At 49.0% G+C, this 69,980-nt stretch overlaps 2 protein-coding genes across 3 annotated transcripts; both read right to left on the bottom strand.

Moving 5' to 3' along the window:
* Positions 1-4,515: 4,515 nt before the first annotated feature.
* On the bottom strand, positions 4,516-24,222 carry TNFAIP2 (TNF alpha induced protein 2). The gene is made up of 12 exons (XM_076345504.1): positions 24,171-24,222; positions 17,382-17,733; positions 14,784-15,411; positions 13,023-13,137; positions 11,632-11,757; positions 10,703-10,803; positions 10,515-10,613; positions 10,196-10,319; positions 9,116-9,238; positions 8,061-8,216; positions 6,812-6,933; positions 4,516-6,434 (listed from the first exon to the last, which is right to left on the bottom strand). Exons 2-12 carry the CDS (start codon positions 17,719-17,721, stop codon positions 6,293-6,295), a joined length of 2,076 nt encoding a protein of 691 aa, XP_076201619.1. The 5' UTR covers positions 17,722-17,733; positions 24,171-24,222; the 3' UTR covers positions 4,516-6,292.
* Positions 24,223-37,047: 12,825 nt separating this feature from the next.
* EXOC3L4 (exocyst complex component 3 like 4) lies at positions 37,048-62,636 on the bottom strand. 2 transcript variants are annotated; one of them, XM_076345499.1, is made up of 12 exons: positions 62,318-62,636; positions 60,344-60,746; positions 56,293-56,944; positions 53,186-53,303; positions 52,000-52,125; positions 50,657-50,757; positions 48,591-48,686; positions 46,305-46,419; positions 44,198-44,320; positions 43,342-43,494; positions 42,225-42,346; positions 37,048-40,096 (listed from the first exon to the last, which is right to left on the bottom strand). In XM_076345499.1, exons 2-12 carry the CDS (start codon positions 60,696-60,698, stop codon positions 39,934-39,936), a joined length of 2,124 nt encoding a protein of 707 aa, XP_076201614.1. In that variant the 5' UTR covers positions 60,699-60,746; positions 62,318-62,636; the 3' UTR covers positions 37,048-39,933. The 2 variants fall into 2 exon arrangements, with proteins under 2 accessions (XP_076201614.1, XP_076201615.1); XM_076345500.1 differs by having other exon boundaries at positions 62,330-62,636.
* Between the last annotated feature and the right edge of the window lie 7,344 nt (positions 62,637-69,980).

The following is a 69,980-nucleotide window of genomic DNA, read 5'->3' as shown; positions in this document are numbered from 1 at the left end:
TTGGCTTAAGAGGTTGTTCTGGACGATGGATGAATCTGGTCTTTCTTCAAACGCTGCTATTGATTTCATGCTGTACGTGCTGATCTGACAAAATGTTCCCCAAGTAAATGCAATCTGAGCTCCCTGAGAGAGGCTTCATAGAGAAATCAAATCAAACAAAAATGGGAGCTTGGGCAGTTCATGCATTCCACAGTAATACTTTCGTCTTTGTGATATTTTAATGGATCAGAAGGAGATGCTGAGCTGGACAGTTAAACAAAGACCAACAAAAGACTTTTGAGCACAGCCAGAGGCATGGCAGGTACTCGAAGGCTGCTCTCCCACCTTCTCAGTCTCTATTTCCGCAGCCTTATTTCTCTAGGGCACCTCCTATGTTTCTTTTACTGATATACAGCAAAGGTTATCTGGATTACTGCTCGCGCTGTGTTTTGCCAGCTCCAGGATTAACAGTGTTACCTGTGAGATCTTCGCAAGCTGCCAAGGTTCCTCCAGGAGCAGGTCTAGCCCACCCAACGTGTGCAAGAGTTACCCTGGTTTGGTTTGGCCCCCTTTTTCAGTAACTCTTATGGGTCTCTCTGCCCCGTGAGATCACAGGGCCAGTCTGTGGGTCCTACTTGCCTCTCTTGAGTTACCCCAAGCCCTGTGATCCCTCGGAGGTGGAATGGGATGCCCCATCCCGAGCACCCTGGGGAAGGGACACAAGGCTGTTCAGAGCTGCTTTCTGCAAACCACCTGTGCCCAGGCAGGACAGCAACGACACCTCTGAATGAAGTGTGGCCTCTGCAGATGACATTCCTTTCACATCTGCTTGCTGACCAAAGGACCTCAAGGCCGGTGTGGTCCAGGAGTGTCTGCACAAGCTTGTCACAAGCGGGTGGCTGCCAGGATCCTGCTGGGTCGAATGCCTTTCTTGGGCATTGGAAATACCTCTATCACTCCCCACATGTTAAACAGAGGGAGTGGGTAGCTTCAACCAACCTTTTTGGGTCTGCATAGGCCCATGTAGATTGCGAAGGGGCTGTGTCACCACGTGTGAAGTTGAGGTTGGGACCTTGCCAAAGACAAGGGGTCTGCTGTGCAGGAGCATGAAGATGACAGTCCCTGCCCCACAGCTCAGATGGCTGTCACCACTTCTTGTAGCGTTGCTGTAGGGTAGAGGGGACTGCAACGAAACCAAAGAGCAGAAACAACCCTCCATTAACTAGGACATAGCACTGTTAACTTTATCCTGATATTTTATCTAATCTGTACACTTGGTTTAGCTCTCAGGCTGCACTGCTCTTGCCAATGGGACTTGGGGGTTGGCCTCCAGCCTTTGGGATAGGGCTCCAGCCTTTGGGATAGGGCTCAAAAGCTCTTGAAGACTCCAGGACCAATATTGTTCTACCCGAGAGTTTGTTATAATCTCCACCCTTTTAGAGCTAATCTCTCCCCATCACAGCCATTCCAACATTAATGAGTACTTTTGAGAACTCAGCTTTTCCGCTAAATGATAAGTTTTCCTCTTTTATTAGTCCATTAGGAGAGTTATTACAGCTCAAGTGCTCTGTCCTATTTGGATGAAAACTACTTAGATAAATAGCAATGAATTCCTTGTCCTCAAATGATGGTCTTTCTGGGTGCTGGTACATGACGTGCCTTGGTGTGTCCCATCTGCTGAGTGAAGGGTGGGAGGATTAGGAGAACAAGGTCCAAGGGCACTACTGGGTAGTGTTGGGAGGGGAGATAGGGTGAACATCTAAGACTTGTGGAGAGGTGAAAGAAGCAACCAAAAACCTCTGAGGGGACAAAACCCAGAGAAAAGATGAAAAATGGGTTTGTAGGGAAGCCTCCAATTTGGTCAGTTCAAAAGGATTTTTTTTTAACCTGATTTCTGGAGGAGAAAGCCCTACGTAGCAAGAAGAAATGGTGTCAGCATGTGCGAACATTCACTTCACAGTAGCCTTAAAAACTTCATATTGCTTTAAAAAACGCAATTAACCTTCCCAGTAACATGCACCTGAACAGCCTGATGTGTGCATCTGCTCCATCACATTTCCTCTGGTTTCCCCCCAGGAGGTGAGATTTGCCTCTCTCCCAGCAGTGTGGACTTGCACCTTTGCTAAGGGGGAAATCTGTGGTTGCTGCACTGATAAGCGATGAAATCCCCCGACATTAGCTGCCATCTCTATTACTGTGGCTACAGAAGAGCTATTTTGTATTTCAAGGATATCAGTGTGGGTGGTGTGGCCACATCCTCTTTTAAGTCATGCAGGAAGGCAGCAATTACTCTCATGGGTTTCAATCTACAGTGTGGCAAAGCACGGTTTTGTTAGTGTCACACCAAAGCTTACTGGCCTCTAGACCATTTCCAAAATATCCTTCCTCCCCAACGCTCAGTGATGCTGACTCCTCCCCATTTGGTCCCCAGCACCAGCTTTTGACCCAGGCTGTGCAAAGCGGAGGCAGGTGATGGGGCAGCCCGTGAAGCTGTGCTGGGAGATGCGGGACCTGCAGCCCGTGAGCCCTAATTCCTCCAGGGAAGGAGGCTCTGCCTCCCCACTCGCTGCAGATGTACCCTTCCTTCGGGATGCTCCACACATTGCCAGGCTTCATGGTCTCTTCACGTTGGATTGGGGTTTCTAGGTTTTCTCCTATTAAAGTTCATACCAGCTAAACTAAACACAAGATTTGCAAATGGAGGTCAGCCGAATGCTGCCACACCCTTTGTGAATATGTAATTGCACGTACTCTTTGTGCTTTACATAGATTAGTAGGTGAGGAACTGAGTCACCTGTGCATGTCACTGTGCATATCAATGAAGCCAGGACTGTCCACCTGGAGATGCGGGCCGAATTCGGAAAGGCCCAGTTACCAAAGCACTTTGGTCTAGTGTGTCTCTCTTAAAATCTGCACGTCAATAAATCCTATGGGTTTTAGTCCAGTGCTGTCATCTCTCAGGGGATCCTGCTGAAAAGATCCAGCCTCAAAGGGGAGGCACTGGAGGCATTCTGGTTTCTCAACTCTTCGTTTCCAGGTCTGGAGACCCCAAAGTTTTTCAGCAGGCTCTAGCAGAAGGTTTCTGCTTTTTTTCATCATGCCCAGCCTTGGGAGGAGCACAGGAACTCTGGCTGTTTTTGGCTTCCGCTGCAGCAAGGGCAGAGGTTTCCCAGGTGTCATCGGGGACTTGGCGTGCAGCAGATGGCTCCTGCGGGAGCAGAGGAGGCAAGTAATGCCTCGGTCCACCCTCTGGTATGCTGTGCTTTGTGTCCCTGTGTCTTTTGCACTGCCAATTGCCAGTCTAATGCCAAATGGTGGAAGTGCCTGGTGGGATGGATGGGTAGGGAGCAAGGAGTGTGCATGCGTGCATGTGTGAGGTCAGTCCGTGTCCAATGTGGTGGCTGTTGCAGGCTCATGTCCTGGTGGCACTGATGACAACCGACTTGGTGAGCTGGCAATGCCACAGCAACTGTGCCCAGGAAGCAGCTTTCTTAACTGTTTTATAAAGCTGATTTTATTTTTTTCATCTTGGCTATCTGCTCTGTCTCCAAGGAGGGGCAGACAGCAACAGCAGAGCTTGCATGATAAAGAAAATCCAGCCACACTGACCTCAGAAAATTTTATTTAGTTAGTTTATAGGAGTGCTATTTATCAGTATTAATCTAACACTGTTATCAGAAGACATTCGTGCAACCTCCTGAAAGTACCTGGCTATGTGTAATATGTCACATATAAATAAATGCCATTGTAAATGTCTAGTCATACAGGAATATAAATAAATTAGTTTCCTGGGCTCATTAGAGCTGAAAGCTGGGCTTTTACAGCAGGATGAAGAGAATTGCACAACGCAGTTCCATATGGCTTATGAAATGTGTATGAAAACCGTTTTCTCCTACCCATCCTAATTATGATATATAAATAGATTCACTATTTTCCTTCAAGCACTTACTTAGCTGGAATCTTCTTTTTTAAAAGACCAGTGCAATCACTTGTATGATGCATTTCTATAGGCCCTTAACAGATCTCTAAATAAAAATGCAATGATTTATAGCAATGACATGACCTTTCACTAATTGGGAAAGGAAATGTTGCACAATAGGTGACAGCTGTCATGAGTGCTCAGCACTGTCAGAAGTCATTTTGGCATTTAGCTTTAAATTGTAGCTAGGATAAGTGTTTAAATGATGTGTAATAGGTTTTTAAATTATGTGTATATATGAGGTTTTGTGGGAGCGTGAGTGTGCTTATGGAAGGAGAGGGAGGTTTGCACTACCCGTGGCCAGACAGCAGGCTGAAACCAAAGCGCTGTTTTTCACCCAGTGTACAATTTTGTCACATAACCTGTTGGCAGAGGACTCCTGCATCCGTCTCACTGCGGACAGCAGCAAAGCCATAGGTTTAATAGCAGCTGCTAGGAGGGTAAATGGGGGCCGGCAGGGGCCAAACTCTGGTGGGCTGTATCTGCTAAAGACTCACATGAACAGGAGGAGACAACAGAGAGGGAGGAAGGGGGATGCCAGAGCAGTAAGGATGAGATGTATGTCAAATATATATCTTTTTATTATTCAACATTGAGACTGTGGTAATGCTTAGAGGCTGACATTTTGGACCTTGCTATACCAGATACCATAAACACAGTGCACATGACAGTCTTTGCTCCAGAGAGCAAGGAAAGCCAGGCTATGGGACCCATACACAGCACAAACAGAGAGTGCCTCTGCTTTTCCAGCTTGTCTGTAGTCCAGCAAGACCCTCCCTGCCTGGAACCGGTGGGTGACGTTCACTGGAGCAGGCTGGGAGTAGTGGAAGAATTGGCCCTTCGAAGGAGTACATAGGACTACATGTGGCAATGCAGTAAACAACAGCCAGAGACAGAATAAATGAGTCACTTTTCTAGCATATTGGAATACTGTTTAAATATAAACATTGCAAATGAATATCTCTAACTGAGAAAAAATAAAATTGGATGCAAAAATACACCAATGGTATACTGCCTATGCATATAAATACATTACATGGTTTGCACAGTCATTATGCGTCTTTCTTCCAGACCGACTTTCTACAGACTGATACAAAAGTTGAAATAGAGAAAAACAGAAGGGAAAGGTCTTCAACTAAACACATTGTTTTTTTGGCAAGTGATTCGCTTCCCAAAAAACTGGGCTGTAAAAACAAAACATAGTTTCACAACAGACCCATTTGTGTTTTCACATCTATCTACCTCACAGCAAGAAGGGAAAGAGTGAGCAAGGAAATGGTGATGCATACAGCATGCTTGATATATTATAATGGCATTTGAGACCAGTTCCACCACCCATTCAAAGCCTATGATGTTAATGGGGTCTGGAAAAGTCCTCTCCTCGAAAAGGAGGGCTTAAGTAATATCCAAAGTGCTTTAGATGCTGGTGCTTAGCCCACATGATCCACTGCAATAGGCGGTTTGCTCCTAACCCTCTGTTAGCAGGGTGCCACTCCAGCGGAGATGCACTGGATGGGGTCACTGCAGAGGGGCTAGTGGCTGCCGGGGGTGTCGGGCACTCCCACCTCACGGAGGTGAAGGAAGTACACACTGCCCTGGCCGGACTGCTGCTGTGGCGCCAGCCGGTACTCTCCAGGGCCGGTTTGGAAATCCCGATGCCCCTGGGCAACGCTGCTGCATGGGGCAGAGCGTGCAGCCAGGGCCACTGCAGGCTCCAGATCTTGGGGTGCTGCAGCGCAGCAGGACAGCAGGAGTCCTGGCATGGCTGAGCGACAGCTCCTCCTGACCCAAAACTTGGTGCCTCTCCCATCAGCCTAACACAGCCGCCCCTGCCCGGCTCAGAGGAAGGCAGATGGGGTGCAAGCACGCTCGCATGGGACTTTTCCAACATCTCTAAATTTTGGCTTCAGTTTTTGTTTCTTTCCGTTTCCTTAGAAGACAAAAAGCTATAGGAGCTGCCTGCTCGGTCTGGGCTAGCTGAGGAGTCAGTGACGTGGCCTTCACAGCACCCTGTGAGGTAGACAGAGGTCAGAGCACCAGGGCAGTGTCCAGGCAGAGAACATGGTGGCACCAAGGAGACCTTGGAGGGAGTCTGTGACTGCTGCGAGGAGCAGCCCCCGTGCTTGCAAGCACTGCTCCTCCCACGGATGCCCCATTTTCCCGACTGCACGCAGAGGACAGTGATTCCTACAGAGATGCTGAGCACTGGGTTAGGACAAAGTACTTTCCGTAGGAAAAGGCAGCAGTGTATGCTGTGCATCACTCCAGGGGACGGTCTCCATCCCTGGCTTAGCCCATAGTCCGGCACAAGGGGGTGCCAAGGGGTGCCTTGGCCTAGGACACGTTTATGTTGGAGAAGAGCGGGGCCCCGGGCAGTGTGGATGCTGTGCTGTCTGCCAAGTAGCCCAGGATGCTTTTGAGTTCGCCGCGTGACAAATTGGCTTTGATGTACAGCAATGCTTCCAGGTGCCTTTTGCTGTGGAAGAGAAATGGGCAGGTGTTATCTCCTCCTGCAGATCTCCGCGTGCTGGGTCCCTTGTGCCAGGATGCGGCCCCCACTCTGCAGTGGGCACTGAGGGGACGCAGCACTGCCCCAGGAAGTTTGGGGTAGAGTAGGGAATCTCCAAGGCAAAGGAGAAAATCAGACCAGAATTTGGAATATATAAATAGGCCTTTTTTAATAGTTTATTTTGTTGTCTGATGGCACTGGGATTGCCACAGCCTGGCAGGCAGCCCCCACCTGTTTTTATAGACTCAGGCTATGTGAACCTCACCTATACTCATATTTGACTGTTTTCTGGCTCAATTAAAATTCCATATGAGTATTTGCAAATCTGCTTCAGCATCTCTTACCGGATATCTGGGTATGTTGTGGCAAGTGTTGCAACTTCAATTTTAATAGCACCCAAATCCTGAAGTCGGATTATTTCAGCCAGTTTGGGGAGCGCCGAATTCAGCCACATGGCTTGAGACCCCTGCCAGAAGAGAAAGCAGTCAGCAGGGCATCGTGGAGGTGCAAACCTCCGCCCAGCCCAGGAGCTGTGTTTCACCAGGGGTGCCACCGAGCTGGCTCCTGAGGCTGTTTCCCGGTGAGGGGGAAGGACACAGCAGCAATTTTAGGCGCCTCATTGTTTTCAGTGATGTTTCTAGCCCAGACTTTGCCTGGACCATCCTTGGAGAAATTGGGTTAGTTCTGTGGTTGTTTTTAATCCTCTTACACAAGTGGTGTGGGGTTTGCCATAAGACTGAGGTTTCCGCATCTACCTTGACAGACTCTCTCTGCTCTTCCCTCCCATCACGTTTTCCTTTCCTTGGGTTTCTACGCTGCCTGGTGTGTGTATGAGGTCTGATGGGCAAGGTAACACACTTCCACGTGCTGCTCTCTCCCAGCTCTGCACACAACCCTGCCTTTAGCATCTCCAGGCATTGCCAAAATCCTCTTTCTGCCCACTCAGGTAAAAGCCTGAGTTTTCTGGGCTGTTTTCTGGCCATTGGATATCCCAAGGTGCCAGCTACCTGACCTCCCACCCACACCGAGTGATGCTCAGGCTTGTTCCTCCTCCAGTCAAACATGTATGGGGTGGCAGAGGACAGGGTTTGGCTTAGCTTTTAGCTTTTTTGCAGGCAAATTTAGAGGCATGGAAGGGGGGAGGTGATCTCAGAGGAGAGGAGTGTTTCAGCTGTGCCGCTCATGGAGGAAACACTTGCGTATCACAGACCCCGTGCTGCCCATTCCAGCCCCTGCCTTACCTAAAAGCAGCAGTGAGAGAAATCAAACCCAGACTCCATGCAAGTTGTACTGAAACTGGAGATCATTAGCTAAATCTTCTGACCCTATCAATATAAACCCTCAAAAGGAAACCACTGCCTACGGGACAAAGGAGGATGAAATCATCGCTCTCTATCTGGGGGAGAGCAGGCTGGTGGCAGGGGAGCCTTCCTGCCTGCAGGCACTTGGAGACCTCTTTCTGCCTGCGGTCCTGCCTTCCAGGAAATTAAGCTGAGTTGGAAAGGTTAATGAGAGGCCCCAGAGAATTTATTTTCCTGTTTTTCAGTGTGTCCATGCCCTGTGCTGTTGTGGACATGGCAAGCACTCACGTACATTGCTGGTGCAGAAGGCTTCCAGGTCAGCAGCATTCTTGGAGATGTTTTGAGACAGGTTTTGCTGTTGTGTTGGAGTTTTCAGGCTGACTTTCCTCTTCAGCAGCCTCATGATGTACTCTTTAACCAAACGGGCATGGATCTTCTCGATGATAGCCTGTTGGGAAGGAGAGGGGGGATCATTCATCTACCTTTTGCTTGGGGACAAAACAAACCATGTGTGTGGATGGAGGACAAAAACATCTTGGGCGCTGTAAGGCATGCCCCACCAAATGCCTGCTGCTGATCACACGTGACGAATGGTGCTGGTTGCCAACCTCCCCACGACTGGTTACGCCACATCCTAGATGCCGAGAATTTCTTTGTACTCAAACTAATGAAGTGTGGGAATTTCCAAATGTTGTTTCCTTCTGGGAAGAGTTGAAGGCATAGAAAAGTTCTAACGTGTTAGAGAAGAAGCAGCAGTATTCCAGAGAAACAGGAATTCATGCTGCTCCTCCTGTTCCTCTCTCTAATACACAAAACATCATAATTTTGTTTCAGCTACTAAAAAGACAAAGGCAGGAAATCAAAGATTTTTTTATATGGTGATGTTTCATATATACTCCAGCATCACCGAAAATGTGGTTGTGGCTCAGTTATCTGGGATTTGTCTCAGTTGCATCCATCTCCTCTGGTCCTTAGGGCAATCAAAGGAGCCATGAGGTACAACTGTGCAATTTCGCCCGTGTTTCAAGGTTGCTAAACCAAACCCATACATAAATAAAGCCATATTTTGAGTGATCCCTAGAGCACTTTCTCTACAGCAGGGGTGTTTTTCTCTGCAAACACTGCAGCAGACCTACATGAGTCTGCTTCTGCTGGAGAAGAGTAAGATTTACATGGCTAATCTAGGTACACTGCATGCTGATGGAAATTCCTGCCTGAGAGGGCTCTCCGATGCCATGCCAGCTCACCAGCTTAACGCGGGCCAAGGCAACTCGAGTCACAGAATATCAGAGCTGAAAACACAGCCTCAGCATCCCAGAATCCCTCCGACATTTCTCTTGGACTTACATGGTAGAAAGGGTCCTTTAGGGTCCGGAAGTCTGAAATATGTTTGCTGGTGGTTTTAATGATCTCGTTCATAATTTCATTGCTGGAGTCCCACTTATTTTCTGTAAACTTCTTATAAATTGGCTGAAAAAGGAAAATCTGCTTAGTTCCCTCAAAAAATTCTATGCATGCGTATATTTAGCATTTCTGTATGTACAGTATCCTACATAGCGACAGCGCAGCGTGCAGTCCTGTGCAGGGACATGTGGCAATGAGTTACAGGGGCAGGGGAAGAGGGGGCTGTATTGAGTTTGTGCCCCCTTCTTGGTTCCTCATGATGAAGAAGACTGAGGGCTTGAAAGCCACATATTGGAGACGCTTCTTTTATTTCCACATTTTTAATGTTTTGTCCACACCATCTTGTCTGATTAGAGAATTATGGAACCATCAGGGGAAAAAAATGAATCATTATGAGACGTTTTCAATCACGATTTTTCTTGGCCACAACAAATAAATATGAAAATAAAAAAAGCACCCCTGCTCTGCCAGGTGCCTTCCAAAAGGCCCTACAGAGAAAGCAGAAGAGATTGTGGCTGAACATTCCTGACTCCTACGCCTTCCCCTCCACCACACTTGCTTAACTTAAAAAGCTTGTGTTATATATAAAAAAAAGTGAAAAAAAAAAAGAAAGAAACCAAAAGTGCCTTTCAGACCACCTCTATGAAGAAGCCAAAAGCTGCGTGATTGCAGTTCATGTCATTTGTGATTACTTCCTACAGTTTGGAGTGTAAACACTTGCAGGTTGAGACTCCCCCTCCTGCGGCAGTTATCTTAGATGTGATCAGCACATTTTATGCTCGACTGCACAGTCATGCCTATGTAGCTGCGCCCATTTTGCCTGCAGGCTTGAGGACCAGCTCAAGGAGAGGTGATTCAGAGTTTTCTGACTGATGCTGAGAGGCGACCTGCCCCACAGCCCTTCTGAACTTTGCTGCATTTGAATCAGAGATTTGGGCAACCGACAGCACGGCAGGGGAACATGCCTGGCGCCGGCACAGGCTGAGCCATGGGGTAGAAGGGTGTGGGGCGCAGATCTGGTACCTTCAGCTGGGCAAACAGCTGTTGAAGCAGCACGTCAAAGCCGCTGTTTTCAATGTCGCCGAGAGTGCTGAGAATACTGGCTTTATTGTCGTCCTTTTCCGCCATGTTTTTCTCTGCGTAGTCTCTGCAAGGAAATATCAGCAAGGTCAGAATAAACTGTCCTCAAAAGAGATATATAGAGAGAAATTCAGAGGTCTCCAAACCTTCCTCTGCAGGCAGATGGACCTTCCTCTGCCCACTCTGGAGTACCTCCCCTCTATCACACTATTATCCGTTGCCTGCAGAGGAAGGAGCAAAGCCTTTTCTTTTGGACCCTTACCTAAAATTCCAGCAGTTGTTAATATTTGCAATCAGTATAGGTTTGTAGTATCTGTGCTTCTTGCTTTTCTCCTTAAAGTCTTCAAAGGCATCCTTGTAGCTGGAGGGGAGATATGAAGAGGAGAAGAGGATGAGTGCCTGTCCCGGGCGGCTCTGGCAGCCCTGCTGCCCGACGCTGCCTTACCGCACCTTTTCAGGAAGGCAGGCAGCTCCCTCGACAGGCGAAGCGACAGCTCCTCACCCACTGCTGTGCTGATGTCCTTGGCTCGCTTCTGGCCGCTGTAGATACTCTAACAAACAAGATCAATTTTAAATGCCGTCTGCTCCAAAAAGGCCAGCTTCACTGGTTAAAATCGCTACAGATCCTTAACTGCGGTAACTGCGCCCAGTTCTCCTGCACCCATCCCTGCGACTGAGCCAGGGACCATGCAGAGCAGCTATACTTATTTGGTGAGTTCAAGCAAATTTTGAACTCCATTTTCAAATGGGGAGAGAGGTGAAGAAGAAAGAAGCATTAAAGAAAGTCTGTAAAATAGCTGAGAAAGCGGGGAAAGCAACACTTGGGTTTTTTGCTTTTTTTGCTGAACATCATATGATTGCATTAAAAAAACCAAGCACAACAACCTCAATATATGAAAGGTTTATTTTTAAAAAATAAACTCTACTAATCCTCTGCAGCCAGAGGAGGGAAAGCGTTGAGCATGGGGAAAGGGCGTGAGCACTCGGAGCAGCTCTGCCCATGACAGTCTCCCCAGGAGCCAGCGGGGCAACAGCACCGTGCTGCTTCCTCGCTCGGCTAAACCTGTGTCTTGTCTCTCTGCTGCTACATTATCCAGCGCCTAATGGCTTGGCTTCGGCTGGGCGTGCAGAAGAGACCACACAGGGAGAAACGAAGGCAGCTTTCCTGCTTGTTTTGCTTATAGAGGAGTTTGCCTCCATCACGTGCTATACCAGGACCATGCCAGACCATCGGTTAGGGCTCCCCTGTACCACCCGCCTCTACCACCACCCTACACAAGCAACTTGGCCTTTCCCTTTCCTGAATTGACTATAGTTAGTGTCATACCCTAAATACAGGCAGGATGAAATTGTTTATTTTTAATATATATCTGTATTACCTGGATAACAAATATTGCTAGTAGTTCACTCTGAAAATGTCCACTTAGTTTCTCTGGTTCTTTGTCTTCTTTCCATCTTTGGATTTCTTTATCTAAACATTTGCTCAGTGAATTTTTGATAGTAGCCTTTAGGGAAGGAAAAACAACAGCATTTACCACAAAGTGGATGTAGCAGTTCCTGCCTTACGCAGGTTTTACTCACCCACCCACCATTTGTCTGGCTGAGCAGAATTTTTTCCTTGGCCCTGGCTGAGAAATAAAGGCTCTTTGTTAGGAGACGCCTTATCCACAGCTTCATGGCAGCAAGGACAACCCCCTCACAATATCCACCTATACAATAACGAGTTGAGTATTTCAGGCTAGGAATGAAGATCTATGTTCCTGCCCGCCACCATGCCACGTCAGTGGTGATCTTGAGGGCAGGGGAGGGGAGCGGTGAGTAGGAAGGTCGCAGGCAACTACGCGTGCCAGAGCCCAAATTCCCCCAGCCACGCACTGCCTGTGTGTAACTCTCAGTGCTACCCTCTGTGCCTGGTTTTGCAATCCTTTTTCATGAGCACTTCTGACGTCTTATGAGCGCTGGAGAGTGAAACAAAGTGTTCTCAGGTTTTCTCTGCTCTGACCCCTCTTGCGTGCACACTGCAGCAAGGCTTTGGAAACGGTCTGTACGGTGGCTGGCATATATCTCTGATCACCAAGTGCCTTGTTCGTGCGCTTTGCAGCCCTCACACCCACCTCTGCCATCTGCAAACCATCACGGGCTACAGCTAAACCTGGAACTTGTCTTCTCATTTTCCAGGAATTCCAGCCCAAAATGCCAGAAGCACTAAGCTATGGGAGTACTGTAAAAGTTGCTTCTTGTTTCCATTAAGGCAAGAGTGATCCAAAAACCAGAGCAACTGTTATTTTCTGCGGACCAGGCAATTATCCATCAAAGAGACAGATTTTTCAAGACCAGATGTGCATGCTTTGTGCTCACCCATGGTCTGGCACCGCTGCAGAGACCAGAAGTAATTCTGAATCCAACATCTGCGAAAGGGAGCGTAAATCCCTCTGGGGATTTAGCAGAAAACTGGAAAGTTACCCATAAAGATTTGTTGTTGGATTTTTTTCCACCTTCCTACCACAAGGTCTGCAGGAACAGAGCAGTTCTTTTCTGATGGCTCCCCAGGGCAGAAGGCTGAGCTAAGCAGAAGTTTGCTCTACAAGTCCCATCTAGCAGAAAGCCGATCTGACCCCCCAAAAGAAACAAAAGCATTCTTGCTTTTGCTTCTCTCTGGAAGGGTGTGTGACTCACAGCTGAGAAATGTGCATGCAGGACAAATCAGAGCTCTTCTGAGGCATCATATGGGAGCAGTAAAGGGAAGAGGAGGGACTGAACAGATTCTCACCTCTTCACTGTCAAGGTATTTCTTTTCAAGCTCTTTGCTCAGACTTGATGGCAAAAGGCTTCCAAGCTTAACTTTTTCCAACTCCTCTGCTAAAACATGATCTTTTCTCATATCTCTGGAATGAAAAAGCCAAACAATCACATTTACCAAGGGCAGTGTAATTCAAGACAACTGTTGATGCAAATCACTAACACTTTTTGAGGATATCACTGAAAAAACAGATGAAAATGTACATTATCCTTAGTCCAGGCAGGACTTGGAGGAGCTGAATCTGTGCCAGGGGTGGGACCCTGAGCAACCCCAGGGAATGGCGTCATGTTCTGCCGAGCTCCTGAGCACCGGCCACTGTGCTGGGTATGGGGGACCCAGAGCAGCAGCAGGGACTAGTCCCAGGACACAGCCTCTCTCCGTCAATATAGAGAGGTGATCAGATGAAAAGCTGGCATTTTGTGGCTAGTCGGGAACGGAGCGGGCAGTTTCATACCCCGCTGTCACGTCCCCACCACATGCCGGCTGAGCCGGGTGCTCCTGAGCAGCTTCAAGGGAAGGGACCTTCCAGCCGTGGGGGGCTCAGGCCAGCGCTCATGGAAGGGCTGATTTGGAAGCAGCCTCTCCCTCTGGAGCTGCAGAGAACAACCCTGAGCATCACCTGATTCCCATGTTTGCACATGACCCAGCTCCACGGGGGTACACTGCCGTGCTTCCCACACATGGGCTGTTTCTGATACAATGCTGGAAGCCGGGGCCAGGCTGTTGTGCAACCCTCCTCCTCCTCGCTGCTCCCTTCACTGCTGGCTGTGTAGAGAGGTGGTCCCTGAGCAGACACCTGGACCTGGCCTCTGGGAACACCCCGCAAAGCAGCCGCTGCCCTGACCAACACTGTCCCCAGCACTGGGCTGTGCTGCTCTGGCTGAGCCCTGCTCCTCACAGCTACTGATTTCCAGGTCAGGATACACACGCTGGTTCAGGCCTGAATATCCTGACCTAGAGCACAGCACTGGCTCTGGAAAACTTCCAGGATCAACACTGACTCATTAGACTTCGTCAGTGAAACACGAGAAGGAAAAAGTGGAGGTGAAGGTTGAATGGCTTTAGAACAGCGGAAGAAAGACTGCTAGTGTATTTACTGGTTTTCACCTAAGAAATGAGAGCCCTTGATTCTCCATCCAGTACTATAAGCCACAACAAGTAATATTTTCAGTTCTATAACATATAGGGCTTGCGAGGATGAAGGGCGACCCTTGACTCATGATGTCCATTCACAGGGGTGCACCCTTTCGTCTCCTAACCCAGAGGAGTTAGGGTTAGGACTGTGGGTGATGCCTAAGCAACATCCTCCATGCCCAGGATAATTGCATCTCAGGTTGTTCTATTTATTGGCTGCCCTCTGGTCCAGAGGGCTGAAATTTCCAATTTTTCCAAGAATGAGTTCAGGTCCGCAACTGGAATAGAGATCAGGGCAATGAACCTGCCCAGTTTACCCCACAAGTGAAGCCCTAAACGTCTGTGTGCATGTCTGTTGCCCAGAAGCCTGAATGGTGGGGTCAGCCCTTGGTTTACAGACTAGCAGCCTTGAGCATGTCCCTTCCAACTCTCCTGGCCAGCTGGTGTGCATCAGCATGATGCCAGTGACACCAAGACCTAGCCACAGACCAGACTGCATTGCAGTGATATCAATTCATACATCAAGCAAATGTCTGGTTTTGCAGCCAGTGAACCTGCGTTAATCACCAGGGATAAACGTGTAAAAGCCTCACTTACTTGGGATAAATGTTGTGCACCCATGAGAGGAGGAGGTAAATATCCTTGTCTTCCAGATGAGACTCAGCATTTTTCTTTGCCTGGGAGGCAAAATAGTTGTGGTAGAATTCTGCATATGTGCTGAACACGTTAAACTCAGGAGGATAAAGCTGTTTAATGTACTTTACAACTACTGTCAAATCTTCTTTCATTGTCTTTCCCATGTGCAGGAGGTTCTGGCCAACTGTAGAGAGGTTCTCAGTTCTAGGAGTATGACTTGTGTCTTTCATTCGAGTCTCTACCGACTCCTTTACTGTAGCCATCCAAAGCTCTTTCCATTTTCTAGGTCTAAATTGCATGTTCTGGTCAGGTGGATTCTCCAACGTGTAGTTCTGATCTTCTTTCTCCTGCTCTTTCAGTGCATCTACTGCCTGCTGCAGCAGTTCTGGGTTTGTTTTCGCTAGAAGGATGGAGTCTTTCAAGATGCTGAAGACTTTGTACTTCAGAACTTCATAGACAGACTCGACATCTTGCTGGCTGGTGTTCAGTCCCTCCTCACTTTTGCTAGATAGGCTCTTCTCCAGGACAATCAGATGCTGAGCAGCGTCACAAAGCTTCTGCTCTTCAAGGAGATCCATGACTTGTTTGACTGGTGAAAAAAGAACAGCCTTCCTTTACCCAAGAGCAAAGATTTAAATTTTTATTTTATATAAAATGATGGCTCTGGAATACTTTTTTAAAAAAATGTTTATATTTCTATAATGCTAGATCTTAGGCTCCTTCACCATATAGAAAATCTTTCTGTTTATTTAAAATTAAGATTATTCCTAGCCTACCTCTAACTGGAGCAATGGAAATTTGAATACCCATCACCAGTGTGCTACATATGGACGGGTATTCATGTGCTACCCATAATTTTTTCCAAAATTTAGATTTGTGGGGGTTTATTCATTTATTTATTTATTATCCTCGCTCCCATTAATAGGACCTCAAGGAAGAAGCATGGCTTTAGAAAAAAATGTAGATGGAAAGATGTAGCTAAATAAGATGTGCTAGAGGAAATACCACATGAGTTTTCCAGAAATAGGCTGGCACAATCCGATCTGCGAAATTTTTCTGGAGGACACATTTAGCGGGCAAGATAAATACATTGAACTATCCTTTCTGAACTACTGCCAGTTACTCGATATGGTGCAGTCTGGGAAATTATTAGTTAAACTAGAGAAGTGATATCCCAAAATAAGTTTTGTTAGGTGTGTAAGGTTTGTATGGAAATCCCTCGGTGAAGAAAGCTTACATTATTCATGAAACTCATCTTACTTCATATTCTCCTTAGAGACTGCAGCACAAAAGTTGGGAGTGCCCTGTTGGCATCTGCTGATTACACAAGGTTCAGAGACATTGTCAAAACTGAGGGCTTGGTGTATTATACAGGATCAATGGGATAACTTGAATAGTAAATGGGCTGAAATTTAATAGCACAAAGTATAAGATACAAATTCAATAGAACAAAAGTTACGTAGCAACAAACAGGATTTTCTGATGCAAGCTGGATGTGAATCACCTTGAGATGGAGGAGGAAGAGAGATGCCTGGAAAATTAGTAAATCATTACCGTGAGATTATGGCGAAAAAGTCAGATACGACCCCAGGATGTATCCAGTGAGGAATGTCCAGCTGAGATAGGAAAATGGCAACATATTGTACCAGGCAGTGGTGGTATCTCATCTGGAATATTTTCTGCAATTCTGGTTGCTTTCTTTCGAAAAAAGACATTGGGAATGGGGCAATGCAGCAGTAAGAACAAAGGAACGAAGGGCCCGTTTTCAGTAAACTTGGTTCATTTAGCTGAGCAAATTCAAGGCCGAGAAGGAAAACCACCAGTTAGGGAAAACATTTGACACATGGAGAAAGAGAAGCCAATTAGCCAGGTAAAGGCTTGCCTGGAAATGAGATAATTTGTACTAAAACAGTAAGACTTTGGAAGAGCCCCCCAGTAAAGGAGGTAGGACTAAAAAATGAACTTATTTTAAGGTACAGCTTGCCAAGTTTATGAACCAGGTAATGAGATATGTCACCTGAGGTGGCAGGTGAACCTTGGAAGTGCCAAGGGGCACTTTCCTCTCCAGTTCTGGGTTTCTCTGAGCAGGTATTTTTCTACCTCTCTAAGCACCCTGCAGAGACGGTGCCTGCGACTGGAGGAGCTGTATGTTCGTATATCAGCCCCGGGAAAGACCTACGTGTGCTGCTCACTGCTGTTCCTGGGGGAAGAGGAGATTTCACAGGGTAGTGGTTTAATGGAGGAGCAGAGCAGAGAGGTATGCCTTGGTTTCTCGCCCACCCACAGATCTCTGTGCCCCCATGAGAGGTAGAAATAAGTTTCGTTTTGGACAGAAATCCTGCAAACTGGCAGTTCCTCAAGGAGTGTGCCCTTGGTACCAAAGGACTAGGACTTGAGGTCATGTCCCCCTCAGCCCATGTTTCCAGAGGCTCCTTGGGCAAGTCACTTGAATCTGTTGGTGCCCTTGTTTCTCAAGGGGACAATTCTCCACCTCGTGCAGCCCCTCTAGAGATAACTATGGCCTATGAGGTGGTGCAAGGAGGATGGAGGAGCACTTACCACTGGGTGGCTTGATCTTCTTCATCTTCTTAAGTGCACTCGTAAGGATTCCCTTTATTCCTTTCTTCCCCTTTTCAGGGCTGTCCCCAGCAGAGGTGCAGCTCCCGTTGCTTGTGATGGAAGATGCACGTGAGGGTCTGCAGGCTGCCTCTGGCCTTTCACTCATCTTCTCCTGGTCCCTAGACCAGATCTCGTCTCCAGAAGGTTCAGGACAGGCAGGGACTTGCTCAGCTACTGATGTCGAAGGGTTTTCAAGCTGCCTGTTTGCAGCAATGCAACCCTCTGATCCGTTGCGTATTCCAATAGGACCACTTTGGAAAAACGGTAACATTTTCATCATTTTCCTTCTAGCCTGTAAATTTCAGAAAAAACTGGTCAGATTATAACAGCTTGCATACAAACTACCATGGCACAATGTGGCAAGGTGCATTCCCATTTAAAAAAAAAAATAAATCTGTAATGAGTTGTCCCTGTGTGGGTGGTGGGGGAGTGCTACACGTCTTGTATGAGCACAGCTCTGCAGGAGAGCCCCTGAGCAACGTCACCTCAGGTAACTGAGAGGATGGAAGCAGCTCTCTGGTCTAATAAATAGCTTAGAGAAAATCGATGAGTGATTTTAAGGGTGATTCAGATGGTCTGATTTGAGACCTCGAGCTTTTCTGGATACAGGAGAGCAGGGCTCTCCCACAGGATGCTGTGGGAGTATGGACGTGAGCGTGGATGCTGCACACAAATGACGTGGATGGGGTGGGACAAGCATCCTGTGCCTATTTAAAGCAACCACGAAACTCCCATACTTTTATATGGCATCGGGATCAATTCCAACCTTCCTTAGGGCCTATTTTTGTTAATCTCTGCTCATCTGGCTGCAGATCTGTTTGTGGAAGCACCCATGTAGCTACTTGCACACTGAGTTTGCAAGTACAGCGTGAAAATGAGACGAGCCTACCAAGACAGGTATGCAGCAACCTTTGCTGAGCAAAAGTCCTGCTGGTTTAACTGTGTCCCCATTGAAGTCAGTAATAAAATTTTTAGCTTCGTGGAGGAGAGCTCCCAGAGGAGGTGGCTGAGAGTTCAGAAACATCAGGAATGTGAAAACCATGGTTGAAGTGGGAAGCACAGCAGTATCTCCTGATATGAACATCACTAGGCTTATCATTTTAGGCCAAAAATCCCAGTCAGAAGCATGGCTTCAACGCTCTGCATGCTGCCCACATCCCTACAGTGGCAGACACAAGCTCAAGGACGCATTCAGACTCTTCAAATCCACTCACAGTCTATGTAATCTCATTTTTAAAATGGTCCCAGGGTGACTACAACATCCCAAACAAGGCAACTTCAGCGCAGCTTGTGGCAACTTCCGTGTAACTTGTTGGGTGTTTTCAAATACCTGGGAGCAATTATTGTCCCATCTGTTCATGTTGAAATGTGGGGCTGTAGTGCAGGCTGTGGCTTGTGCAGAAAGAAAGGCTAGTGAAATGGGGTGGTGGAGGGGACAAGGTTCTGACAGCAGGGACTAACCAGACTGGACTTTTCCCAAAGCTGCTGAATGAAACTGGTGCTAGTGACCAGGGCTGCTGCTCAGCTAGAGCAGTTCTTGCCTGGCTGAGGGGGAAATAGGAATGAGGCACGAGGAACGGGATGGTTTAACCTTGTTTAAACAGACACTCTCCTGCGAGTCCTGCTCTACCACCAACACTCCCGTGCTACAAATAATTAACGATAGAAATTTGTTATTGTAACAACATCTTTTCTGAATTTGTATTTAGAATTATTTATGTACATGTATCCTTTAATATATAGCTATAGATTTATTTGCATAATTATATTAATTTATATCATTATTACAATTATATAATAATTATAAATAAATAAAATGACTCATAGTTTCCAATCTTTGTTCTAACAATGTTTTTTTTTAAGTGACTTTCTGGGACACCAGTGCACTTCTGTATGAAGAACTCTCAGGCAAGTTTTGACTTACTTGTACTGCGTAAGGACAGAGGAATTAGGCTTTAAATAAAGGAAGAATTTGGCTTCAGTTATAAGGCCACAATGTGGTGATCTTCAAATACCCTTGTTAAGTTTATACTGCTGATACGTATCGTGCTGATACAAACTGTGATACTTATTTCTGGGCAAACTGGTTGGAAGACTGTGGCTTTTCGTTTTAATTGTGATTTCTCCTGCTGGATCCCAGCAGCTTGAAGAGCTTTGAAGCACCAAGTTAGTGGTAGCAGCCAGGTGGTATAGAGAGCAGTTAGAGCCTGGCATTGCTGAAAGCTTTCCTCCTCTGTGCTTTGGCTGCCAGGTCATGTTCAGGATTAGTAATGCTACTGCCTTTAAAACACAATGAAGATGAAAACTCATTCGGGAAGGAGAGAAAGGGGTGTGGGTGTGCATGACCTGGCTGGCTCTCAGCTAAACTGGTGGTATGGGACCCGGGGCAAAGTGCAAAGCTAAACCTAAGGTGCCACTACGGCTGAGTGGGAAGGTGGTGGCTGCTGAGAGGCGTCGGGTCGGAGCCCTCGTGCCCCAGAGCTCAGGACTGGTTGCGTGGGCCAGCAAAGGGGGCCTGAGCACCAGAGCTGCCCAGCAGCAGTGAGTTACGGCTGGAGCTACGCACCTGCCTCTTCCCTTAGCACACTTAATGGGGAGGGAGGAAAAATCCCTGTGGTTCACTCTGGCTACTCGAGTCAGGATGTCCCATTAGAATCCTTAAAATGGGGGAAAAGAGCTCCTTTTTCTTACATTTCCATTACAAAAAAATATCATGGTAACAGGGATTCCCTATAAGTGTTTAGGACTTTCCTAATTTGGACATGAGGAAAAAATTCTTTACTGAAAGAGTGGTTAAACATTGGAAGAGGCTGCCCAGGGAAGTGGTTGAGTCAACATCCCTGGAAGTATTTAAAAGACGTGTAGATGAGGCGCTGAGGGACATGGTTTAGTGGGCATGGTGGTGTTGGGTTGATGGTTGGACTTGATGATCTTAGAGGTCTTTTCCAACCTTAATGAGTCTATGATTCTAATTTTTGTAGGGCTATTTTCTTAGCCTGCATTTCCCAGTATGATGCTATGTTTAGATGCATTCTGCCAAATCCTTTCCTTCCTGTTTGTTCAAGCACAGACTCAGCTGGGTCCTTTCTCTCTCTCCTATTATTCCAAACAAAGCATGTATTGTTCTTATTTTTTTTCGTTTCTAAACAAAGAAAGTACCTCTCCCTTTCCTACAGCCAAAGGTGACTTTCAGCGTCTTTTGTTTTGATGAATTGTGATCAGAAAGGTGGATTTCAAAATGGTTTTGCTTCTTCTTCAATACTAAGATGAATGTCATTTATCTTTGAAAACCATTGAAATGATACTACACATAAAAGAGTCCATAAGGGAATGATTAAGCTGGTTAAAAGCTTAGTTTTTAATGGCTGGCAGAACTTTGTCCTGGTAACGCTCTGAAAGGGCTGGGTGCAGGGGCTGGTGATGTCCAGGAGGGAACTAGATAGCTGGGCACGTGCTGCTGGGGGCTGCAGCCCAGGCGAGCCCCTGCTGTCCCTCTGCGGAGCGCACCGAGCCACTGTCTACAGCGTGTCCCTATGCCCTGACCTGCCTAAAAAAGTCCCACAGCCGAATTAGAAGAAAGATAAAATCAGCTCCGGTGTTTTTGCCCAGAGGCTGCACATCAGCAGTGTGAGAACTGTTGGCAATATTGGCATGTCAGGGTGTGCTTTTTCATCTTGAACTAATAAACACCGAAGAAGTTAAGCATCTGAGTAAGGCTGTCAATGCAATAGCAACCATACTCACTCACATTTGGCCAGCTTGAATGCTCGCCCAGCATTTATCAGTTTGCCGCTGCTGGTTTGCATATGTTTGTATCTGCAGCAGGAAACACCAGTAAACCCCAGCTTCCAGTTCTGCCTTGAAATGCAGCCTCAGTCGCTTATGGCACATGGTACCGAAAACTCCCCTCCATCTCTTCTCTTTATCACTAGATGGCCAAGCATTTACTGTAAGAAATGCCTATAAGGAACTTCCTACGAGAACTTTCTTATAGAAAAAAAACCCACTTCACTTTCTACAAGAAACACTCAGCTAAAGGAGATGGCATGTGTAATGGCTGGAGGCCCCGGGCAGCGTCTGCTCCTGCCTGCTGCGGCAGACAGGACACGCCAGGAGCTCGGCTCTGGCTCAGATGGCCACAGCTGCTCCTGTACACCTGTGTTCTGCTCACAAATCAAAGCTTGTTAAAACTCCAGTAGGCTCCAAATTATTTTATCAGTTAACACTTTGGGAAATGCTGAATTATTTCCCAGGCACAGAGCTCAAATTCAAGACTTGGGAAATTTAATGATTTAAGGTCAAGACTTGACATAGATCCCAACTCATTATTATTACTAATTTACTGTTAATTTACTGTTACCATCATCATCATCCTCATTATTGTTATGCGGCACTATAGTTTGTGGTGGGGGAGTCTTTAGCTCCAATTATTTTTGACATAGTATATTCAGCTTATGGTTTCCAACCAGAAGAGCAGCACCATACGCATAGCATCCTCTGCTCCCTATACGGAGGGCCTGTGCCATTAGGACAGCAGTGCTGTCGACTGCTGGCGTGGCCGGAGCGGGACCCAGCAAGCTCTCCGCATGGTGCTGATCACGGCGCGTACCCCTGGGCTGGAGCCCTTCCAAGGTGGGCGAGGGAAACACCTGGAGCAGAGCCGCGACACAGAAGGACACAACCTGGAGTCTGGGCATGGTGGCTTCCCATTTTCTCATTTTCCTCCTCAAAGGAAACAGCCTTCACGCCGCACGCTTAGGAATGAGCTCATTTGCGAGGGGTGGCCCATGGTGTGCCAGAGAGCACTCAGGGGAAGAGATTTACTGATTACCCCTATTCTGAAATTTTTGCTGATCTTTTTCTTCACTTCTTTTTCCTGAGCTGCTGCCAGTATTAACAAGCATTTGTTTGGATTTTTAGTCCTCTCCGGCCTGCTGACAAAGATTTAATGTCTCGTTTTAGTGGAAATCCCCCACTCTCCCACAGCCTCTCAGAAATCCAAAGTTATTTAGCAAAGTTTGTTCTCTGCATTTGCATCAGCCTTTTCTTCCCCTGGCCCTGCTCCCCATGGAAATGGGGTCACACGAGAAAATCACACTGGGTCAAACCATCTTTTGAAGCAGTAAACTAGTGCAGCCAGTCTGAGTTCAGTGTACCTCAGCCTATGCAGTGACACTTAAATGAGCTGCTAATAAATCAAGGCAAAGAGTCTACGAAGATGCCAGCCCCGATCTTTGCAAGTTGGGAAGCCCTCCTGGGAGGTGTTTTTTTTCCTACCAATTTTTGTTAGCTGGATTGGGTACTGAATGGAGACACTGTGAAGCTGGGGGCTCCCACGTGGCTCTGCCTGGGAAATCACAGTCCACAGATGAGCCGGGCCACCAACACCCCCACCTTGAAATTCTACTGTGCTGCTCAAATCCATGCTCCTGTCCGCAGACCCCTATGGGACACCCACAACCCCTTGTGGGCCCCTGATGGTGGCCAAGTTCTGCTCCTAATGCTGAGGTCAAAAGCTGAGGGCAAACAAAACCTGTATCTCCAGTAAAGAAGTCAAGGCAGGAGCAGAGCCTCCCCAAAGGGACTCGATCCGTGTGCCTTAGCAGTGTTCCCATTTGATCGGCTCTATTGGAACTGGCAAGCCTCAAAGTCCCTCGGCGGGGGCAGGTGGTTGAATGCTTTGGAGAATGACTGTTTTGTCAGGTTTTCTGCTCTGAACTTGGGTGTGATGGCAAGGGACCATGGTTTCTAGATCAGCCATACGCTCCAGTCACAGAACGTCTCTTCCTTACTTTGCAGCAGCCTCGGGAAGAAATCCTACTTTAAACACGCCGAGGATTCTAACCCTGAGGTTGAACCTTTCAGTTCATGCCTGAGGAGCTCACACGGTGGATGTGGGGCAGCTGCCCAAGGATAGGAGAGAATTTTGACAGGCTCTTCAGTGCTGTGGGAAGAGACAGGTCCTAGGGGCAGTGGGACTTCCCTGACTGGGAAAAAAAATAGTCACAAAATGGCGAGCATGGCAATGCAGAAATGTGCCAGCTTTGCACGGTGACCCCGGTAGGGTGCAGGGTACGGAGGCTGCCTGGAACTGTACAGGATCCAGGCACTGAAATGGTGTTTTTTCAGTGCAGTCGGGCTGAGTAAATCATAATCCAATTATTTTCTTGTGATTTGGGAGAAAACCACTTCCTTCCGAATAGAGTCAAAGAGGAAGGGGTGGGAAGTGCCACGCTGAATCTGGATCCTGGTGCCTGATCTGGGTTTAGGATGCTTTGGTGCCCAAGACCTATGCACAGATTTTGGGGAAGGGGTTGGGGGGGGTAACGGGAGTCACTGCTCACAGCCTGTACTCATGCCCTGAAATTTGGGGGATGAGCAACAGAAATCGGACGCAGCTGTCGCAATGCAATTGCCAGACACATATTCTTGCGGTCCCCCACCCTGGGATGTGTCTGGAGCTGCTGTCCTTCTCGCAGCAGTTCGATTTATTCTCTATTCTGGTAATTACAAGGTGGGGCTGAAATCTGTCGCTTTGTCACCTTTAGCACCTTCCACTTACTCTTCCCCTCTCTCAGACACAACAGGGAGCCTTCGCGCTCGCTAGCCTTGCAACAAGTGAGCCGGGAGGGAGGCAGAGGCGCGGGAGAAGCGGGAGAGACACCGGCCCTACGGGGAAGGGGAAAGCCCGGAGCTCCGCAGCACGGACAGGCGGCACGAAGGACTTACTCTGCTGCGGCTCCCGGTCGGGCTGGCGGGGCGGCGGGGTGGCTGCGCGGCGGCGGGCGGCAGGCGGCGGGCGGCGCTGGCTGCGGAGCCCCGGGGCAGCCCGGCTATAAGGGGAGGGCGCGGAGGCGGAGACCCGGCCGCGCAGGGAGCCCGGTGGCTGGGAAACCCCGGCTGCGCCTCCCCTCCGAAAATGGGCTTAAGCCAAACGGAAGCGAGAAATCCCCTCCGGCGGGGAAGAAGCCCCCACGGAGCCGGGATGGCTGGCACCGGTGGTGGTGGTGGCGTCTGGCCCACGTTGGTCCCTGCAGAGGAGCTGAGCCCCAGCGTCACGTCCTGATGGACCGGTGGATGGGGCACTCTGGCCTCGCTGCCCCAGGGGTTTGTATATATGATGTCTCTGTCCCCCACTGCAGCCTTGGAAACCCGGTGTTAGGGATGGAGCAGATGCCTCCAAAAGCTGTGCTCCCTGAGCAGGGCATTGCCACAGGCGGGCTGGCAGGGATGAGGCGTGTGCCTGAAAGCACAACCTGCTGTATCGGGGTCCTGCATCGTGCCCAAGGTGAAGTGTCTTCCCCAGAGTGGGGCTTGCGGCGCTCCCAGGAGACACTAATATCATCAGGCACCTTCAGTATGATGGTTTGAGTCCCTGCCTAGGGGCTGGGAGACACGGGTTTCCTTCCTCACCCCAAAGCCTCTGAACCTTGCAGAAGGGACACTTGTCTTCCTAGGCACCCACATCCCTGGCTGTGGAGGTGTGGTGAGCTTGTTACACTGGGGAAGCATGTGTGCTGCCATGGCAGGGGATGGCTGGAGGACAGCCAGGGGACGGCTGGGTGACAGCAATGGCTGTGGGGGGCTATCGCAGAGGGTCTGTGAAGGCTGCCAGGGCTGTGCTGTCCCCTGCCTAGATAGCCTTAATGTGGAGCACCTTCTGCATCCACAAGGGTGAGATCTGGGCTGAAGCAGCTGCCCTGCAGACAGAAAATCAAAATATTGTCATCCTGCAGAGCCTGACCTCCTCTCTCCTTTCCTGGGGAGCTCTTGTGGGGCAGGGAAGGGTCAGCCAGCAGGTCCCAGTGCCTGGTTACTGTACCTGGGATGATTTCTGTTTTATATCTGATAGCTGTGATCTAATAGAAAATGCAAAAAAAATGGTCCAGAGACTTAAAGCTGAGTGTGAACCGTGAGCTTTCATAGTGCTGCTGATGCCCACACTCAGCGCCTGTGTGGCTGCACAACTTTCAGGGGGGGCTACGCAGGCCCAGCATGGGGGCATTCCCCTCGCAGCAGACATGGTCTGGGGCCAACGTTTGTGCTGGAAGAAGGCATCTGGCTGAGTGGGCACAGTGCTGGAGAGCAAATGCTTTTCCTGGTCTTTGCCTTTCGGCAGGCATTCTGTCAGCCGGGGCTGCTGCTTTCCTCTCTGGGACTCTCCCCCTGAAAAGACCATGGTATCAAGGAAAAAAACCTCCCCCCCAACAATATCTGCCAAAACAGGAAGCAGAAGTGGAGGCGCCACCGCAATGGGCAAACCCATGATCTCCGGTCTCTGGAAAATACTGGTTCATCTCAGGCCAGCCTGCGGCTGAGCTGGGAGGAGGGTCCCCCTCTGGGATTGCCCCAGGGTTGGGTCCCCTTGCTGCTTGACAACCAGTGGCCAGAAACAACCATTGTCATGGGACAGAAATGCCAGGTGCCAACATTGGTCTGAAAATCATTGGAAACATGAAACAGTGTGAGATTTGGCCCTGAAGTGCAGTAACCCTCTCTGTGCCTCATCACCTCCTCCAATGGCAATGTGAAGGGGAGAGGCAAGGTTTGCCATCTGCAGTTACGGCCGGTTTTGGGGCAGCATGGTGCAGCTGGAGGCAAGGGGACGTGGTTCCTGGAAGGCACTGGGGAGGCTGGCATGGCCTGGGGGTTACACACACATGTAGCTCTAGGCATGGCCGGGCAGGCAGTATTCATGGCTGTCTGAAGGCAGAGGATCCTGTTCTGGATGCAGGGAGGACCCTGGGGCTGGTTCACTTCTCATGTCCTTGGTTATGTGATCTCTGCAGGATGCAGGGGTGTCTGTCCCCAGGTGTGCCACAAATCTACAGGGGTAAGTGGCTCAGTGGCACGTGTCTCAGACCCACTGAAACCTCTCTTTAAATATTCAGGGGGTCTTTGCATTTGACTCAGCAGCAACGCTACTGTTTTATGAGACCAGTGTCTCATCCCCAGCTTAATACAGGAGGCCCTGACTATAGGAGACTCCTGCAGCGAATGACACGGGAGAGCCCAAGGGATTCTGATGCTCAGCTGATGTTAGCAAATGTAGCTGCAAATCTGTGGGCATCCTTGGTTGTTTTCTTGGATAAATATATGTACAGAATGATTTATGTGGGATCCAAAGCAGATTCACATAATGGGATCTGTTGCTGGGCCTTGTCTTTAGCTGCTGTAAATTAAGTTCAGGGGGTCACGGCAATTCTGCCAGCAGACAGGGGAACAAGAAACATCTTGTAATTGGGTCTTAAATTAAAAACCTAGAGCTTAGGTGTCATCCTTCGGGTGCCCTTATTTACCCGAAACAAACCTGTCACTGCACTTTGACCTCCTGCTGGTATGCCAGGTCATGGCATTGCTTGTCTATGTAGTCTGATTTCCGAGAGAGGCACCTTGAATTTACTTATATAATATTGGGTAGTGGCTAACCAAGTTATACCAGGCTGCACATCTAGTGCTGCACGGGAATTTTTCTGTGCTCTGTAACTACTCAGAGTGTATGGCATAGGGCTACACTGATATTCTGTGTTTATAGTTTATGCTATCTAAGAAGCTATCTTAAGTCTGTGATTTTGAGAAATCTGGGGTTTTATGCTTAACTTCCATAATATACACGATGTATTTCTCAGTTGCAAGCTACACTTAAAAGCAAGATGTACTTCGGAGATTTGTAACTTAATTTTGTAGATGCTTCCTTAAATTTGAACAGCAAACATACATTCACCTCTTCTATATTGGGCATCGAAGACTTTCTCACTAGCAGTCCTAATATCCAAATGTAGCTAGGCAGGAGCCTACAAAAGGGATGTGTCTCTACTAAAAAAAAGTTGTGAATCCTTTGCAGTAGACAATGAAAGATTTGTCTTACCTGTAAAAATGAAGAGACTATAAACAAGAGGTGTTGATAAGGAGATTACTTTTGAAGTGAAGTTTTAATTTCCTCTTTCAGCATGCCGAAGAGTTGTTATCCTTTGTTGCCAGCTAAAGGTGTGTCAAGAAGCAGACTGTTACAAAGGTAAAGGTTTTCTTCCTCTAATCCATTAATTCAATATGCTTATTCATTGAATGGTATTTGAGATTGTTGTTCAAGCTTGTTTTAATTACCTTTATTACCAGACAGGGGAACTATTAGTTTTCCTGTGGGATTTTCCATGAGCTTAACTCATTTGTCCTAAGTAATTCCAGCTGTGCATGTTTCAGTGATAGGAAAGCAGCAGGTCTGGGTGGAGGTGGCTGGCAGCAGCCCACTGGGTGAGCAGGCACCACCCTGTCACCCTCCGCTGGGGATTCGGGGACCATCTCCTGGAGCTGGTGGGGCACACAAGCCCAAGTAGAGCTGCCTGAAGCAGAGCTTGAGAGTCAGAAAATGTTCTCAGTGTGGGATTGGACTGGAAAACCAGGGTCAGGTAATGTCCAGCAGCTTTTCCACATGGGATGGGGGACAGGGTGTGCAGCAGCTCAGGGAGGTGAACGGGGAAGGATGCCACTGTGGTGGCTGACCTCGCTGCAGTGCTGGGGGAGGCACATGAAGGAGCACGTGATGGGGACTGCATCTGCTGTGCCCTGGGGTGCTCATAGCTTGTTGCTTCACTGCTCCTGTGCACAGAAATACCTCTTTTATTTCTGTTCATTGTGGGATATTTTGATAGAAGTGGGGGCATGTGCAAACAGGGGTAACAAAGAAGAATTTGGGGTCCTCATTAAACTGTGGGGTAGAAGACCAAGATGTCACACCAGCCACATTTATCCGGCTCTCTCCAGAAGTTTTTAGAGTTTGCGGTCAGCAAAAGGGCTGAAACTTTGAATTCTGAAGACTGACTCAGATCTGCAGGCCAGAGCAATGGCAGCTAGATTGTGAGGCACCCCAGCTCCTCTCCCTGAGTGAAGGGACATGTCAGGTGAGTAAGCTGTGGAGAAGCTTCCTGGCTCAAAAGGCACTGTTACTGCTCAGCAGCTGGTAATTGGCGGGAGGTCTGGAGGAGATGGATCCAGATCTCAAGACTGTTGTGCATTTTGACTCAGGTCATAAAAGGATTTCTTGGATGATGTGCTCACCAAAATATGTTACTTCTGATTGATTGAGGTGTCTCCCTCTCCAGTATTCGTGACGACTGCAAGTAAGGGAAACAAGAGCTCTTTTTCTCCATCAGCGACCAGGCTCAGAAGAACTGTGATGACATACCCAAATATTGGCCTTATAGCATAGGAACAGGGAAGTTGTGAGTGGCAGGAACAGAGCATGGGAAATGGAAGGTGAGGGGACCCGAGTTCACCAGGCAGACTGGTGCAACTTTGTTTTCATTTGTGCCCTGCAACTCTTGAAAATTATGCATTAGCAATGAATTTTTTGTCTGTAGACACCTGTTAAGATATATGGTTATAAGTACAATATCCCTTGTCTTTCAAAATGATCACAGAAACACACAAAGGGACAGACTTCTGCTGTTCCCTTCCTCCTGCAAAATCCTTTGTCCTTTCCAACATAGGCTCTGTTGCCCCAGGCAGAAGCCTGCCCTTGTGCTGAGAAGATTGATCTTCTCAGGCTTTGCTGAATCTGGATGTGGAAACCAGGCAGGACAGCCTTCACCAACCATGTTCAGCAGCAACAGCCACTGCAGCAGCGTGTTTTCATCCTTCTTTCATAGTTTTGGCTCCCTTCTCTTCCTCCCAAAATGGTGAATACACGTGTTTTTACCCAGATCTATTTGAGGGAGATTGGTGTCTGAGTTTTGACCCGCAGCAAAGCTGTGATTTGGTAGCTTCAAAAGTGTGAACCCCTTTTGAGAACTTTGCTACTGATTGCACAAACCTCATGTGGTGATAGTTTTGCCATCTCCAGCTGTATCTGAACTGAACTAACCATACAGAGCTTTCTTGGGTTTGGTTTCTACTGGCATCAAAAATCCTACATGTCTGAGTAATGAGCCAGGAATTCAAAACTGACAGGAATGTCCTAAATCTTTGTCAAAGGAAGGGCTTGTATGCAAGTGTGGTCTGCATCCCCTCCCTGATATTTCTGCTTGAGGAGTGGTCCATAGCTGAGGATGATGACACCTTCGCCATGATATTTCTGGTGGAGGAGGCATCCGTCTCTGAGGCTGCTCTGGCACCCTCCCCCTGACATTTGTGCGAGGGAGGTGTGCATTTTTGAGGTTACTCTACCACCCTCCCCCTGATATGGAGACTGGAGGAGGGGTCCATATCGGAGGTTTCTGGCTGGGCTCAGCTGTCCCTGACATGTTCACAGTGGGCAGGAGACATCATGTGATGGAATTGATGTCCCCTTGTCCTGACAGCCCTGGCAGCCGGACGTTCCCAGTTTGCTATCCCTGGACCTTCGGCCGAGCGGCTTTGTAGCCTGGGACAAATTGCCCTACTCCATGAAATGGAGGTAGTGATATTGTGCCTGTGTTTGGAGCTGCTTGCAGACTCAACGTCTGCCGTGTGGTGGCTTGGGGAGGAGCGGCGGGTGCTAAGGGAAGGGTGTAGCTTTTTCCTCTTTGCCTGAAGGAAACTGGACGTGTTTTTTCCCCAGTGTGGAAGTCCAGTCATCTCAGCACAACTCACTCCAGAGGAGTGGGAACTCAACGCTTCCTGCCATCCCGCTCCTGTTGGGAAATGGAGGGCACGTTATGGGGTCACAGCACCGGGCTTGGGTCTGGAACGGGGCTGAACGAGGCGCTCGGAGCAGATCTGCAAGAGCTCTGGGCTGGGGCAATCAGGGGGGTCACATCTGCCTGTACCACAGGTGTTTTGGGAAACACTGCTGTTTCGGAGAAGCCTCAGAGATCCTCTGACAGGAGAGCACTGTTGTTTTCATCACCCTATTTTTAAGGTACTCCAGCACTTGCTACCCCATAGTTCTTTATTTTTCCTAGCTTACTCTTGCTTCTTTATATAACACTGCTTCTCTGTTTACAGCTTCCTAATGTCCTTGGGGGTGGCAGCATGAACACACAAGGACCAGCTCTCTGTAAAGCTAGGCAAGAGCGCGTGTGTGCTTGCAAGATGCACGCCGATTTTCTCACAGTGCTTCTGCATTAAAAAGGGGTCGCTAAGATGGGGCCACTTTTGACTTGGATGCCCTTAGAGGTCAGCACAGCCAGGATCTGAGAGAAGGCAAATGGGAACTGCCTCACCAGTTAAGCTACAAGAAATGATGCAGGAAGCCACATCCTGGGCAGCGTTGGACATCCGCGCTCTCCGTGATGTGGCTTGGTGCTCCCAGATGTGATAGCACAGCTGTGCTGCGCAGCACAGGGATGGGTTGCCCATCTCCTGGTCCTGATGCACCTGCTCTGCAGCACCAGGTCTTGAACACAAAACCAAGCTCGAGACTAACACTTGCACTGGGCTGCCTGTAAGTCAGATGATCCTCAACAGCCACTGAAAAACAAACCTTGCTAGCTGCCAGCTGAACCCTGGCACTACCAAAACCACTCCGCAGCAGCCAGAGCTGCTTCAGCTGTGTTGGAGGAGCTGCTCGAATACCTACTGCCCACGAGTGTGGGAGAAATGTGCCCATCAATGTTTAAAAGCCAGGGCCGGGGCATGCCTGTCCTCGCTAGCGCTCAGCTCGTGGGTCCTCCCCAGATGCTGACGGCCGTGCTCGAGCTGGCACACCGCTTGTGTGCAGGGGGTGAGAGTCCTAATTTTAGATCAGGGAATGAAACACTGATTAGAAAGGTCACTGGATGGGACCAAATCCCAGCTGGCCTTCATGATGTTTAGACCTGGCAGGACTAATCAGGATGTCTTTTCACTGTTTTCCCCCAGCCCAGGTACCTTTCCTGCCCCAGGACTCGCTGCCTTGGGGCGTCTCTTTTTGCACAGCAGGAAAGGCCGCCCATAAACTCCCCATTACGGCGTGGTGGAAAGTACTGGGGGAAAAAACATGTGGGAAACTGCAAAAGCAGTACTTCTTTTTGAGGTCTTGAACACTGAACCAAGAAGTTCTTGTTTTGAACTTCCTTTTGGGTCCTCAAGGTTTGCCCATTGTTGTTCCCGGGCTCTCTCCTGCTGGGTTATCCTCACGTGTCCAAGCAAATTCAGGCTTGGTGAGTGGCACAGAGGGAAGTTTCCAGGGGAAATCCAAGTGGCTGTGAGGACTCAATAGCCTGTGTTTCAAACCCTCTAGCTCAGTAAGGAACTCATCACTTATCCTGCACTGTTGAAATCAACAGGGTTTTTGCTATCAAATTTACTGGCTGTACAGAGAGGCTCTTCATCTCTTTGTAAATAGCGGCATATTCCTGAATGAGATTTACAGATCTCCCGAGGACTGAAATTCCTACTGACCTTGCAAGAAAATATTCCTCTTTCCTCAACAAACATCTGAGGAATCCTGCTGGCTTTTCAGGATGATAACCTTTTTCTTTGCCTCCCCCTGCCCTGGCAGAGCCTGCACTGCTGGGCTGGGTAAGGTGCTTTGTACATATTTGCTCTCCTGGGAGTTGTCCCTATAGCGCAGCAGCCAGACACGCATCCTTCCTAAACCATTCCGGCATTGGATGAGGTTGTCGTAGTATTTCTAACATCCCCTACATAGAACAGAGGAAAAACACTAAAGTAAGTAAAGATGAGTGATGGGTATGAAAACCAATATTGCAATGCCTATGTAAAGGCAATATTTTGGATGCAGTATTTAAAGGTAACCCCTGTGTGTGCACTTGTAACTCCTTCAGGCTTCTATCTGCCTGCATTAGGAAGAAGCAGCTTCACTTATAAGAGGTTGAAAGGGCTGTTACATATAGTATTAAAGTTTATTTTTTTTTAACTGCGGAAAAGCATATTCCTTTGAGGATTCTGTTCGGTACACCCCATGCAAGCATTTTCCCAGAAATAGAGCTGTAAAAGCAACAATGCAATTCATTTGTTGTGTTGTGACTAAAACAATGGCATCTAAATCCACACACCAAAGCTCAAGGTTAACTGTGGAGAAATAGCAGTTGTTGTTTGCAATGGATTGTGAATAACTCTGGGAGATTGAACAATATTGCTGTGATTTTTGCTGCCTGTCTGTAGGCAGTTTTGTTAATTCAAGATTTTCTCCTCCTCTGGATGTTTAACAGAGGAAAACTAGGCATCCATTCAAGTATTCCTGCCCTGTTGCAAGCCAAACAAGTCCTTTTTTTTTTATTAATTCACTCAGGAGAGACAACCTTGAGCTGTTTCAGTATTTAATCACTTGCAAAAGGCATTTTGATGGAAATGAGAAATCCCAGACCCAAGGGTCGGGGCCAAAAGCGGAGGAAATGGTGTGTTCAGGTTCAGCCCCCTTCCCGTGGGCAGTGCTGAAACGTTACATGTGGGACTCCACCATGGGGGCTGCCTGGGAAGGGCTCTCTTGCCGTGGCATATGTAGCCTTCGCCACAATGCCGAGTGTCACCGTGCCAAGGGCATGCCCAGCCTGGGAGGGTGCCTCAGCTGCTCTGAGATCCTGGCCAGCACTGCAAGCGCAGGATCTTCTCAAGGGTGGCTTTTCCCCTGGCACAGATTAATTGGGTTGAAATTTAGGCCACAACTTGGTACAAACCCATGGATCTATTTTTTCTTGTGCCGGGGCTGAATTTGGCTTTATGGTGTTTGGTAGTGAATAAATGAGCAAAAGTCATATGGTTAACAAAAAAGGAAAAGAGAGGGGTTTTTTCAGATAAAATGAGTTGCAAAGAGGCATTTCACATGTGATGCCACAAGACTGCACATCCATTCTTAGGGCTAGAGGCATTCTTGAGATAGGAGGGGATGCTGGACCAGAGCTGTGTGGGTGCCTCCTTCCCTGTTACCTTTCCCAGAGCCATCATCTCCTGCTGGGCAGAGGCAGGTGGAGGACTGGGCTGCAGGCAAAGTCAGGGGCAGGAGATGTATGGGATGAGCAGCACAAACCATTTCTTGGTGCCTCCCTTTCCTGCACCCCACTGTCTCCCCTTCACCCCTCGCCCTACTCCACCAGGACCCAGTTCATCAGATCCAGAAGAAGGTCTCATGAGCCAGCATGGTGTCTTGTGCATTCTCCAGCGGCCACAAGCAATTGTGTTTCCGAGTAACAGCTCGTCCTTGAGCTTGCTGGGAGAACTTCTTACCACAGGCAAATTGAGCCTGACCCTCTGGGTTGTTATTTCTCTCCATGCGTCTCCTTGAAGACAGTATAACTGTCATCCCAGGGAACAGTCCTTGTTTTGGAGGGTGACTAACAGCTGCTTAGCAAGAACACGCGCCAGGTGGATTCAGCCTTGAGATCACCAAGGGAAAGAGGCAGTGTGGGCTTTGGAGGGCTCAAGGCCCGTTTGTTTAAAGGGCTCTCAAGATGAAAGCGTATGTAATGCATTCTTGCACTGTATTCGGGGCTGCGAGGGGAAGGTAACAGTCCACGTGTCCAAGTGATGTGCTTTTGGAGACAAAAGCCACCAGCTTTTTTGGCCTTGCTCCTCCTAATGAATCCCTTATGATTAATTCCATGATTGCCACTGTTGTGGTTTAACCCCAGCCGGCAACTAAGCCCCACACAGCCACTCGCTCACTCCCCCCAGTGGGATGGGGGAGAGAATCAGAAGAGTAAAAGTGAGAAAACTCGTGGGTTGAGATAAAGACAGTTTAATAGGCAAAGCAAAAGCTGCTCACGCAAGCAAAGCAAAACAAGGAATTCATTCACTACTGCCCATCGGCAGGCAGGTGTTCAGCCATCTCCAGGAAAGCAGGGCTCCATCATGCCTAATGGTTATCTACTCAATGAGCTTCTGTTTGTAGCACAGTTCCTTCAGGAAATATTTTTTCCTGAGTTTTGGAAAAAGTATTGTAAAGTCATGAGCTCCCACACTCAGGAAATGATCCCCAGCATTTTGTGCCTTGCTTAGGATGCCAGACTTTTATGATTACTTTGATTTTCTTTAATTTCAGTTCTGGCATTACCCATGATGAACGTCAGTAGAAAGCGCTGTTGGATATGTGCACGTGAAAGTGAGAGAAACTCCCTGGTCTTGTTCTTGCTGCTGGCACTGTGGGCCACCGAGGTGGCAGCTCCTCGTAGGTCGGCATCTGAAAGTAAAACAGCCTCCAGGGGCTGGTTATGGCCCCATGGTTCCTCTCATCGCTACAGCCCTAGAGAGCCACATCATCAGTGTCACCACGCGTTATCAGCCTGGTGGCTCATGTCACCAACGCACTCCTGCTCCTGTGTCTGCGGGGACACTTCAGCCGCCACTGCTGAAAGGGACTCGGCTTGTCTGTCCCCATGACAGAGCAGGACCAGCCATGCCGGCACATCTCTCGCAGGTACCTGCCTGGCCTGCTGCTAAATGCCACTGATGGTACAGACGCCACGCTGTCCTCAGCGCTTCATCCCCATCAGCACTTGTGGTGTTTTTGCTGCATCTAACTTGCATCTACTTGCTGTAGTGGAAGCTTGTTTCTCTATGCCTGATCCCCACAGAAAATGGAGAGGATCTTATTCCTTCCCTTTTGCAGCAATTTTTTAACTGTCTGGAAGAAGATTATCGTGTCTGTGCTCTGTGCCTTCCCTGGAAGTACTTTTTTAGTCCATAGACAGAAAAAAGTTGAAGGCCACCGCTCTGCACTGACAGATGTTAAACAAACCTCTCTTTCTCCGTAGATGCAGTTTGCGAGATGATTCTTGTTTTCTGGGCTTTCTTCTGATTATCAGCCTCTTTCTCCCAGCTGCAGTTCGCCAGCTCCTTTCCAGGGGCTGAGTGCAGCTGGGGGATGGCTTGGCAAGCTGTATAACCACACCTTTCTGCCTTCTTTGATCTGCCATTCACTTTTTCTGCCTCATTTAACAAGAGGTATAATCTCTGTGCAGCTAACAGAGAGAGTCTTACACAGGCATTTTGAGAATCTCACTTAGGTAGTATCAAGATGGCAAAAATACTACAACAGCCTTTTCCTGGAGGTTTCCCTGCTTTACATGTTACTTATTTTCTGGGATAACGCATTTGGATGACTTGGTATGAACTTACAAATATAAAAGCAGAGTGCTACATTAGAAGAGTATTAGAGGCTATTTGCAGTGCTGTGTGTGACAGGGATGAATGCAGGGAGGCAAAGTTCACGTTTGCTCAGTGTCCTCAGGCAAATGGTTATGTGGCTGTGGGACTAGAGGAAGTTCTTGTAGTTCTTTAAAAGTTAATCTTAATCCACTTTTGCCACACGTTAATTTACATCAGTCTTTACCTTTTCCTAATACTGTCTTATTATTGTAATAGTAACAGTAAATAGTTTAAACATGCTATGTCCAATAAACGCTCCGGCAATCTGACTGATCTCTTGCACGGGTTTTATGGGAGAGGTGGGCCAATCCCAGTGCTACCGTTATGTCATCATCAGCAGTATTACATAAAAATGTCCTTAAGGGATGGAAGTGCACAGTGAGGCTGAGCAGAGCACTCCTGTATCTGCCCAGTGCCTGGGGAACCGAAATGACTGGCTTTGGGGCGGTAAATCCAACCACTACAAGATTTCCTGGAGAAATTTGCAAAATACAGAAGATAAATGTTTGCTAAACACTGGTGCTGTGGAGAACTGTGATATGTCATTACCAAAGTAATTAAGCCTAAAACTAATACAGCTTTACTTTTCAGCCATCTCTGAGATAATAACATCCTGGCGCCTCCTTTCTTCCCAGCTGCGTTTGCTGGGTGGTGTCAGGCCACATTGCCCAGCTCGTAAAGTGGATGTAATATTGCAGTCCACTTCTCACTGATCATCCTTAATATTTTAACCCAATTGAGAGCTCTTTGCTGAAAGATACCACACAGCAGGGAGCTAAACATTATAGTGCTACTGCACTAAAAGGCTTTTTCTGGAATATTTTGTCTGATTGATCAGGATCCTCAGCTCAGGGACAGCCTCCTGTGCTTTCACTGCAATGTCTTGGTATTGTTCCTTTCTTGCTTGAAGTCAACCTGTTTCCCGTGTCTTAAAGCAGTGCAGTTCTTCCCTTTCCTTGCAGAATAATTAACAATTGAGTGTAAGGGCCAAATTCAGTGCCTGAAACCTAAATTCTGCCTAACCCAGTATCTGCACAGCAGACAGAGCATCTCTGCTTGTCGGGGGGCACAGGCTGAAGCAGGCAGTGACTGCCATCCCAGCTCCTGCTTTCTCTCTTGCTGCCAGAGCACCCGTGGCGAGTGCCAGCCCACCCAGCCAGGCTCCTGCATGGGCACCAGCACTGGCAGAGCCCAGAGAGGAGCCAGGAGCCATGGACGGCTGCTGCGTGTCTCCACTGGCCCTTCCCAGCTCTTCCCTGTGGAGGGATCGCTGCAGGCTGGTGATGCTCTGACAGGCAGTTTGGAACTTTTCCAGCTGCTGGTGGTGAGCAACGGAGTGGCGCTTTGCTTCCAGGAAAAGACAATTTCACTGAGTGAAATTGCTGAAATGATGGCACCCGAAGGCCAGTCTCAGATGGCAAACCCCAGCCCGTGGGCCGTCCTGGCTGCAGGCACTGTTCCCTTGGACAGCACTGCTTTTGACCCCAAACCAGAACCAAACAGTATTGTGAAACAGCAGAGACCTCTGAAACAAAAAAAATATCTGTCACCACCCACACAGTGCTGTGAACTGTGCCAGATCTCCCCCCGAAATGCAGCATTCATGCCTGAGAAGCTAAATCTGGAGGGAGTTTGGCTCTTCCATTTACTTGTATACTTTTGAGAAAGTGTTATTCACCGGAGGATATATCTGCACTTGGTAGCTTGGGCCCTCCAGGGTAAGAGTGAGCTGTGTCTCCCGGTGGGGAATGTAACTATGTGCTGGGGTAGGAATAGGGGGGATGGTGGAAACCACAGGGAAACAGCAAACAGAGTTAACAGGGTAATAAGTGAGCTCCTTGGCACTTTTCTACAAGAGCAACATATTTCACAATAAAAGCCCTGGGAGGCCTTTCTTCTCTTTTATTGGAATGTAAAATATGGTCCTAATAAACACTGGGTGTTTCACAGAAGACGGCTGGACAGCAGCAGCTCATTTCGGGGAGCGTAGCCCTTCCTCTCTCCTTGTTCCGGTGTCTCTGGGAGCTGCTCTCACAGCCCAGACTGAGCATCCCACTGCCCAGGGGGAGACCCCCGCACCGCCCCCTGGATCTCCCTCTCTGCCTGCATGGCTGTTGGGGCAGGACAGGGACTGAGCCATAGTCTCTCCCTGATGGGTTTAGCCTTAAACGGGTTTGCTCAAGAGCAAGCAGCAGGAGAGCAGCAGCTCCCGGAGGAAGCAGGCTGTGCTCCTGCCGCTGGCTCACAGGAAGCCAGGCTGCAGGATCCGAGTTTCCCAGGAGAAGCTGTGACAAAAGGCAGGTCATCGTGCCCAGCTTTCCTCCATGACTTCAGGGTAGCAACTTGCTTTTATTAGAAAGCAGAAGCCGAGCGCCTTATCTAATTCCAGGGCCCGGCGGCTGGAGCCTGAGGAAAGGCAGCTGCTTTGTGGAGAGACTGCCAGTAAAATAATAAGATTGAAAACCCAGTATACATTTAATGCACTTGGGAAAATTTCTGTGCCGCAGATGCCTTGTGTGAGGTGCTTGGATCAAAGATGCATACAGGGCAGAGGGAAATTTCTGATGCATAAAACTCCTGGTGAAGCTTTAGTGCCTCAAATCCAGCACTCCTCTGAAAACCCAGTCTTAGATGTCTCAGACTGAGAATGCAAAAGTTGAAATCCCCTTTTTATCTCCCCCACTTAGTCAATGCTTTTGACATTAAATGTAAATCTCTCAGCGCTGATGCCCTTCCCCTCTGCTGGGATGGGGGATGTAGCTCACACCCCCATGGGGGGTGTAATCCAGGGCTCCCTACTTGTCCTTCTCCCAGGACAGGGAAGGGGAGCTCCAAAGTGTTCCTGAGCTCCGCACACCCAATGGGAGATGCAGATGATATTTTACTTCTCCTTCTCCATAGCAAATACAGAGAGTCACCGAGCCGAGGATTTGCAGGAATTGTCATCAGCTGTATTGAAGAATGATGCAGGGCAGAATATTCCTCCCAGGATTTCCTGCCTCAAGCTCTCAATTTATACCTGATATTTCAAAGCCGTCTTTAGAAAAATACCTCATCTTGACTGTGGAGGTAGCAAGTCTACCCTAGAAAAATTTTCATATGATGATTGTGAACTAAAGGTGCACTCTGTATTTCTCATCCATCAGAACAGCTCCCTTGGCCTGTCACCAGCACCTGCTGCTCACCCGGGCTGAAATTTATACTGGTGCAAACTGGAGCAAAGGAAACGAAAGAGGCTCACTACTGATGCTCTAAGCTCTGCAGCAGACAAATTAGTGTTCAAGGCTATGCCATGTCCACATTTATCACATTAATAGATAGATCGTAAACATGTCTCTGTACAGAGTCTTGGATTAATTCCTGTGGAGGGCAACCTAAAGGATAAATTGGATTAAATAAAATCAGATTTGTACGGCCATAGGCTGCTGGATATCTCTTTTAGTCTGCCCTGCAGATGCTGGACGTAATGCTTTGGATCCCTCATGGAGTTAAACCGGTGGTGTTTCATGCCCATCAATAGGGTGATGCTGGTTTACACCAGAATAGGATCCGATCTGTAGCACTATGCCTGTCCACCTCACATTAGGTTTCATACTGCAGTCAGATTGTACCAGATTTGTTAAAATACATTTGAACATACAAGAAAATGGACTAGGGGCATGGTGGCCCTTTTCCCCGGGGCAAGGAGGACTCGGAGCCTCCCTCCACTTGGCACGTCCGATCCCGACATGTCTGCCCACACAGAGAGGCTGTGATGGCATGAACAGGTCTTCGGTCCAACAGGAGTTTTGCGAGGCAGCCCACGAGTGAGGAAAATCTGCTGAAACACCAGAAGGGCCACGGGGTCTATCCTGGAGTGCAGAGTGGCCCATGCGCTGCACGTCCCAGCTGTGGGGTTTGGTTACCCTCCAAGGTTTTCCTCCTCAGGCAGGTAGTGGTTTGTGGCATCAGGTCACAACGTCACCAACCTTGTGTCATGCCAGCTTGGCCAGCTGGTTCACGGGGGAGGAAATAAGACTTGGGTGCTACCACATCCCTGCCCAAACTCTGCCCCTCGGTTGCTCAGGGACATTAATTATGAAGGAGGCTTTTGCTCCTCTGCTGTATAATTATGCAACGCACAGTCCAAGCCTTAATATAGCTCTGAGTGAACTCCTTTTGGTTTTCTCCTGTTCTCGGAAACGAGACTCAATCTTGGACCAAACAACAGAGCAGCCTCCTAGCAATAAAATCTGTACTGAACACAAGGTGGACCCAGTGCCTGGGCTGGAATTGCTGCCAAGGAGCTCTTGCAGGAGGTCAGTGTCTTGGCACATCTGTTGCCTTTGGTTTCTGAACTCGGGGTAGCAAGTTCAGAAAACTACACCTTTTCCCACGGCAGTCAAAAAGTTGTGTTTGCAGAGGAGTGAGGCAGGGTAGCAGATTTTGGATCATGCAGTAGAGGCAGCGTAGGAGGAGGGAGGATGCTGACTGCTGTTTTGGTTCTGGTTTAGAAGCAGCTGATGATCACCGGGGCATCAATTTCAGCAAAGAGTGTGCTGCCCTCCCCACCGCTGGGGCTCTCCAGCGCACGGTAGCCTTGCCGAAAAATTGCTGCTCTCCTGGTGCGCCCCAGCCCCCGGAGTGCGAGGACTGCCAGGATGTGCTCCTTCCTGCAGAAACCAAACAAGACCTCGCTCAGTCCTGACGAGCAAAACCAGCCTAGAGGTAAGCAACCAACAACCATGCCGGAGATGGAGCAAGGCCATGGCAAAGTGCCAGGGAACGTCCCCTTGCCCCGTTGGAGAAGCCACCAGGACGGGGTCTGCAGCTTCCGGAGGTACCGAGCCCATGAGCATAAGCTCCCACCATCCTGCGTAGCAAAATGACCCCTTCCTGCTGATGATGCTTCGGGGAATTTCCTCCTCCATCTCCACACACATGTGACGTCTTTTGCAAGTTTTCCTGAGAGGCTGCAGACCTTTTATTTAATGATTATTTTGAGTTGAGTAATGGAAGTGCTAATATTTAGAAAGCTGACAGGCACTAATTAGATTAGAGCTAGGAAAGCCAACTTGGAAACATACCCTGTTCCAGTAGTCTCAATATATACAAATTCAGCAATGTCTCCTGAGAGCTCAGGGGAAGAATTAACAGAGACCTGAACAGGAAGCAACACAGGTCCAGCAGGTTCTGCCTCGTTTTCCAAACTTAATTGTTAAAAATAATATTACTCAACAATGGAAAGGAAATAGGTCAACCAAGAGGATGAGCCTTAAAACCTGGCTTGGGTCTAAGGCTAATGATGAAAAAGTACCACAAATCACAGCCTTGTAAAGGGCTTTTCTGCCTGGAAAATTGTTTTCAAATAGCTAAGCCTGACTAGCCATCATTTACCTCCCCCATCCTTCCCAGAACAGGCACTGCCTCCTTCATCAGCTTAGTCTGGCCACTGGGATTAAGGCTTTATTTTTGTAGGATAGGTGTGTTCACCTAGGAAATTACTCAGGAACAATTATTCTTTTTCAAGTCCATGTCTTGAATTTCCCCACACAGATAAGCCCGAAGCATATCTGACCCATTCAAGTTAAATATACTTATGAAAAATTTTGAGCCTCAGTTTTGGGGAGAGGAAAATATATTTAATGTCATTTTTTTCTGAATATTTGAGGGTCCACTTCAGTGTTCTGAGCCATTTGTTAAATTTATGGTTTACTTTGATTGTATAAATCAGTTTATACTGATTTATATAATCCAGCAGGAACTGTGTAACCCAGTGCAAAAACCTTTGGTCTTTTTCTGAAATGACTCTGATGATTGGATTTTCTTGCAAGCTGTTACCACTAATATTCCTTCTCAATGGTTGGTAGAAGAGCTGTAGAAGAGGAGGTAACTTCTGATATGCAGCTGCTTAGCCATGCACAGAGTTAGTCACTTTGTTTACTTTCCCAGTAGCCTTAAATTTTGCAGATGCTGCTTTGGAACAGCAAATGGAAAGTACAAAAGAAAGAATTTGTAATTTATTCCAAAATTTAGTGGTTGTTTTGAGCCTCTTTCAGAAACTGCAGATGAACTGTGTCAATGTCTGCTGCACTTTGAGGTCTGAGCCTGGGAACAGGAGACAAACTGTTTGCTCCAAAGCTGGAACCTGCAAATTGGCAAGCTGGGCTAATACTGGTGATGCACTGAAAGGCGACCTGGAGCTTTACAGTGAAACAAGGTTCATTTGGAGCAATAAAATGGTATCCAGTGATAGGACATGTGGGAATGGTTCAAAGCTGCGTCAAGGGAGGTTTAGACTTTAGGAAGCATTTCTTTACTGAGTGGGTGGTCAAACACTAGAACAGGCTTCCTAGAGAGGTGGTCGATGCCCTAAGGCTGTCAGTGTTTAAGAGGTATTTGGGCAATGCCCTTAATAACATGCTTTAACTTTTGGTCAGCCCTGAAGTGGTCAGGCAGTTGGACTAGATGATTGCTGTAGGCCTTTTCCAACTGAAATATTCTATTCTATTCTATTCTATTCTATTCTATTCTATTCTATTCTATTCTATTCTATTCTAAAATGAAGAGGCTTTTGCGGTAACTTGTATGCATTATAAGATCCAGCAGACAGGGTTAAAAAGAGAAAGGATACAGCCATCAATTAAAATAAGGTGGGATTCCCCCTGTTGCCAGCACCTTGACGTCTGACGTGTGGCTACCAGCAGAGAAGAGAAGTTGAAGAGCTTGGCCAAGGCACGGGGCGAGCTGGCGCTGTTTGGGATGGAGCCCAGCAGTTCTGGCATCTGCCATTTCACGCACCTGATATCTGGATAATCCTGACACAGCTCCTTGACGTACTCCTTGATCTTGTCTTTTTTCTTCTCCCCAATGATATTGGCGATGTGGTGTATGGCGGGAAGGAGCCAGTCAGAGTCAGAGCCCTGTGAATGAGGAGGCATACGGGGATGTCAGGGGGAAGCACAACACCTGCAAAATGCTTGTTACCTGCAGGGCAGAGCACAGCAGCGGGTTGCTTTTACTGGTGTAAGACAGTACTGCTGCAGGCAGGACAGGCTGCCCTCGGGCGGGCAGGGTGCTGCCGGGTGGGCAGCAGGGTGCTGGCCGAGGCAGCACTGGGTGGCAATGGCAAGGCACCCCCCGCAGCTCCACCGGGGCCTGACTCTGCACTCCCCGATGCTCACGAGCACCCCAGTGAGCCAGACCCCGAGCAGGGCGTTGTGGCTGTGCTCCGGCAGAGCAGTGGATGCCAGAGCCTTCACCCCCTACTGCGTAATAGTTTCGTGTGCCTCACCACTGAGAGGGATCTGCCTCAGCTAAGGAACCACCCCGGTGGGGTTCAGTGCCCCACACACCTGACCTTCTGGAAAAAACAATGAATTCAGCTTTGGCTTCCCTAAAAATCCCAGGCTGATGTTGCCTAGCCACAAAACATGCAAATAGCTGCAATTTTCTCCCCATCACCCTCCTGTATGCAGACTGTGTGCCCGGATGGACCCTCTCGCTGGAGTCATCTCCATGAGCTGTGCCCAGGGCAGGGATCCTTTGGAGGCAAGGTGTATCCCATGGCCCAAGGGAACAGCCCCAGGAACAAGTTGCCACAGGATGAGCTTGATTCTACAGCATGTAACCCACCCTATGCCAAGTGCCTGTGGACCAGGCGCTGCAATCGGAGAGCTGCCAGCTGAGCATGCACAAGAGTGCAGAGTACTACTACTACTGCAGAGTAGCTGCCAGGCTGGAAGTCCACACCGTGAACCTGCAGTAACTACCTTGCTTGCTCTCTTTTAAGCACTTTTACATTTCTTGAGGCTTGCCCTCCTCAAGAGCCTGCCAGCTCGGTCCCCGGGAGGCCAAGTGTGGACACTGCACCTCCAGGAATGGGGCAACTGGGGATGCCAGGAGGGAACTCACATACCTGACCGATGAGCGTATTATTAAGGATTCTGGCTTCCTGGTTCATCTTTTCACTCACTTGCTGCCGTGTCTCCCCATTCATTTTCCGTCTGGGTTTGATGACCTGCATGATGTATTCCCTCACCACGTACTTATGAACGTCACGTAGAAGCTCCTGGTGAAAAAAAGGAAACCTCATGGTTTTTCCGTGGTTCCCTTGCAAGGCCACAGCAGTGAGAGAGGGCAGGGGAAGCCCTTGGGTCTTTAGCAGGAGCCCAGGGCATAGAGGAGATGCCTGAAGGCAGCGCACTGGCCAGCACATGCTGCCCGGGCCAGCTTCGCTGAAGGGAGCCGGTGACTCGCAGCCCCTCGCTCCAGCACAGAGCGATGGCAGTGCCCAAGGAAATGCCATGGAAATACTCCTCACCCTGAAGCCGCCCATGATTTTGTGTTGGCAGTTTGGCTCCTCAGTAACAAAGGGGGATATTTAGGATTGTTTTAAAAGTATGTTTTGATGGTGCTTGCAGATTTTAAATGAGCTGTTGTCACCTACCCATTTATTTCACAACTGCATAGATGTGAAAGGAGCATATAAGCCTGCAACTCATGAAATTATAATGTTCAGTGGCAATGTTCACCAAAGCTTTTTGTTCCTCTTTAAAGAAATCAGTTCCCATATTTAAACTAGAGAAATGAAAAGTGTTGCTTATTCTCATGTGGAAGTACGATAATAGCTGAGCTCCCCAGCATCAGCAGTCCCCACGGTTATAAACAGCACCTGCCACTGGAGAGGAGCCTGCAGGTCAGACCACAGCCTGCAAATGACAGTGGGACCCCCCCCAGCATCACTGTGCCTGGGCGTGGGACCAGCCACCTACCTGCCCCATGGGCTCCCTCATGTGCTGCAGGTGCTCGGAGAACTGCGAGACCGCCGACGCCAGCGAGTCTGGCCTTTCTGTTGCCAAAATCCAGTCCTTGGTCAGGATTTTCTTAAGGAGTGGCTGAAAAAAGACAAACTTACTGATGGCACTGGTAATAATCAGACTAGCTGATGTACTAGCCAAAGCCACCCAGCCATCTGCCTGCTCAGGTGGCTCAAACCAAAAAGCACAGAGTGCTGACAGTGCACCCACTCTGCGTGAAGACACACCAGGAGCATGGAGCAGGCTGGGTTTCTCTCTCCACCCCAGGGAATTCAGACCCCCATCTCCCATATCTGGGTGAGCGCCCCGATGCAGGCAGATAAAGCATCACTCCCTGAGCAGGAGATGCTTTGGCATTAAAGGCTTACTTGGGACACCTCATTTCCTTGCTCTGTGCCTTCTTCTAATCCACCAGCTATGTTTCTGTAGGTAAATAAACTGGTATCCCCACTGTATGGATGAAGAAACAGATGTAAATGCTAATCAGAGGAAACTCGGGCATGGCTAGAACAGGCTGTGGCATGCAACCATGTATGCTAGTGTTACATGGGTTTACACCAGCTATGGCCATGACAAGTCACTTGGTAGTGAATCTGTTGGAAATTAGCCCAGTAATCCATCACCTGTCCAGCCTTTTCCACAAGGAAATCAAGCTCCTCTTGCTCACAGCACTTGCAGGGGGCTGTCTGTACTCCCTGGAGACCCACATGTTTGCACGAGGTCTCACTGGGATTTTCCTTCCGCTCATTGCTCTGATGGTGGTGGGAGAATAGCAGCTGGGAGCATCCCCAACTTGATGCCTCATGGACAGTGATGACGTGGGTGTGATGGCACTGTTTCCCATCTGCCTTGGGTACAAGGTGCTCTGATCAAGTGTCACCAGAGGGCTATTTCCCTTGTTGGGTCCCTAGAGCTAATGTGCCTCCCCATAGAAACACAGCAATATCTGCTAAAGGCTTCTGGTGGCACCTGGAAGAGACTCCCCTAAGGGCCAAATTCAAAATATTCCTTCTCTGGCACATCCCCTTTGTACTTTTCTCCTCTTAGCTCTCAGGATCTCTGTCTCTAGACTCCCGGCAATCTCTTTCCCAATTATTTCCCCTACTTGTGCCCTCCTGCAGTGCTCCCACCCTGCTGGAGGGCTGTTTAGAAATGCTTTGCCTCGGCCACTCTCAGTTCTCACGGCATTTCGACTCTCTTGCTCAATGCCTTGGCTTGACTCCTTCCTCGCCTGCCCCTTAGGCTCCGAGACAAGCTCTGCAGTCACTGGAAAGTCCCCTTGGCCAGGCGGGCTTGGCTTAGATCGGAGCAGTTACATGACTGTCTTGGTTTCTAAAGTTATGCTTGGTGATTTAGAAAGTGAATTAGGATGAGTAAAAAGGGGTGGGACCAAAGGCTTAATTTCCCCCATCTCTTGTGTTATACCAGCTAGAGCTAGTGGACCTCCAGCCAGCTGAGAGCAGAAAGCCCCGTCTACAGCACCTGGGAAGCACAAACTGCATTGCAGCACGTTGCCTTTTAGGCCTCAACACAAGTCAAGCTGATACCAGAGCTTTATCAGCCAATACCAGAGCTTTACATCCTCACACTGAAAGAATCAGTCTTTCTTCACCATGGAAACAGCCTGGAAAAATCACCTCTACCAGAATGAACTCTGTCCTGTCTGAAGAGGTTGATAACAGACCATGATGACAGATCTACAAATAAGTAAGAGTAAATCAAAGTCCTGAAAAATCCAAATGTTTTGATAGAAAGAAAAATGTCCCATTGGTGGTGTCCTGCTGACTTCCCTGGTGATTCACTATGGGTAAGGTTTCCCCCCACTGCTTTGAGATGCTGGAAGCCACTAAATACCCTTTTCTTTTGGTTGCCGTTGTACTAAAATAAACAGCTGGACAAATATATCATTGTCCATAGTGAAAAACTCCCAGGATGCTGGACGTGTCACTGCAAAATGGGGTCTAGTTGGTAAGATAGGGAAAGGGCAACGGCCCTCAGCTTCTGCGGTGATCCTGCACATAACCCTTATGTTTAGGAAATAATGTGGCCAAGATCCTCTTACCTGTGCTTTTGTTCTTAATTTATTTAAAAAAATATTTGTGAAGTTCCTTGTCAGAGTTGCCAAAATCTTCTGCAGTTCCTCAGTGTTGACTTTAAATACTCTTTCTAACCCTGACCTAGAGACAGAGAGAGAGAGAGCACCAGTGGTTTAATATTAAAATGTAAACTATTACACTACCCTAAGCATTTTAGCCAGACTGGCATCTTGGGCGTTATTTTAAACTAAATTTGTGTATCCAGTACTTCCTCTTGGAAACACTTAATGGGTCAAAATAATGACTCTTTTTGCATAATCCTATACACTGAAAATTAATCGCAACTGAGTAACTGCGTAAAAACCCATCTATTTCCTCATCAGGTGGGATGGTTGAACCACGTGGAGTGATTGCGCAGGCTGGTTACTTTTTCACTTGAGCAACACTTCTGCTGAATGATCTGCAGGTACCTGAGAGAGCACCAAGGGGCTTTTGGAGAAGGGAAAGCTGTCGACCCTGCGTCCCCCAGAGCCTGGCTGACTCACTCCACGCAGCGTCTATCGGCAGCAGCTGGGATGGTGAACTACGGAGGTGGAAACCTGTGGGGTCTCCTAGGGACAGTGCATACTTCTGCAAGGTTTCATGCTAACGAGGAAGAAAACACAACTACTGAGAAGCTAATGAAATCCCCAGCAGTATGTGTGGGCTTCAGGGGCATTGTGAGCTCCTGGCTTTCTTCTCACTTTCCATCCCTGCCCCGCTGTAACATGCTCTGGGGGGAACTGAGGCAGCACCACCAAAATGCTAGTGGTCCCTGAGCTTCCCTGGATGTGCCACATCCGCTGCTGTGACCACAGAGCACAGCAGGTGCTACCTGCCACTGCCTGGTAGCTAGTTTATATGTCTGAGGCTGCCCAGGCAGGACTACAAAACACCTAACAGCATCCTTCTCACCCCAGGCTGGGGCTCAGGTCCATAACTCCTGCTGAACACCTGAAGCCTGCATCCACCATCCACAAAATCATGCTGTTAGGGCACCTACCTCTGCCCAGCAACTCATCACTCCAGGCTGACAAATATTTAACTTGACACAGGAATAAACCCAGCGGAGCCAATCCACCACCCAAACGCCTGCCAGCTCCCTGCCCGGGGCTGGCTTCTCCCTTCACCACCTCTCCAGTCCCCAGCGGGGAAGGGGAGAGCACTTTTCTGCAGGGGCAGGAGGAGAGAGAGAAAGCCGGCTCCTTGGCGAGGTTAGCATTGCTGGAGAGACCGTGCCATCTAGAGACTTCCCGACGGTAGTGCTCGCTGCGGCTGGAGCCGTCGGCTCCTGTGAGACACTGCAACGCAAAATCCTCTGCATCCCCTGAATAATATTTGGCATTTAGCATCCCTGCCGCAGGCGGTGCCAGGCAGCGATGCAGCAGCATCGGCTGGAGACAACAACCAAGCTTCCCAGGTGTTAGCTGCGTGTTGGCTGGCTCAGTTGGCCTCTGAAGCACCACATCTGCATGGCAGGGACGACCCCAGTTGTTGAAGAGCCCCCAGGCCTTGGTGGGCAGTGGTCCTGCGTGGCTGCAGACCATCCGCTTGGGTCAAGTGCCGTGCGAACAGCCCCGGTTTCCCACAGCACTGGCGCTGGAGGGCTGCGGCGGCTGTGTGGGCAGATGCGGGGCGGGAAGCACAGGGTCACCATGTGCCACAGCACTGGGCTGATGGACCAGACCCTGGGACACATGGTAACTGGCACCATCCTACTTATGGAGAGAGTACCCCTCTCCTGAAAGTACTTCTTAATAGCCAGAACTGGTGGGCATACCTATTTATCAGAGGCCTTTTCAACGCATGGCTTTAAATAACCAGTTCTTAACACATGCAAAGCCCTGGAAGTTCCTCCTGCCAGCAGCCATGGCAGGGGTTTATTTGCAGGTTGAGTGCTTTCACAGAGTTTCCTCCAGCCCAGTGCCAAAAGCAGCTGTCAGACCATGTTGCTGGGTTTATTCTGCTAACCTCCAGAACAAAAAATGAAAAAAACCCTCCTCTGAAGTTGAAAAAGATGGGCTGAAAATGAGTTTAAAGCTTTCATGCAAGCACCAGATCCGTCCCCACCTCTGTCTCTTCACCCTTTTACCCCAGTGAAGTGACTTTTATCTGTATCTCTTGGGGAACATCCCCCCCGTGAGGTAAGGAAGGGCTGGAGGCTGAGAACCCCACGGGGCACCCCCAGGAGACCTTGGTCTTTCCTTTCCGGACACTGCCACCTTCCCGGACCCCAGCAATGCAGCGGCTTGGCTCAGGGGGATCGGACTTACACCAGGTCATGGAAGCTGTTGATGTAGGCAGTGAAATAGGGTGCAAAGACGGGGCTGTCCTGGGCAGTGCTCCACGCCACAAACTCCTCCCCGAACCTGCAGGAGAAGACACGCAGGTAACGCTAATGGCGGGGGGACTGAGGATGGCTCATCTTCTGCGTACACCGCGATGTCAAGGAGACACCAGTGGCTGGCCCAACCTGTCCCCTCTGTATGCAGACATGTTTTTTCCAGCTGTCGTAACATGCATGTGCATTGGAGGGGAATAGATGGCAGATAATTATGGGTTTAGGGTGTGCTTGCCTGAGCGGGTACGCAGCGCTTTTGGAGAGATGCCAGCGATCTCAGCACGGCAAATCTCTGACTTTTCCTCAGGCTGAGGGATTAATTGTGGCCATAGTACTCAGGCTTATCAGTCTGGTCCTTCATTTCTCTGGCTTTTGGGGCAATATAATATGTGCCCTCTTAAGCACACAAGGAAAGGATTTACCTCAGGGCTGATTTTACAACAGAAGGTGAATAGGAACAGGGCAGCACACCTACATTTCCCCCCCGTAACCTCAGCGTGGTGTGTTAGGTATCTATTTTGATGTAGCGCAGCTTTTATGGTTTTGACAGCTGTTTTACAGCCAGGTCCACACTGCTGGCAGGAGGCTGCGTGCTCAGGCAGGCTTTGCCTGGTGGTCCCATTCTTTGTCAGGGTAAAGGAACCTGCTCGGGCCGGCCTCAGCCGCTTGCATCTTGGGTTTGTTTAAGAAAAAGCTTAAGTTTCAGTGACCCTTTCATCTGTGACCCCTTGCTGCCCCAGCTTGCATTTTACAACAATTTTGTTTAAAAAAAAAGGAAAAAAAGAAAAAGTAATTAAAAAAGAGAACAAAGAAAAAAGAAAAAAGAGAAAAAAAAGAAAAAAGGGAAAAAAAGGGGGGGGGAGAAGAAAGAATGGAACATCAGTACTGCATTTCTCCTCAAAAACCCGGGCAGACTTCAAAGCCAAATAGCTGGTTCGAACTACCCTGCTTGCTCAGGGTATGGGAGACAAGTGTAGATCACTGGGCTATTAGAGATGAGGGTTTAAAAGGGAAAGCGTTGCCTTTAGCGCACTTTGGACACCTGCCATGCCCCGGGTTCACGATCTGAGAAAGCAGCACTTGGGCTCCCCACCCTCATTCCTGCAAAACATCTATTAGCAAACTCCACACTCAGCGCCTGCCGGAGGTGGGAAACTTCAAAGGTTAATGAGAAATTATTTTTAGTCTCGCTCAGAGTTGATTCATGCTGAATGGCCTTTCTCCTCTGCGGATTGCTGCTCTGGCGAGCAGCCGCAATCCCCCGAAACACAGCCATGCCGGTGGGGAGGGACAGTGCCTCGCTGTGCCGGGACCCTCTGTGAGCCAAAAACCTTCCCTGGAGCATCTCCAAAGCATGTCACAGGGGAGAATGTCTGAGGCCATAACTCAGGGACTACCAAGCAGAAAAACATTATTTCAGCAAAGGGGCAGGGTCCTGTGTCCTTCAGACACTAGATAAATTTTAAAAAGATTCAGAAGCTCAGGAAGCCCAGCTATATGTCTTGCCTGGGTGTAACAGAGAGGGCCCCATCAGCCATTTCTATGCCCATAGCCATGGGATGCAGGAGAAAACCCTCTCGGCAGGACTCACCCCGGGAGACCTAGATGATGTTTTGGGCAAGCACGCTCTGGGTATGGGGCTCCATAACTGCTGCTTGCTCGTGGCTGTAGCTGCAAGCGATCAGCATCCAATGCCACAAAGGTCCCGGATGGATGGGACCACACTGGTGCCATCCCTTTCTAGCCAGCAGCTCCTTCCTGGAGCTCTAACCTCAGATTTTGGGACTCACAAGAGTCCCATCTGGGTCTGTTTATGATTCCCTCCAAGTTGTTTTGCTGTTTGCTCATTATTGGGCTCATTGTGATCTCTAATTCTCCCAGGAGCAGGCCCGTGCCTGCTCAGTGCCAGCGTCTGGCCCAGCGCGCAGACCTTTTCCCTGCTATTTTACCAATGTGGGACTCATTTGGAAGGAATGTGCTGCCCGGAGCGGCAATGACCTTGGTATGAATTCATGCAGCTCTGCCAGGCACAGCTCAAGCATTTTTGTTCCCAGACTTCTGCTGATCGCTCCAGATATCTTCATGTGCTCCCCGATGATCTAGAAAAGGGCACAAAAAACCACCAGTGAATAGGACAAGCACAGGAGAAACATCCTTTGCAAAGATCTCGTGCAGCTTTGGTTAATAAAAGTGACTCGCCTAGCAGAGGGGGAAGCAGGCGACTTATTGCCAGGCGGTTTTCACTATTCTCTGGCAGTTTTAAAAATAATAGTCCAGAATGGGCCAAGAGGCACAAACTGATTTGTGGCATAATCATTCATCCCTAATGGTCCTGTGTCCTTCTGCTGTCTGAGCGTGAACTAGACACGGTGTGGACTGGAACCCCGAGCTGCCCTGGTGCTGTCTTCCTCTTTTGGGGGGATTTGCAGGAGGGATCAATCCCCAACCCAATGCCCAAGGGGAGCTGAGCTGTCCTCGTGTCCCCATGCTGAGGGTGGTTATAAGCACTGTTCCCGGGGGCCCGCACAAGCCCCCTCCTCAGGAGTGATACCCGGGCCGCACGGAGGGTCGGGCATCACCCCAAAATCTTGCTTGCACTGGGGCTCCTCCCTAATTCCCATTCCCTCAGCCCTGGCTGCCTCTCCGGAGTGAGGCAGGCTGCAGTCCCGCACTGGCGCTTCCGGAGGCATCCTACCCATCTGCTAATCCGATTCAGACCTGCCTTCCCGGTGATCACACAACGTGTAATATTCCTCTATGGAAAATGAGTCACGGCAGCAGGCAAAACTTTGATTTTCTTTCTTTCTCTCTCCCTCTCTTTTTTTTGGTATTATTTAATTGAAATGACTCAACCCTTTGAGTGAGGAGAATGAATCCAAACCCCTCCTGGATTCATTACCCTGTAGTCCCTAAAGCTAGTAGGAGCTTTTGTTTTTTGTACTGTTTAAATTGGAGTGGCTGTCACTGCCTACGGCCTTTCTGTGGCTGCCGCAGCCCCGGCACAAAGTCACTCTTTCAGCCAAGGGGTTTTTCTAACAAACCTTTTCTTTCTGCCTTTTTTCCCTTTCTCTTTCTTCTTTCTAATCAAAGAGATTTAAGGACTTTAAAATCAGTTGCCTATTATGTTGCTGACACAATTGACAGCAGGTTTAATTTGCAGCTAGAAGGCAAGCGGGAGAGCTAAAAGTTGTAATAAACGGCATTTTCTGCTCTAATGTATTCTGCCAGTGCGTGACTAACATAAATTATCGCAGGAGGCGGTACCTCCACCCCAGAAGGTAACAATCCCGTTTCCCTGGAGCCACAGAGCTCCCCACACTTTGCCCCAGCTAATTAAATACCGCTTGAATATCAAAGGAGAGCGAGGAGTGGTAGAGGTTTTCCTTCACTTCTGGATGAACTTCCTTCTCCCACTTCTCCGTGACCTCCAGTCTCAGGATGTTTCCAAAATAGTTTTTGATTTTCCCCTGAATGTTAAACATAGGAAGGAAACATGCAGCTCAGGATAACAAAGAAAGCATGAGTAAAGCGGGCTCGTGGCGTTTTGCTCTGTCGGCACGTGTGTAAGGCTCACGTGTGTGGTGTGGAAAGGTAAGCAGAGACAAAGGTCTTGCTCCAGACCCTTTCAGTCTACACAGGATCTTAGGAAAAATCAGGAGCTGTGCTGTGTGGGGGCAAGGTACTCCCAAAGCAAGGGACAATCATTCTCCTGGCAGGGAAATACTGTGTCAGCTGTTTGACTGCTTGATTGCAAAGTCCTCCAGTACGTGCAATGCACAAGGTCAGGATTAAAGATCAAACTGGTCCTCTCTGGTGGTACAGCCACTTGTGTAAGTGGCAGCACTGTTCAGTCCTGGCTGATAAATCAATCTTGTTGCCGGTAAAACAAAATGGTCCTTCACTGGCATGATGGAACAATACTGATTTTATTCAGCTGGGTACCTTGAACTCACCTTCAGCAGTACCCTGTTTCAGAAAGGTTTGCAAGAAAATGTCTGGGCTCACCAAAGACCCAGGAAAGCACGTAGTCTTACACAGGGTCCCAGCCAAGGACAGCAGAAAGACAACTGCAGAAGGGGCTTCCTAGGAGGAGCTGAACCATGGGGAGGTCCTCTGTTGGGGACAAGCCCAAAGTTGTCTGGCTATAGCAAACCTCAGATGTGCTGGAGGAGCTCACACACTGTGAAAGTAGCAGCTAAAATGTCTTTACACCTAACTTTGCAATGTGTTCAATCTGATGAAGCCCAGCTATGACCTTTTGGTATGCCTCTGCCATACTGTACGGGTCTGGTACAGTCCTTTTGGCTCTGTGATCATCCAGGTTCAAGCTCATGGCCTGCTTCGGTCCCAGAATTGGTGTTCAGGATTTTTTGCTTTTGATTAAAGGCCATTCTGTGTGGTGCTGGCAGGACTCAACACCTGGTGGGGCTAGGAACCATGATGCAGCCATCCGAGACCTCTGCCCGGGAGGCTGGGTCTCCCACACCCTCCCTGGGGGGCACGTGGGGGCAAGGTCAAAACTCTCACCTTTGCCAAAGTGATGTAGTCGTTCTTCAGTTTATCCCAATCAGCTGGTGCTAACAGCAGGGACAGGTTTTCTGTCTTAACTTCTGGTTTGAGATCAGGGTGACCCAGAAAGAGTTCACTGGAAAGATTCAAACGAACAAATTATGTTGCCTCAGAGTGTGAGTAAACTGATGGAATATTCATGTGGCATGAGCTACATAATTATTAAGCTGTGAGAAATATACTTAAAGTTTAAATTGCGATGCTTGTTTTCAAGCTTTAACAAGAAAATCTTTTCTCGCTATTCAAAATCCTAATTATTCAAAATCAAAATGATCTAAGGTTCCAGCCCACCTTAGAAATCATGAGACTTCTGAGTTGTTTGGACATGAAAAGTGCTATGAGAATTTACTTTTTTAAATAAACAACCTGAAGCTGATTCATTTGACTACAAGCCTGCAAAATGCCTTTCAGGGTAATTCCTGTAGCAGCGTGCTGCTTTGGAGTTAGCTGATCTCCCCGGCTCCTCTCCGGTGTCACATCACAGCTTATGTCAGCCTGCTATTTCTCCCTGTGCATTATGCCTAGCAAGGGGAGGTGGCAGAGCAGGTCCTGCTCTGTGCAGGGCAGCCTCTGGAAGGCACTCCTATGCTTGGGACACGGGCCATCGCCGCACAGCGGTTCCTCCACAGATGGAAGCGGTGGGTGGACGTGCAGCTACGGAGTCTGACTCCAAAGTGCGCTCAGCTGAGACATGACTTTACCACTCACTTTCCCCTGGATTGCCGTGTAATCAGGCCAGCTGATTAGCGGGGAGGCAGGGAAAGGGAAGGAGCGCTCGTGTTTCTCCCTCCGGGGTGAGAAACCCGTTATTAGCATGTACAATTGAATGTGCTACCCCTGCAATCTGCCACGGACCGTGGAGGCATTGCATCTTTCAGGGTGATGAAGGTAGAGAGGAGAAAGAAGAAAATATTCATGCACTTGAATAAGTTGCAAGCAGTCACCTGGTTAGCAAGGAACACAGCTGCAATGTCCTGCACACAGCCTGTTCAACCACCGAAAAGGGTTCCCATCACCAACCCAGCGCCGAGCACATGGTTAGGTTTGGATGCAAGTGAAGATTGTACTGTACAAGGTCAGGCTGGTGCAGGGTGACTGCTCAGCAGAAAAAAAGCTCAGCCTGCTGATAGTGTCCTGCAGTCAGTGTTCCTGCAGTCATGGTTCAGATTTCCCGGGGAGGTACATCTGCACATGTGGAGCATTGCACAACCCAGCTGCTGCAGGAGTCTGCTGCTCATTTAAAAGGACACCACAGATCTAAATACAAACTCTCCGCCATGACTGAAAGGACTGGCTCAAATGTATACTTGAGGAGCTTATTCCCCTCTCTTTCTTTTTTTCCATTTGTTTGAATTGTAGGATAGATAATGAGTTTGGGTCAGACAATTTCTTCTTTTTTGGGATGGGTCCCAAGAGGGGATGAAGTTCTTTTAGAGTGGGAAAATCAAATGGAAACAGCCCAACCCAGCAAGGTGATTGCAAGAAGTACTCGAAATGGCTGCGAGCTCTCAATAAGCCCTTTCACAGCAAGTTAGAGGAATATGATGGGGGCACTTTGGTGCAGAACCTGGCTGCCGAAGCTCATTTCTTCCCCCCTCTCCGGCAATGCTGGGGTGCAGTACAGTCCCCAGGGGTTGGGGACATGCAGGAATTTCCCTCCAGATGAGATCAGCAGGGACACGTGAGGGAGAGGGGCAATGGGTGGGAGTGTCATTCCCATAGTGGTCCTGCCATAACACTGGTCAGCCAGTGCCGTGATGCTGAGGGAGTTACATACAAGTCATCACGGTCACCACACCGTAAATGGGGTTTTAGGAGCAACTAGGCAAATTCACAGATTAAATCTATTGAGGGCTGTTCAAAACAAAGACCATCTGCAGTCCAAATGTCCCTGAGCCGAAAGCTACCCCAGGCTAGGAGTGCTCTGGGCAAGTGTCACTGCTGTTTGCCCTGCTCCACCACTGCCCCCTCCCTGTCCATTTTTGCCTACTGTTTGACTCAGTGTTTATACTCCTGCCTTCACTCCCTTTTTTGTTTGTTTGAAGGGCGTCAATTGGTTTGCGTTTGTCCCATCCTTGGGCATCTGGTTCAGGCAGTTCCTGGAGACCACCTACTGGGCAGACATGATTTTGCTTTGACATGGCTGTTCTTATGTGCTTATTAGCAGACCCATCTCCTGTGGATGTTGTCTCTCTCCTCCTTCCCACCCCACTGTGTATTTCTGTTGGGTTTTAGTATGGGACCTCTTTGGGGCTGGGATGATGGGCTGTGGTCTAGCCCAGTGAACAACTGAGGGGACACAATGCCTGGACCTTCTACAGGTGCCTATCTTAGATGTCTCTTTTGGCTGTAAAAGGAGGCAACGTCCAGCAGCACAGTTTTTGCTGTTGTGAAGAATTCCTGCCTTTACTCGCACACACACAGGGTGCCCTGAGGATAGTGTTTGATATGTCTATGCAGCTCCTAGAATATTTTAGTCACCCCTGAATTACAGGGAGCTTTAAGAGATCCTAAAAAACATGGACCTCCCATTCAACTAGTGGACATGTCTGAGCCAGAACTTTTGTGTTGATGTGGCTAATTCCACACGATGACATCTTGGCATCTCCTCGAGACGACTCTGACCCCTGAACATGGGGGGTAACGTGGCCTGCTTCCAAATGCACCACAGTTTTAATTAAACAGGAAGAAGGCAGGGCTCCGCCACAGGACCCTCCCTCTGCCTGGAAAAGTCACCGAGCAGCTGCTGGACCTTGCAAGGTATTTGCAGAAAGGGAGCAGGTTTATCAGAGCTGCAAGGAGGAGCTTTCTGGCATGTGAGAACAGCAAGTGGGAGAGGGAGGGGAAAACGAAGTAATTTAGATCTGTGGAAAGCAGCAAGTGTTTTATCCACAAACTTTTGTCCCCACCTATTAATAGATTAGCTATCTGGCTCTGCTGTAGAAGTGACTGTGTCTCTCTTGTTTGCTCAGGAAACTGAAAATAGCTCGGTGCTTTTGAAGTACCCTGCGGCCCTGCCGCTCTCCGGAGGAGGCTGAAGCAGTGTGGCAAGTGCAGCGTCTTACCTGCGGTAGATGTTGGCCACCCAGTCGAGCAAGGTGTAGAGCTCGTTGAATTCCAGCGGTCTCTGGGAAAGATCTTGCAAGTGTGAGGCAACGGCATTGTGAAAAGCCTCCACATACATATCACACACCTGGTACTCCTCTGGATAGCACTTTTTTACTGATAACTTGATTTTCAGTAAGTCTTCGCTCAGCTGTTTCTGGAGGAAACCTAAGTGGAGATCAAGCCGAAAACTCTCTTCTTCCTTCGATGCCATGGGTACTCTCTGGACTCTCTTTCTAGCGCTCTCATTGATAGCTTCCCTCCACTCCTCCCTCCACTTTCTGGGTGTGCCGAGCAAGTCCGACCCAGGACCAGCAGCGTTGCCTGTGTTAGGATGAGCTGCTTCTTCATGGGCAATTAAAGTCACCAGGGAGTTCAGCATGGTATCCTCTACAGTGGGCTGCTCCAGTGTTCCCACCACGATGGACTGGATCATGTTCGTGATGGAGTTATAAAGCAAATCCACATCCTTGGACTTCCTCACAAACTCCTGGGGGTTATCTTTGTATTTCTCAGCATCTCGTTCAGCTATAGTCTCATCTTCCAAGTACTTGATACTTGCAAATGCTTCCAAAAGTTGCCTTTTCTGAATAAGTTCATTGATTTCCATTACTGCAGAAAGAAGGGGGGAAGGGGTTGAGACAAAGTTGGCGTTAGGTGATTGACAGGTTGGTAACAGGACAAGGTGCCCCACAGGGAGGCTTGCAGGGCTGTTTTGAGTAGCCAGGTCCCAGCAGTGCCCCTGAGACTGACCCCCCCGATCTCTCCAGCTCCTGTTTGACACAGGAGAGGAAAGTAGTGGAAATGCAATCACTGCAAATTGGGCCATACCTCTAAACTGCTGGTTTCAGAGGTAGGAAATATCCAAAAAACTGATTATAGCCCTGCAGTAAAACCTCAAGCAACGGCTAAGGAGGCTGCACAGAGCGGCACTGCGGTCTCAGGCTGCATAAAACCACCCCTGGCTCTGCCGTTCTGTTAGTGTGGAGCTGAAGTGGGACTGGCAGTGGGAACAGTTTGTGATACACCCTCCCAGCAGGATTTTCTTTAGCAGGGATGCCCTTGTTTCCCAGCATACCAGTGTGCTCAGCACAGCTCTGCTGCTGCATTGGCCACAGCATCTCTGGCTGAAAGGGCGTTTCAGTGCGTTGCCCGAGAAGGCAGGGAGGGTGCCCAGGGGTCCAGCTGGAGGGGTGGGAGGGAGCACAGAGGGACAGACCCCCTTGGGTCCTCTGAGCTCCCGGGCCAGACATCTCACTAGACAGTCATGTCTGCCCCCAGCCTACCCACCAGCGTGTCCTCCAGAGATACCAAGGCCGTGGAGGAGCAGGATACTGTCTTGGGGATGCTCCTGATACATTTTTGGGAACATTCCCTGTTCAGATGTAACCCTGGGCAAACCCCAGGCTCCCCTCCTGTCCCGATTTTGTGAATTGTCAAGTTTTCCTAAGACGCTTTCCCAACTAATGTCATGGCCAAACTGGCTCCTGCATTTCTGAGGACTGAGCAAAATGCTAAGGCAAACTGCAGGGATTGTCGCTGGTGATTTGCATTATGAGGACTCCTTGAGATGCAGGGACTGAGGTAGCAAGCCAGACACTGGCCCATCCATGGCTGGCCACCCTTTCCAGCCTGGGGTGGTTCAGGGTTGGGTGTCCTGGCTGTTCACCACCTGTATATAAACCTACAGTCAGATGCCAAGCACTGCCTCTCACCAGTGACATTTGTTTTCCAAGCAGTGAGCACTGCTGTCCCTGGATGGTTTGGGGAGGTGTGTGCATTGGAGGGGGATCCAAACCTGTGGATGTTTTCTCCTGGTGTTCAGGTCTCACATGGGTTTCCCCCACCTCCTTTGATTTTGGCACCCACTACCAGTACTGGCTGGTGTTGGCTGACGCTGGGGGAGAAGTTACCAAATACTGTTACCCCCAAAGTGGCTGAGGTCTACTGAGTTTTCCATTTATTTTTCAAAGCCTTGCTGGTGCAAGAACCACTTCCTATTTGCCAGTAATATAAGAAGTATTTGCCATGTATTGAGGAGATCCAAGAGCATTGTTAGCTTTTGAGAGGCCCCAGAAAGCTCTCACCATCTCCAGCATCATAACAGGTGCTCTGAACGGGAGATCCCACTGTGATACTGGGCATAAGGCAAATATCAAAGAGGAGAAGGGAAAGGGTATTATTTAGGCATGTGTGGCCACTGCTTCTGGGACATACACATATAAAATTATACGGAAAAATTGGAGACCACTCAAAGAAGATATGAAGGACTGGTTCATAGCCCATAATTTATGCCCCTGGGCTTGTCTGCACACAGATTTTATACTATATGCACCAAATAATCTGTGCAGCGTAAGAGTATCTGTATGAAGAGAAATACACCAAATAACCCAACTATTGATGCAGCATAAAATGCATAGAGCTTTGAGTGCCTATATGGAGCTACAGTTGCTTCTGCACTCAGAGGGGAGGGAGATTGTGCCAATTAACTTAGTCTCTTCTAGATAAATTAATATAAAACCTGTGTTTGCACAAGTGCTTGCAGTGAGAGACTACAGGAATACATTCTGTTCTGTGTATCAAAGTGAGAAAACACCATTTAATCACCATCTAGGATAATTATTCAGGGAGGTGATATTGGGTGCTAAATGGATCTTTAATTTAGCAATACAAGATCAGCCAGCTGGTAGTTGAAGGAAGACAATTGAAAGGCAATTAACCATTATGCAGCTTAATGGTGTGCATGGTGGAGTCTCCACCACTTGCCATATTTATCTCAGGATGGGATGTGTTTCTGACAGAGCTTCTCTAGTCTAGGCCAATCAAATTATTGGGCACAGGATGGGCCTTCTTCGTGCAATTCCTCCACTTGTTTATTGCAGGAGATGAAAAGGGCTTATGGTAACATTTCCTGTCGCTCCTCATCTATGACCCTTTGAGAACAGACTAGCAAAGTTATCAGATGGGCTCAGATCCAGCTTACCAACCTCACAATGTATCAGTGCAAAGCAGTAAATAACTTCATGGCGCAGCAGACCACGTTATAGCAGTGAGACAATGTCAGCCCTTCTATCTAATCCCCATGACATCCTATGCAGTAGACCAAGAATTTCTTTCCAGAAATTTAGGCTGAGGAAAAGTCAAGCCATTCAAGGTTGACCCACCTCAGTCTATCTCCTGGTGGATGCATTGTAGTACCTCTGCCTTGAGAAGGTAGAGGAGAATGGTGCTCAAACCAAGATCAAAGTCATTGCAGTCTGCCCACATTTGGGGAAAGGTGAGAGCTATGCTGAAGGTAGTTATTATAATTTGACCTATCTATATAATGCCGACAAAATGCATAAGAATAACCAGCCTGGGGAAACCAAACCAAACAAATACTCGCAGCACTTCTGTTGTGAGAAGAATCAATGGAAAGTCAGTGTAAGAGAGTAAAAGCATCTGCAGAGGTCCCTTTGCAAGACAGTCTCTAAGATTAGGAACCAAGGTGGAGGTGCTGAAGCAGATCACATCCAAACCATCTTATTTCCCCTTCAAGGTCTTGCAGCAACCTACAGGGTACAATCCGGGGACCATCAGTCTGAGAGCTGAAGAGCAGAAATTGTCCAAAAGTGCAATGCAGGCAGTAGCGTAGGGCTAGCCCACATTGCACTTCTAGATACTGTCAGACCAGCAGTTCCCAAACTGTGTTCAGCAGGTTGGTGACTGATATGTATGATGCGTGATATGTCTGCTGATATGCGAGCCAACAGGTTGATGTGTTGATTGTAAGTAGGTTGTGGATATGGTTAAACTAACGTAGTGGAGGCCACAGAGCAGCCTGTTCCTGTACCTGACTGGGCCAGGTAACACCCCAACAAGTTTGTGCAAGGGGTGACAGTTGTCTGTGCCCTGTAATAGGGTGCCTGGTTCTTTAGCATCTCTGTTGGGCCCAAGACTTGCAAAGTGTAAATCGCTTGAAGGTTACATATATCCTGCCAAGCAAATTACAGGGGTGGTTTTGCGTCTTACCTGAAAGAGGTTTTCCTTGAATGGGCTCTGCTGTGATCTTCTCACTAATCTCCTCCACGCCATTACAGATTGTGGTTTTGTTCTCCTCGTAGCTCTTGGAGAATCGAAAAGAAAGTCGTTTTCCTTTCCAAGTACCGGTACCTTCCTTTCCTTTCTCTTTGTTAAGACTTCGTTTTGATTTCCGGATGCTTAACATTGTTTTAATACCTCTTTCAAAGAACCCGCTGTCCCCACTATGCAAAGTTGGGCTGCTCAGTTCAGAAGCAACCTCCATCTTTTCCTCCCCTGCGCTGTTCGTCGGAGAGGCTGGTTCTGAGGTTATGCTCCTTGGGCCTAACTCTGTATTTCTGTTCATCTTGTTGCTTTTCAACAACGGGTTTTCCAAACAGGTTGACGGTAATCACTGAAATGCACAAAACAGCAGAATTAGATGAGAGGTTCATAACAGGGTATTACTGTGTCTCCAAAGTCAGTCCTGGACTGAAAATCCGGCCCATCCCTTTCCTGTGCTTAATCCAAGGACAGAGCAAGTTGTTCTAGCCTGTAGCTACTGAAACGATCTCTACCTACAGACACCAGGTGCTGGCCTGCTTTTGGCTCTGGAAGGCTCTACTTAACTCCTTAAATCAGGCAAGTAGCAGCTATTTCTCCAGCGCCAAGGAATCACTAAACGTCAGAGGTGCTGAAATCTGTGTAAACGTACTATTTTGGTTGGTAACAAGGTATGTTTTTACTTTCCATTATTCTAGGTGGATTTCCAACCATGTGGGAGTCATAACCCTTCATGAGTCTCACTGAGGTATTGCCACTTTCTGATGTGGATATGGCAACTTTGGGTCATGCTGCTGCTTCTGCCCTGCTCGAGCCCTGACCTGCCACTGCTGGAAGATGGCCCAGGGTGAGCGGTCCCCGACGGCGAGCGGCTGAGCTCTGCTCTAGCCCCTTCCATCCAAACCCACAGCAATCTCCGCACTCTGAATCGTCATGGTTACAGCGCAGGAGGCTGTACAAGGCAGTAAAGGTTCTCATCACTCATCCTGCCTCAGAGAACTGCATCCTGGCATGCTGAGAATGGGTATCTCGAGGGCCAAGCAAGCCCCTGCATGAGCTGCAGGGGATGCTGCAGGAGATTTCAGATTTCAACAGAAGTGCTCCTGTCAGTGCTCCTGGGCTGTAGTCACATCCCCTGCACTTGCTCAGCTCCTGCCCTGCTGCAGACAGATTGGCTCCCCTCTGCTCACTCTGAGGGCTGGCCCAGGTGCTTGGGAAGGGGGCAGAGGGAGAGGTTTTGCCTTCCTTTCCCTCCCTTGCAAAGGGCTCTCACAAGGTCACCAGCTAACACAGCCCGCTCACGGGGACGTTGTGCGCTGCAGAGCTCTGAGGATGGAAAATGCTGCGTTGCTCCACAGCAGGCTCAAGGCAGCTCAGCGATCAGTTTAAATCATTAGAAACAGCTATTGCTTGAGGTCACCCAGGGACTGCCTGTCTCAGGCCTGTCCAGCTCACAGGAGCCAGAGATTGAAATACGGTTATAGTGAACAGACATACTGGGACTCTGGAAATACATCTCAGCCTTCCTCGATCTGAGTTTGGCCAGATTTTCGCTCCCTTGTGCATGGTTATTTCACAGGTTATAAACTGCAGGGACTGTGCCTTCCCGTGGGTTTGCTGAACTCACACAGCGGGGCTCAGACCCTGCGTCACACCCTCTCAGGGGGAATATTTAATCACTCATTGCCTTGCTCAGGAGCTCACCCCATCACAGCCCATACAGAGGGGGGGAGGGAGAGGAGGGCACCCCATTTTCCAGGGATTTCAGTAGGAAGGGGACTGAGTCCATAGCTCAAACCCTGCATGGGGGGGTCTGTGGCCAGAGCGGAGCAGCAGCAGCAATTGAAGGGGTGAGCTGTGCGGCGGAGTGAAAGACAGGGCAGGAAGACCATAAGATGTCAAGGGAAGAGAAGGGATACACACCCCGGTACTGACCGAACTGATCCTCTCCGCAGCAAGCTGGGATAATGCAGGCGTGATCCACAGAAACTGAGAGTAGCTCCGTGCCACAGGAAATCCCGGGGAGATGCAGTGGTGGGTGGGCAGCTCTGCAGGGCAGAGGTCCAGGTGAGCTCGCCCACCTCAGCTGACTGGAGCACCGTCCCACACTCCCGTCCTGGCCGAGGGGCTCCCTCTGGGCATGGTGCCGCTCTCCATCCTCCTTTGCCCTCTGGAAAAGGGTGGTTGGAAATGGAAAAAAAAGGCCTGTCCCCACCTGCCCAAGACCTCCAGCACCTTCGCCTGTTTGCTTCCGTGGAGAGACTCCGGCACTGTTTCACTTTCATTATGTCTGGGCATTTAAAGGAAGGAAAGAGGTGGGGGAGGAATGCTGAACGAGCTCCAAGCATTCAAGGTTAATTATTTACCCTACAGATGGAGATGGAGGTGAGACCAGGGGCTTGACAACAGGGTGATCTGCTGGGCTGAGCTGGCTCGGGGCAGCCAGGGGGGAGAAGGATTTCGGCACCTGGTCCTGCCCTGGCGGGGCAAAGCCCCACAGTGTCTGGGTGTGGGGGTTCAAAAGCAGCCCCAGAGCTGCTGACTGGGAACGGCTGAATTTCACCCCCTTCTGCCCCATTTCTGGAGGTCACGGGTGGCTCGGTCCCAGTAATGATTGCCAGGTGTGGGTGAGGGATGGGGAGGGCCGTGTCCCACGGTTATACATTTATATATTCAGCTAACTGCTCCTCATTTTGCCCCGAGGGCACTTGTTTCCATGGGGACGCTTGCCCTGGATCCTTCCATCCCCAGAGCATTTGGGCACCTCAGAGGGAACTCAAAGCAAAGGAGCAAAAAAGGGGTCTGGAAGGTTTAAACGACATTAAACACAGTCACTTGGCTTGTCACTGAGTGGTGTAAGTGATTTAAGCCTGGGAACCCTGCGGTGCCCAGATGGAGGTGAGCCAGGCTGTCTGGCTGGGCACACCGGGAAGTCCCAGGTGGCTGAGACCCCAGTGTAAAGCAAGAGGGGTAAATCAGGAGGTGCCACTGTGCCATGGGCAACGTGCGCTTCTTTGCTTTAGGGGCCTGCCAGCATGTCGCCAGTCAATGTGATAGGGGAGATCAGAGGGTTTAGTGAGGGGTTGATGCAATAAAATGAAGTCCTGTGGCATTTGGACTTTGTGCCGTGCAAAGGGGAACAGAGGGGTTCATAACTTCCCTAAGGCTGGGAGAGGCTGTCTCCAGGGGATGGAAGGTGTGTGTGGGTGGGAATAATTGTGATCAATGAAACAGGGAAGAGTGGCAGCGCAGACTGGTGAGAAGATGCCCTGATGGCGAGACGGGACTGGGCAGAGCATCATTTGGGGCTGCCCTGTGGTGCAGGGGGAGTCCTGCCTGAAGCCTCCCCCAGCCAGGTGGCCCAGAACTAAGCTTTTCGTCCTCGGGCTCTTTAAAGCCATGTTTAAGCCGGAGACTGCCCTGCCATGCTGGGGAAAACTGCAACGGGTAACGCTTCTGCCACTCTGGCAGGGTGACAACTGGGACAAAGGGAGGGAGCTATTTACTCAGGCACATGCTGAGGCATGGAAAGCCCCTTCGGACACAAAGCCTAACTATACCTTCTTCCATCCCGGTTGGTAATTGCCTCCTCCGACAGGCATTTACGGGGTGTTGGTTTGTACAGACAGGCTTGCTACGGCTGGGGTGCAGCCAGAGCAAGGCAGCAGGTCTGACGTGGATGGGGTCTGATCTGGACCTCCCTGGGAGCTGTCAACTACCCCAAAACACAGCTAGCACCAGGGCCTGCTGGGATGCTAATAAACACAACCCTGGGGGAGCTCTGCACCCTACAGTTTAGGTCACCTCTCTCCCCGCAGCTCTTTCCAGTGCTCTCTCTCAGCACCAGCTCTCAAGGAGCACGCCTGCTCCTGGAAATGCCATCAGGGCAATGCCAATTCCGGGAGTCTGGCCCCAGAAGGTCATGAGAATTTAAAAATTTACTATGTTGTGCAGTTGTTTACTATTTTCCTTCAATTTTGCTAGGAGGTCATAACCCTCAAGCTAGCTGTGAGGGTTAATTTTCTTTAAAAAGGAGACCTAAGGGTCTCCTTACTCCAAGAGGGGGCTTCAAAGAAAAAAAACCACTGATTGTGGTGAAGTTCAATAAAATGGTGAAGCTGGGTGATGCTATAATACATCTATCCCTTCCTACTCCCTGTAGCCCCTGGAGAGAAAAGTCTTCAAGAAGTCCTGCTCCCTCACACGCCACCATTAACAGCCCTGCACTATCAGGTGTATGTTTTCTCAGCAGTACCACAGTGGAGCTGGTGAGTATTCAGAGAACTTTGTACTAAAAAACTCATGGTCCTTAGTGCCATGGGCACCACATGGACACCACCCTGTACGCAGCAAGCCGTGGGGCACCCAAGCCAGCCCTGCCAGGCATCGCAGGCCCACGATGCTCCTCCATCCCTCCCAGCCACCAAGAAGGCACAGCCCTCTGATGCTGAACTCACAGCCATGCTCTTAAATAGAAGTGGATGAGTGAACTAGAGAGGAAAGCCAATCCTTGCAGTAGGTGGCCTCCAACTTTTTTTCTGCAGCAATGCTTCAGATTGTCTCCTGCTCAGCCTTTGCTAATCCACCCACTGACGCAGTGACAGCCATGCAGCATCCTGGCTGCGCCGTACGGTTGTTCACGTGGTGCTCTGTACGGTTGTTCAGCCCTGCCGTCAATGGGAACACATGTTCCTGAAAAGATCTGGCCATCTGGAGGAAGCATAGTGAAATTACCTTCCACGCAGCAGCACCAGTTTAATTGCCTTTTGGGTCTCCAGGCACAGTCGTGAGAACAGATTAATTACCGTCTGGGGGTTTGAATATCGATGCTTTCAGCCTGAACTAGCAGCAGGCTGGTGGACGAGGCTAAGCTTGGACCTTCCAACCAGGACAACTCAACCAGGGAGAAGAAAACAGAAAAGGAGGCAAAAATGGGTTGAGAAGTCACAAGTAAGAGAGAACCTAGCAAATCCAGGTGAAAGCACCAGTGTCTCAGAGCTGTGGTAAGGGATCTCGTGGCAAGTGGCTGCTGCAATCCAGTAGCCAATCTTTGCAAGCTACATTCAATGAGCAATTTGCAGCCTGGCTTTAATGGAAAACCAGACTTGTTCTCAGCTGCTTAGCTGTGTGACCTCAGCTCCTTTTTCTGGCTATACTTCATCATGCAGCAGTGTCAAAGTGTTTTCACTCTATCTTTTTAGGGTTAGCCCAATTATTGATAGATGCTAGTGGTGAGGAGTTGCTGACGTCCAGATGCCAGGCTGATGGGGATGCAGAGGTGCTGGGAGAGATCCAGGCATGAGGTAAGGATTAGAGAACAATGTGCAAGCTCTGTGTCCCTAAATACCTGGATATTTCTGGCAATGTTGGCAGAGGGTGAGAGCCAGGCCAGGACTGGGGCAGAACGGAGACTTCCGCCTCACAGGCTTTCAAACTCGTATGGACAACCTCCGAAGCACATTGCTGTGCCCTCTGCCTCAGTTTCCCCATCTGTGAAATGCAGGTATTCAGTTTATCCTCCTTGGGAGGGTCATATAGATGAGATGTGTTGGTTGATCTCTTGCTATGAGACTATTTCAAGGGGTTTCTGATTTCCTTGGCCATGGTGTGAAGGACATGCTCAGCCCAAATCTGCAGGGGTGTTGCTGGCCAACAGCTCCCTAATGCCCTGCACCCACTAACCTCTGTGAGGCTTTCACACTGCTGCTTTGCCTCCTGACCCTTCTGAATATTTGGATTGAGGCTTATTTTCTCCCTCTTCCCTTCTCTGCGGTTATTACTCATATTTATTGTCTTCCTGCTTATTTCTTTTCTTGCATCTAACACCCGTGGAGAACGGTTGTCGTGGTTTAACCTCAGTCGGCCACTAAGCACCACGCAGCCGCTCGCTCACTCCTCCCCACCGGTGGGATGGGGGAGAGAATTGGAAAAGCACAAGTTAGAAAAACTTGTCGGTTGAGATAAAAACAGTTTAATAATTGAAATAAAATGATGATAATAATAATATGATAATAATAATAATACACAAAACAAGTGATGCACAGTACAATTGCTCACCACCCGCCGACCGATGCCCAGACAGTCCCCGAGCAGCGGCCCCCCCGGCCAGCTTTCCCCAGTTTATGTACTGAGCATGACGTCCCATGGTATGGAATGTCCCTTCAGCCAGTTTGGCTGTGCCCCCTCCCAGCTTCTTGTGCACCTCCAGCCTTCTCAGTCGGTAGAGCATGGAAAGCTGAAAAGTCCTTGGCTAGTGTAAGCATTACCTAGCAACAACTAAAACATCGGTGCGTTATCAACTTTGTTCTCATCCTAAATCCAAAACACAGCACTGTACCAGCTACTAGGAAGGAAATTAACTCTGTCCCTGCCAAAACCAGGACAATGGTGAAAGGCTCCAGAGGCACAGTGCTCCTTGGTGGGGGTGAGGGGCAGGGAGAGTGGCATGGGGGGGTCCCACAAACCACTCTGCAGCCCCGAGGTTTTCATCAGCTCCAAGTGTCAGGAGAAAAACACATTGCTGAGGCCGTGGGGGAATATTGTTCCAATGCACCTGCAGAAAGCTGTGCCGGATCCCTACTCCCAGCCTTGGCAGCCCAACCGGCATGGCCTCGACGGGGTGTGCTGTGACCTGCTCCCTTTCTGCAGGTTTCACTCACCCTGTGGTGGGGCTGAAATCTCAGCCCGTGTGGGCAGAGGAGATCCAGAGCTGCAGTGGTTTATTGCAGCAGAGAAGCTGGCCTGACATTTTTAACAGCATCGTTGGTGATGGATGAGGCAAAGCCATGCTCAGAAGCTGCATGTGCCTATGCAGCTATTGCCTCCTGGGGGGTGGTTTGCAGTGAAATGAGATATATTGCTTCACCTGCAATATTTTTCTTCCTGGTCTTAGGGTGTAGGGGGTAGCTGAAAAGTCCATTAGCAGGGAAGAAGCAGGTTGTGATTTGGAGATTGGCTTTTGCAGAGGGGATGCTGGCCCCTGGGCTTGAGTGGAAGCATTTGGAAGATGCATTTCTGCAAAGCACAAGAGCGTTGCCTGGGACATGAGGGTTCTCCAGACCCAGGGATGGGTGTGTGATGGCGTCCTACACTGTTTCTGTGTAGCCATGGAAGAAGACCACTGGGATTAGTAAATATTACGCTGGGGAACAAAACCACGAGTGCTCATTTCATTGCAGAAAGGTGGGCCAGGAGGTTTTTCCACGAGAGCTGCTACTGCTGCAAAAGCCCATCCTAGGTGCTTTTGAAGGATAAGCATCAAAGTTTTCCTTCCCCTCCTCCCAGAAGAGGACTGAAATAGGCCTGTGTAACCAGGACCTCTCACACTGGTTTTATTCTTTTTTGGTATAACGAAAATGTTTAACACTTTCAGCAAGCCACCAGCCCTGTGTGCTACGCCAGGAGCTGTGCCGAAGCATGCTGGACCTCACGCAAGGCCAACGGGGATGGTGTGGCTGGGAGACAGGCTTCCCCTTTCACCTGGCACTGGCCTTTTGAGCTACAAATCCAGTGCTCCCCACTCGCTGCAACAGCTCTGCAAGCACGTTTCACCAGCACAGCATGGACCGTCCCCCGCCAGCCCCAGTGCTGCGTGGTGCAGCAGGGGCCGGGGCACAGTGCCCGTGCGCTGCCCCCACCCTGGCAGCAGCTCTGCTCCCGGGGATGCTCAGCTGGTGCATCAGGGACACACTGTGGTGCCGTCTGCCGAGTGTTTCCTTCTGCTTGTTTTTCATTAGTGGTGAGCCGATGAGTAGATGGATGGTAATTGCTCTTCACACAAAACGCTAGCTGTCTAGGTGGTGCGCTCGGTAGCCCATTAGTTTGCAGCAAACATCAGCAAGGCCAGGGTGGAGTCCATCACCCCAGCCCTGGGAGCAGCCTTGAGATTGAAATGTCACAGCTCATTGACTTCAGAAGGAAGCTGCTGTCCTACCGAGCAGGGTGCCCTCATCCCATTCATCACAGGAGCTGCCAAACCAGACCTTGAAGAACAGAAGCGCTCTGTGCATGACAGTGACCATGGATTGTCTACATGATTGTGCCTCTGTTCGTAATTCACCCTATGCCTTGCCAAAACGCCAGCGTGATGCCATGGCTTTTCACCATGGTGCGACTCCACGGGCTTCAGTGGGATGGAGCCTGAGGTCTGTCAGTGCTGGGGGGATAACCAGCCCCATCGCCTGGAGGTGGTGGCATTTAGTAGGGAGAGTTTCCCCTTGGAGGGGGCTGAGGGCTGATTGCTTCCCTGTGGCCAGCAGCCTGTGAGCGGGGATAAAGCCCTGCTGAGTGATTCAAGCAAACTTTGACCACTGTGTTATTTAAATGAGGTGGCTAAAAGCAAACAACTTCTGGAGCCAAGGCACCTGCCTGCTGGGGATGTCACCACAGCTAGATGTCTGCTGTTGCAAATGTGTCACTGAGGCTAAGGACTGAGCTGGGAGCTCAGCGCTGCCTCTGCTGCAGGGGACGGGGAGGTCACAGTTGGCAGGAGCTTGTCCTCTATTGCAGAGGTTTGCTTTACTGCACCAAAATTTCTAGTCTACAGTGCTCAAAAACTTTACAGGTTAATATTTGTTTGCCACATTGCTGCAGGTTATTCTCAAGCACAAGGACCTCGAGAAAAAACAGCAGAGCCTTATAAGAAACCTCTTTGGCCTCTTCTTCTTCATGGCTGAACTTTCTCCAGCTTAATCCCAGGCTTGGTTTGATGGAGGGGGGAAAGGTGCAGACTGGTTCGTATCTGTATAACACTACGAGTCCATGGCTTTCTCCCGATGCCGGAGGGTGCATATATCACACCTTTGCATTGCCCACACCAGTGTGGGCTGTGGTGCCCACAACAATGCCCCAGGGAAGGTGGAAGTGGCTTTTACTGAACATGTCCCTGGATGAAGCCTGAATGCCCGACCTCTGTAAAGCTGAATTTTCCTTATCTTTGGTGGCTGGTATTTCTGTACTATTTTTTTTTAAATAAGTGTTTTTGAAGTTTCATTGAAGATGTTGTCACTGGAATCATTATATTTCTATAGAGATTATAATGACTCCTTTTGAAGAGTTAGTCTCAGTCAGTCAGTGCTTAATTCACATATCAATGACTCCATAAACCCTAAATCCATAAATCTGCTGAAACTGCTCTGATCTATTGTGCCAATGAATGCCTGCAGGTGCTCATCGGTATGGAGATAATTCGCTTAACAAGCCGCTGCCGCGAGGGCGGGTGGTCGGCGATGGCAGAGGGGCCTTGTCCGTGCAAGGCAGCCAAAGGTTTTATGACCAAGCCACACTCAAGGTGAGCGTCAGAGCCCGATCACTCTCTTCGGTTGATTTGTCCCAAACTATTTCATGTGCAATCCATCAATCTGACCCTCACAGTCTTCCTGTCATTTGCAGCGAGTTGTGCATCATTTCTGTGCAGCAATGGTGGGGTGGTCAGACCTTTCTGGTGCATCCACATCTGGCCAGTACAGAAATCATGATGTTGCTTTGTTCAGAGCGAACTGGTTAAGCTGTAGCTGGTTATTAAGCCGCTGAAGGCAGTCACTCCTAATTAGTTATTAGAGCGTTTGCAAACCCTTGGTGCTGCTGC

The sequence above is a fragment of the Aptenodytes patagonicus genome, chromosome 7, assembly GCF_965638725.1.
Source record: "Aptenodytes patagonicus chromosome 7, bAptPat1.pri.cur, whole genome shotgun sequence".
In the NCBI taxonomy this organism is placed as follows: Eukaryota; Metazoa; Chordata; class Aves; order Sphenisciformes; family Spheniscidae; genus Aptenodytes; species Aptenodytes patagonicus.
Note: the sequence above shows the minus strand (reverse complement) of the source record. Positions and strands in the feature narration are given on the sequence as shown.

What these genes read in the sequence shown, in the direction of transcription:
- TNFAIP2 (XM_076345504.1), bottom strand. Translation starts at nt 17,721, where the DNA reads ATGATGAAAATGTTACCGTTTTTCCAAAGTGGTCCTATTGGAATACGC. An exon ending in CTGCCTGCCTTCCTGAAAAG is followed by an intron (nt 10,614 to 10,702) that starts GTGCGGTAAGGC and finishes TCTCCCCTCCAG; the next exon opens with CTACAAGGATGCCTTTGAAG. An exon ending in ACAACATACCCAGATATCCG is followed by an intron (nt 6,435 to 6,811) that starts GTAAGAGATGCT and finishes TCTCTTCCACAG; the next exon opens with CAAAAGGCACCTGGAAGCAT.
- EXOC3L4 (XM_076345499.1), bottom strand. Translation starts at nt 60,698, where the DNA reads ATGAACAGAAATACAGAGTTAGGCCCAAGGAGCATAACCTCAGAACCA. An exon ending in TCAAGGAAAACCTCTTTCAG is followed by an intron (nt 56,945 to 60,343) that starts GTAAGACGCAAA and finishes TTCTTTCTGCAG; the next exon opens with TAATGGAAATCAATGAACTT. An exon ending in AATTAAGAACAAAAGCACAG is followed by an intron (nt 44,321 to 46,304) that starts GTAAGAGGATCT and finishes GTCTTTTTTCAG; the next exon opens with CCACTCCTTAAGAAAATCCT.